This window comes from Microtus oregoni, unplaced genomic scaffold (genome assembly GCF_018167655.1).
Source record: "Microtus oregoni isolate MIOR12 unplaced genomic scaffold, Mior012 000054F_ref0000373, whole genome shotgun sequence".
Classification (NCBI taxonomy): Eukaryota; Metazoa; Chordata; class Mammalia; order Rodentia; family Cricetidae; genus Microtus; species Microtus oregoni.
Genome location: NW_024543830.1, coordinates 13,932,958 through 14,005,046, shown reverse-complemented (window position 1 = coordinate 14,005,046; position 72,089 = coordinate 13,932,958). Strand labels below are relative to the sequence as shown.

Genomic DNA, 72,089 nt, shown 5'->3' with positions numbered 1-72,089 from the left:
GAATGCCAGGGGATAATAATCCTTGAGGACTGAGCACTGTTAGAGAAAACAATGGTAAAATATTAATTCTCAAACTGTGGCTGGAGAGCTGGCTCAGTTTGTAAGAACACAGGCTATTCTTGCAGAGGATCCGTATTTGGTTCCTGATGCTCATGTCAGGTGGCTCACAACCACCAGCAATTCCAGCTGCAGGAGATCTGGTACCTTCTTCTGCCTCTATGGGTAGCCCCACACACATGGAATTCACACACACACACACACACACACACACACACACACACACACACACAAAATAAAAAATCTCTAAAAATCCTAACACTATGACATGCCTTCTCTTTTTCTTTTATCTTCTTCTTTGTTTCTTTCGGGTGCTGGGGATTGAACGCACAGCACTACGCATACCCGGGATCTACTACCAGGCTATGCCCCATCCCTGCAAAGCACTCTTACAAATTTGTTAATTAATAAGCATAATAAACAACATCCATACATCTATACCCTGGGGTTTGTTATATAATCTTCAGGCCATTTTTCAAAATCTAACCCTTTATAAATCATATTTTTAATCCTTTTTAGAAAACACCTTGTATGGTTTGTCATTTACCTTTGTTGCCAGGGCGACACCCTTATTCACATCCTAAAGATATGCTGGGGATACAAGAAGCTTTTGTTCTTTGGTAGAAACCCCTTTTTTTTTTGTCTTCTGGGGATAAAAATAGGTGTTGAGAACCCTCTTTCTCTTCTGCATTTTGACAGGGGCTGTCTGTATTACTCTGCCTGGCTTGCTAGGGGCTGCAAGAGCATTTGTATCAGATACCAGAGTTGACTGGTGAATAAATGGCTCAGTCCTGAAGTTTTGTAAAGACTAGAAAAATCACCAAGACCTCTTTGTAGTTCTCATATGCTGTCATCAGCAGAGCTTGCTTCCCAGTTCGTTTTCTTTATATATATATATATATATATATATATATATATATATATATATCTTATTAGATTTTTTTAAAATACCAATCCAAGTTCCCACTCCCTCCCCTTCTTCCATTTCCTCCACATACCCTCCTACCCCACCCCACTCCACTCCTCAGAGAGGGTGAGGCACATTGCTTTTTGGAAGGTTCAAGGCACTCCCTACTATGTCTAGGTTGATCAATGTATCCATCCAAAGAGAATAGGTCCCCAAAAAGCCAGTACATTCAGTAGGGATAAGTCCTGGTGCCACTGCCAGTGGCCCCTCAGTCTGACCCAGTCATGCAGCTGTCAACCACATTCAGAGGGACTAGTTTCATCCTATGCTTGTTCCTTTCCAGTCCGGCTAGAGTTAGTGAGCTCCCATTAGCTCAGGTAGACTGTTTCCGTGGGTGAACCCCTCACAGTCTTGACCAAGAGGTCATATTCTCATTCCTCCCACTCTTCAACTGGAGCAATAGAGGAGAGGGGCCCGATCTTGACTTGTCCTGTACTCAGACTGATGAGTATCTTAAATATCACCATAGAACCTTCATCCAGCAACTGATGGAAACAGAGGCAAAGACCCACACCATAGCACTGGACTGAGCTCCCAGTTTCTTGATAGCACTTCATAAGATGCAGAGTCCCACAGAGGGGGTCACAAAGCATCACCACAGTCCTGGAATATCGGAGGGTGATCCTGGGGAGGACTCCTAGTAAGGATATGGAGGCTGAACTGATAATCTTTTGTAGCCAGGCAATGCTTTCAGTGGTGAGATGTTTATTCAGTTGAGTTGTTAGTCAAGAAGTTCCTGTGGAGATCTCTACACAACTCAGGCAGATGGAAGGACAGAAGGTTGCCCTCTGAAAAGTGGCAGCCAGGCACCATCACCATCATCATCTCATTGAACATCAAGAGGTCTACCTGGTGTGGGCTTGGAAGACTTCACCCCTATATTCCAGGCTCTTTGGTGCAAGAATGTACTCTGCAGGCTATGGAAAGAGAACCTGGACACCAACCCAACCACAAAACCTCCCACCTACAATCAATCTGTTCTGCCTGTACAATGTGCAGAACATGTGCGCATAGCCAACTGATGTTTGGTTTAACTTGAAGTCCACCTATGAGAGGAAGACCATGCCCTATGCTGCTTGGATGCCCAGGACTGAGAGACTAAATAGCTCAGAGCCCTATGGTAGAACCAAACATGACTGGTAAAAGAGAAAACACAAATGAACAAATCAATGGGCTGATTCCTAATGATATTCTCCTATACTCATAGATTGGTGCCTTGTCCAGTCATCATCAGAGAGGCTTCCTCTGACAGCAGATAGGAGGGGATGCAGAGACCCACAGCCAGAAATTATGTGGAGAGAGTCTAAACTGGAGGTCTCCATCAGGTCCCTTTCCTTGGAGATTGGGGAACCCCGAAGAAGAGGGGATCATGCACTAGTGACACATACTGGTCCCACTGCCAGTGTCCCCACAAACTGCCCAAGTCATATACTATCACCCACATTCAGAGGGCTAAGTTCAGTCCTATGCAGGTTCCCCAGTTGTCAACTTGGAGTCAGTGAACTCCCACTAGCTTGAATCAGCTGTTTCTGTCGGTTTCCCCATTATGGTCTTGACCCTTTTGCTCATATATTGCTCTTCCCTCTCTTGGACTGGACTCCAGGAGCTCGGCCCAGTGCTTAGGGATGGATCTCTACACCTACTTCTAACAGTTACTGGACGAATGTTCTATGTTGACAAGGTAGTCATCAATGTGATTACAGGAGAAGGGCAGGTAAGGCACCTTCTCCACTATTGCTTAGATTCTTAGCTGGGGACATCCTTATAGATTCCTGCAAATTTTCCTAGTGCCAGGTTTCTAGTTAACCCCCCAAATGATTCCCTTTATTAAGGTAACTCTTTCCTTGCTCTCCTTCTCTGTCCTTTTCCCAATCTGACCTTCCCCATCCCTCATGTTCTCCTTCCCCTTTCTTTCCTCTCTACTCTTCTTCCACTCTCCATCGGCCCCCACGCTTCCAACTTATTCAGGTCTTGTCTATTTCACCTTCTCTCTCTTAGAATCCTCCTTGTTTTCTGGATTCTCTGGGGGTTATGAACTGTAGATTGGTTACCCTTTGCTTTATGTCTAATATCCACTTATGAGCAAGTAGATACTGTGCTTGTCTTTCTGGGTCTGGGGGACCTCAAAGTGGCATTTTTTTTTCCTGTACGACTTTGGAAATCAGTATGGCAGTTTCTTAGAAAATTGAGAATCAATCTACCTCAAGACTCAGCAATACCACTCTTGGGCATATACCCAAAGGATGCACACTCATACCACAAGGGCATCTGCTCAGCTATGTTCATAACAGCGTTATTTGTAATATCCAGAACCTGGAAACAATGATTTGATTCCTTTGAAAAACGATGTCTCTTGGCTCAGATATCCTACTGATTCTGCCTCCCTAGCACTAGGATTAAAAGCATGTATCATTTTATAAGGCACTTTTCATTTGGGTTCTGTGGCTCAAACTCAATATCCCTATTACCCCTGGTAATCTTTCTATAAAGGATTCAAGTCACCCTTCAAGTATCATAAAAGGTATCAGAAAAAATACACTTGATGAATTAAATAACAAACCCTTAATAATATGTAGCAAAATAATACATGAACCAAAATAGACAAGAAAAGGAAATTGATGATGAAAAGTATGTTTATCATGACCTTTGCTGTACTCATTTTCTTTAACACTGTTAGAATGTTAAAACCATGTTAGGTTGTTGTATAGCAATTTTCTCAATGTAAACCTCTATTTTTGAGGTTAAAAAAACACTTTAGGACAGGAATGTTTTAAAGGGAAGTGAAACATTTCATACTGCAGGGAAGCTCATTAAGTTTGGGACATGAACTCAAAATAACTTCAGGAAGACCTTGAAAATGACCACTCACAAGGCCCTCCTCCAGCTGAAAGACACTCTGAGAAAAGTCAGCTTTCCAGAAGATTCTCAGACAAGATAAGCTACCCCCAAAAAGCAAAGATCAGCCCAGATGCCTAGAATAGGCTCAGACTACCTGAGCTATCTGGAAAGGGTATTCTTGAACCTGTTGGAATGGACTGCAAGTGGTGTTGTGTACTGCAGGTTTTGTTTTCATGAGCAGTTGTCCATAATGAGGTGGGGTTGGGTAATACAGTTTGGAAGTCATTCCTGTTCCTCTAAATAACCTGCCATATACATTCTTGTTAATAACCCCAATAAAATTTATTGGTGCACCAAGTTGGACTTTAGTGGTATTCATACTTTGGTCTGCAATCAATCAGTTTCCTATCTGGTGTGAGAAGATATCTGAACTTGAATGAGGTCACCAAGAAAATTAGCAGGTAGAAACAGAGAAGCAAACAAAGAAACTGAAGCCTGGGGCACATAAAATATTAGATTAGGAAGAGAAGGAATCAGCAAGGAAATAGACTCAGTCATGATTCACTGAGGCATAAGGGAAATATGTATCAAATATGAAAAAAAGGGGTCAGAACTCAGTTACCTTTGTACCTAATAAAAATATATGGAGGGCGGAGGCAGCCGGAACACCGGACAGCGGAGGCGGGCGGAGGATGCCCTCCGCAGCCGGCAGGGACCGACTGGGACCAGCTGGGACTGGCTGGGTCCGAAGCGGCAGCAGAGGACACAGGCCGGAGGCCGCGGGAACCATCCTGGCAGCAGAAGCAGGCTGCAGGGACCGCACGCAACACTGAGAGCAGATCGCCCCACTACAATTAAATCAAAGAGCATGAAAACACCAGAACCCAATGATCTTACAACAGAAGGTCTTCAACACCCTAACACAGAAGAAGTGGAAAAAAAATTGACTTTATGAAAGCAATAGAGTCCCTTAAACAACATGTGAAAAATGCCCTTATAGAAATGGATGAGAAGTATAACCAATAATTTGAAGAAATGAGTAAATACGTACATAATACCCTGGGAAACCAAGAAAGAATGATCAAACAGGTAATGGGAACAGTTCAAGAATTGAAAACTGAAATGGAAGCAAGGAAGAAAACACAAACTGAGGACCAGCTGGATATGGAAAATCTAGGTCAATGAGCAGAGCCTACAGAAACAAGCATAATCAATAGAATACAAGAAATAGAAGAAAGAATCTCAGATTCTGAGGACACCATAGAGAAAATAAACGCTCTGATCAAAGAAAACTGCAAAGTCAACAGATTCTCATCACAAAACATTCAGGAATTATGGGACACAATAAAAAGACCAAACCTAAGAATAATAGGAATAGAAGAAGGAGAAGAGTCACAGCTCAAAGGCCCAGAAAATATTTTGAACAAAATTATGGAAGAAAACTTTCCCAACATAAAAAAAGATATTCCTTTGAATATTCAAGAAGCATACAGAACACCAAACAGACTGGAACAAAGAAAAACATGGCCTCGCCATATAATAATCAAAACACAAAATATACAGGTTAAAGAAAGAATACTAAGAGCTGCAAAGGAAAAAGGCCAAGTTACTTATAAAGGTAAACCTATCAGACTTACACCTGATTTCTCTATGGAAACAATGAAAGCCAGAAGGTCCTGGATAGAAGTACTGCAGAAGCTAAGAGACCATGGATGCAAGCCCAGACTACTAGACCCAGCCAAGCTTTAGTTCACTATAAATGGAGAAAACAAGACATTCCAGGATAAGAACAAATTTAAACAATACATAGCCACGAATCCAGCCCTACAGAAAATAATAGAAGGAAAATCGCAACCCAAGGAATCCAACATTGCCAACACTGCCTACAATAACTGAGGCATCTAGTGACCCTTCACTAGCACAACTCAAAGAAGGGAGACACACAAATTCTACTTCCAAAAACAATAAGAATATCCGGCGTAAACAACCACTGGTCATTAATATCACTTAATATTAATGGTCTCAATTCACCTATAAAAAGGCACAGGCTAAGAAATTGGATACGAAAACAGGATCCAACATTCTGCTGTTTGCAAGAAACACATCTCAACCACAAAGACAGGCATCTACTCAGAGTAAAGGGTTGGGAAAAGGTCTTTCAAGCAAATGGTCCTAAGAAAAAAGCAGGTGTGGCCATATTAATTTCTAACAAAACTGACTTCAAACTAAAATCAATCAGAAGAGATCGAGATGGACACTTTATACTCATAACAGGAACAATTTGTCAGGATGACGTCTCAATCCTGAATATTTACGCCCCTAATATAAAAGCACCCACTTATGTAAAAGAAATATTACTAAAACTCAAGGCAGACATCAAACCACACACACTAGTAGTAGGAGACTTCAATATACCTCTCTCAGCAATGGACAGGTCAATCAGACAGAAACCTAATAGAGAAGTAAGAGAACTACTGGAGGTAATGAAGCAAATGGACTTAACAGACATCTATAGAACATTCCACCCAAATGGGAAAGAATATACCTTCTTCTCTGCAACTCATGGAACCTTCTCGAAAATTGACCACATACTCGGAAACAAAGGAAACCTCCACAGATACAAAAAAAATCAGTGTCCACCTGTGTCTTCTCAGATCACCATGGATTAAAGTTAGAATTCAACAATAATCCTACGTCCAGAAAGCCGACAAACTTATGGAAACTGAACAGTCAACTACTGAACCACACCTGGATCAAGGAAGAAATCAAGAAAGAAATTAAAGTCTTCCTTGAATTTAATGAAAATAAAGGGACAACATACTCAAACCTATGGGGCACTATGAAAGCAGTGCTAAGAGGAAAGTTCATAGCACTAAGTGCCCACTTAATGAAAACAGAGAAAGCATACTTTGGAGATTTAACAGCACACCTGAAAGCTTTAGAAAAAAAAGAAGCAGACGTGCCCAGGAGGAGTAGAAGACTGGAAATAATCAAACTGAGGGTGGAAATCAACAAAATAGAAACACAGAAAACAGTCCAAAGAATCAATGAAACAAAAAGTTGGTTCTTAGAGAAAATCAACAAGATCGACAAACCCCTATCCAAACTAATTAAATGACAGAGAGAGAACACGCAAAAAAATAAGATCAGAAATGAAAAGGGGGACATAACCACAGACATAGAGGAAATTCAGAGACTCATTAGATCTTACTACAAAAGCCTGTATGCCACAAAACTAGAAAATGTAAAAGAAATGGACATTTTTTAAGATAAGTACCACATACCAAAGCTAAACCAAGACCAGGTGAACGATCTAAATAGACCTGTTAGTCGCTAAGAACTAGAAACCGTTATCAAAAATCTCCCTTCCAAAAAAAGCCCAGGACCAGATGGTTTCAATGTAGAATTCTATCAGAACTTCCAAGAAGAGCTAATACCTATACTCCTTAATGTATTTCACAATATAGAAACAGAAGAGTCATTGCCAAATTCCTTTTATGAAGCTACAGTTACCCTGATAGCAAATCCACACAAAGACCCAACCAAGAAAGAGAATTACAGGCCTATCTCACTCATGAATATCGTCGCAAAAATTCTCAATAAAATACTGGCAAACCGAATCCAAGAACACATTAGAAAAATTATCCATCATGATCAAGTAGGCTTCATCCCAGAGATGCAGGGCTGGTTCAACATACAAAAATCTATCAATGTAATCCATCATATAAATAAACTGAAAGAAAAAAACCATATGATCATTTCATTAGATGCTGAAAAAGCATTTGACAAAATTCAACACCCCTTTATGATAAAAGTCTTCGAGAGATTAGGGATACAAGGGTCATACCTAAATATAATAAAAGCTATATACAGCAAGCCGACAGCTAACATTAAATTAAATGGAGAAAAACTCAAAGCCATCCCACTAAAATCAGGAACACGACAAGGCTGTCCACTCTCTCCATACCTCTTCAATATAGTGCTTGAAGTTCTAGCAATAGCAATAAGACAACATAAGGGGATCAAAGGGATTTTTATCGGAAAAGAAGAAGTTAAGCTCTCGTTATTTGCAGATGATAAGATAGTATACATAAGCGACCCCAAAAACTCTACCAAAGAACTCCTACAGCTGATAAACACCTTTAGTAATGTGGCAGGATACAAGATCAACTCCAAAAAATCAGTGGCCTTCCTATACACTAAGGATAAGGAAACAGAGAGGGAAATTAGAGAAGCATCACCTTCACGATAGCCACAAATAGCATAAAATATCGTGGGGTAACTCTGACCAAGGAAGTGAAAGATCTATTTGACAAGAACTTTAAGTCTTTGAAGAAAGAAATTGAAGAGGACACCAGAAAATGGAAGGATCTCCCTTGCTCCTGGATTGGGAAGATCAACATAGTAAAAATGGCAATTCTACCAAAAGCAATCTATAGATTCAATGCAATCCCCATCAAAATACCATCAAAATTCTTCACAGATCTGGAGAAGACAATAATCAACTTTATATGGAAAAATAAAAAACCCAGGATAGCCAAAGGATCGTCTGGAGGCATTACCATCCCTGACTTCAAACTCTATCACAGAGCTACAGTATTGAAAACAGCTTGGTATTGGCATAAAAACAGAGAAGTCGACCAATGGAATCGAATAGAAGACCCTGACATTAACCCACAAACCTATGAACACCTGATTTTCGATAAAGGAGCTAAAAGTATACAATGGAAAAAAGAGAGCATCTTCAACAAATTGTGCTGGCAAAACTGGATGTCAACCTGTAGAAGAATGAAAATAGATCCATTTCTATCACCATGCACAAAACTCAAGTCCAAATGGATTAAAGACCTCAATATCAGTCCGAACACACTGAACCGGATAGAAGAGAAAGTGGGAAGTACTCTACAACACATGGGCACAGGAGACCACTTCCTACGTATAACCCCAGCAGCACAGACATTAAGGACCACATTGAATAAATGGGACCTCCTGAGACTGAGAAGCTTCTGTAAAGCAAAGGACACTGTCGCTAAGACACAAAGGCAACCCACTGACTGGGAGAAGATCTTCACCAACCCTGCAACTGACAAAGGTCTGATCTCCAAAATATATAAAAATCTCAAGAAACTAGACCGTAAAAGGCTAATCAACCTAATTATAAAATGGGGCATTGAGTTGAAGAGAGAATTCTCAACAGAAGAAGTTCAAATGGCCAAAAGACACTTAAGATCATGCTCAACTTCATTAGCGATCAGGGAAATGCAAATCAAAACAACTTTAAGATACCGTCTTACACCTGTCAGAATGGCTAAAATAAAAAACACCAATGATAGCCTTTGTTGGAGAGGTTGTGGAGAAAGGGGTACACTCATCCATTGCTGGTGGGAATGCAAACTTGTGCAACCACTTTGGAAAGCAGTGTGGCGGTTTCTCAGGAAATTCGGGATCCACTTACCCCTGGACCCAGCAATACCACTCTTGGGAATATACCCAAGAGATGCCCGATCATACAACAAAAGTATATGCTCTACGATGTTCATAGCAGCATTGTTTGTGATAGCCAGAACCTGGAAACAACCTAGATGCCCTTCAATGGAAGAATGGATGAAGAAAGTATGAAATATATACATATTAGAGCATATTTTTAGAGCATATATTAGAGCATACATATTTTTACTCAGCAGTAAAAAACAAGGGCTTCTTGAATTTTGCATGCAAATGGATGGAAATAGAAAACACTTCCTGAGTGAGGTAACCCAGACCCAAAAAGAGGAACATGGGATGTACTCACTCATATTTGGTTTCTAGCCATAAACCAAGGACATTGAGCCTATAATTAGTGATCCTAGAGAAGCTAAATAAGGAGAACCCAAAGAAAAACATATAGGCATCCTCCTGAATATTAACCTTCAGCAGGCGATGAAAGGAGACAGAGACAGAGACCCACATTGGAGCACTGGACTTAAATCTCAAGGTCCAAATCAGGAGAAGGAGAGAGAGCATGAGCAAGGAACTCAGGACCGCAAGGGGTGCACTCACACACTGAGACAATGGGGATGTTCTACTGGGAACTCACCAAAGCCAGCTGGCCTGGGTCTGAAAAGCCTGGGATAAAACCGGACTCTCTGAACATAGCGGACAATGAGGACTACTGAGAACTCAAGAACAATGGCAATGGGTTTCTGATCCTACTGCACGCACTGGCTTTGTGGGAGCCTAGGCAGTTTGGATGCTCAACTTACTAGACCCGGATGGAGGTGGGGGTTCCTTGGACTTCCCACAGGACAGGGAACCCTGATTGCTTTTCGGACTGAGGGGGGGGGGACTTAGTTGGGGGAGGGGAAGGGAAATGGGAGGTGGTGGCGGGGAAGAGACAGAAATCTTTAATAAATAAATAAATTAAAAAAATTAAAAATTAAAAAAATATATGGAAATACAAGAATTTTATGGGGTTTAGAAGCTAGATAACAGGCACAGTCCTAAATTTGATCCCACATCAACAGCTTTAATTAATAATCCAAGTCAAACACGTGAGTTTGGCATGTATATTAGAATCTACTGAAAAATCTACAAATTGTCAGGCATGCTGGTAGACTCTGTAATCATAGAATTTGGGTGCCAGAGGGAGAAGTATCTCAAGTCTGAGACCAGCTGCATAACACAGTGAGACCCTGTCTCAAAAATAAACAGAAAGCTTGACATTAACAGTGTGATATATAATCTAAACAAGGATCTTATTCTTGTAAAAATATACATATATGGGTAACAAAAGAGCAAAAATGTTTAAGGTTAGTGGTGAACCCTCAAATGGGACTGAAATTTTAGCATTTTTACTTGTTGCATTCTCTACAACTTATGTGCTCACTGCTTCTTTAAACATTAACCAAAAGAAAATAAGGTTATGAAATTAAATTTTGGTTTTAAAGACTGACAATTGACCCCAAAATGGAGAAACATGTTACTGGTAGCCTTGACAAGACCTACTGAGTAGGGAGAGCAAAACTCAACTAGAATAGTCTGGTAGGTCCTCAAAATGCTAAAGAGTTACTGTGGTGGCCCAGGGTTTATACAACTAAATATACTCAAAAAGATTTTATGTAGACATTATGCCATTTTATGTATAAGATTTACACATGGATTTTGATAGCCTTGGGGTATTCAAGAACAAATCTTCCAGATACTAAGATTCCATATAATGGAATATTGCCGGGCAGCAAAAAGCAAACTACTAATATATGTTAGATTGTGAATAAACTTTGCATATATCTGGCCAAGTAAAAAACAATCAAAAAATATATATCCTATGATTCCACGTTCATGAAATGGTCACAAACAGAACTTTCTAGTGAAGCAGAATGTTGCATAGTTGAAGATAAAGAAGGGGTGACAGTTAATGGTTACAAAATTTATATTGGGGGGTGTGGTGCTCTGAAATTATTGATACTTTCATTTGTCTAACTTAATAGGGTAAATTTTATGGTATGCAAGTTATATTTCAACAAAACTATCACTACAAAAAGCAGCCAAATCAAACTGATGTATTGTTTTACTCCTATTTAATACTTGCTTATGGTTTGTTCTTGTTGTCTTTACAGTGTATGATTCCTACTTCTAGAGATTTGTTGATTTTTAACTAGCTAATCTTTTTTAATTCTCCATCCATTCACTATACTACCAAACTTTCCCAAATCAAAGATTAACCAGAAAAAAATGGATGCTTCTATAGAAAAATTGTTGCTTGAGAAATCTTACATGTGTCTAAGGTCCAGATCTGCCTTTCAGATAATCTATGCAACACATGCATGTACACATTTAAAAAAAGGTGCTGTTAAAGTAACATATAGTTTAGAATTTTTACTTGTATGTATCTACATGAGTGTATGCTATATGTATGTAGGTGCTGGCAGTCAGAAGGCAGTATTGGGTACTGTGGAGCTCTAATTACAGGTGTTTATGAACCACATGACATGGGAGCTGGGAACTGAATTTGTTCCCATGGAAAATAGCAAGTGCTCTTAGCTGCTGAGTCATCTCTCCAGCTTCATTTGACATAATTTGCACGCCAAAAATAAAATGTATCATGAAATAGCCTAAATTTCAAACTTCTTTGAAATATGTAAGATTGTAGACAAGTTAAAAAAAAATATGCCCTTAAATGTTGAAGAATATCTGAATAAATTTTAAGATTTTCTTCATGGAATAAAAATATCAACAGCGGTGAATAGGTTGTATCATTTTTATATTATAGGTAAGAAGATCAAGACAGTATACATAAAAACTCAATGGTAAAGTTAAATTTACAGCTGACTTCCTATCCTGGATTGCAGATTTTAGTACACAATATTTATTGTCAGAGTAAGACCTGAGGAATTTAAAGATATAACAGAAAACTTGTACAAAATATTCAAATTTGGGGAATGCCATTTCACAGAAAAATACCAAAAATATTCTTCTAAAACACATAAGTCGAAATACTTCATGTAAATTGACAGGTCAGATGACCCAACATTTATAGTGCCCCTCAAGTTTTATATAAAGACACTTTCAGAGTGCCTTCTTATAAGTGACAGCAATCCCTTATAGCTTGCAGTTGCCTTTTCTGTTTTCATGAAAAACTGTCCAAATCAATTTAGAAACTCCAGAAATTCATCACTTTTAAATTACATGCCATTCTTAGAAGCATGGCAAAAAATTCCTACTCAGGACAACAATTTTCCTCTTAAATGTATCCACACTGTATATACTACTTATTATTCATTTAAATAAACGTTTAGTTATCTGAATAAATGTAATGATGCCACAGCAGTTGAATACATAATTTGGTATTATTTCCACTTCCAGGCATCCACTGGGGGTCTTGACTCTATCCACATCAGGTAAGAGGGGACTACTGTAGTAACAGTTCTTTAAATCTTTACTGCTTTTGGTGCATCTTCTTACGCATTTCTTCAAGAGCTGCTTCTTTCTCTCTCAGATTTTGCTTAAGTCTTCTAATTTTTTCATCTCTAATGGTTTCTTCTAATTCTGGTGGTGTTATTAGAAAAATATCTTCAGTATAGCTTCTATTAAAATAACTACTTTGTTCACACGATGCACTTGAACTTAATGTGCCTTTTTCCTGCTTCTCATAGGAGCAGTTCTCTACCTCAGTTCTCTTGTCTTCCCTGGCTGTGCTTGTGACAATGTTATGTTGCGGTATGTCTGCTGTTGGTAAAATACCAAGGAGTTGGGAACTGGCATCATCAGTTCCATTCACGATCGCGTCACTAGCCCTCTTTATTTTTCTCCTTTTTGTGTAATCCATCTTCTTAACGGTTTTTGCTTTTCTTTTCTTAGGAAAGCTTTGCTGCAATGTTAATAACACAAAAATAATAATAAAAATAATGTTATTGCTATGCCACATGCTTTCAAATCAAAGTTAGCACACCAATAATAGCAACTGAATTTGATTCGACAAATTTTACTGGGGATAACTATAGCAAAAACTGAATCCTACTATGTGATACCAAAATGAAAAGTCACATAGTTCTAAAAAACAAGCTAGTTTATTTACACTTTCTTACTTAAATTGAGTATTAGAAACCATGCTGGTCTATCACTGAAATGAAACAGTACCTAAGAAATACCTGAGATAAACAATTGATTTAAATTTTCATTTCATTTGCAAAGTAGACACAAGTTTCCTTAAGAAGGTTTATCTGAAAAGGTTGGCGTTCAGAATATTAAACTATAATGTTTGTAAGCATAATTATAGTACATTACTGACTACATATGTTGCTTAAAATATAGTAAATATTAATACTTCAATGAACATCAGCATGCTCACATTTTTCTTTATACCTATTTTCTTTAGGTAATTCTTTAACATAGGATAACTATTTGAAATGCTTTTGACTAATTTTTTTTTTTTAATTACAAAAGGAAAAAGCAAGGTAACTAAAAATACTCAGAACTCAAATTAACGAGGGATCTATTTGTAGCCTTGTGTTAAGATGCCTTTTGTCATTGTAAGAGATATGCAAATTTGGTAAAAATCATCAATCTAATGCACATTAAAAGCCAAATAAAAGATAAATAGAACCACATCTTTGTCATACTTATAAAAATGTCACACACTTAAAATAACTATTACCTGTTTTACTTCTTCCTTCATCACAATATCTGCATCTCTGTAAGAATTATTCTTCACCATATTATTAAAGGAATCAAAACCTTTTCTAGAGCCCAGATGGTCAGGAATTCGAGTAAGACAAACTCTCAAATCTTTAGTAAGACCAAAGAGTTTTATAAATTCAGCATCACTCTTCAGATATGACGCTTTTGTGTCGCTTCCTTGAGAATATTTCTTGTTATTTCTTTCTTGGGTATCCTTTTTTAACATAGATGCCATCTCAGACTGGGTCTGGAATCAAGAGAAAAAAAATATTGCTAATTGTTCAGGTTACTCTGTCAGACAAGCAACTAAGCAATTATCTACTCTTTCACAAAAGAACAATTCATGCTTTAAAGAGTTCACATTTACCATGCATTCAAAAACTGAATTTAAATGAATATGAACTTAAAATATTTACACAATTATTCATTTTATTATACAGAAAAATAATGAAGGGTTTATTCTCAAGTAAATGAGAGACTAGATATGAAAATAACTTTAAAATACTCTAGGTAGGGCAAGGTACCCTGTAATCCCAGAACTCAGGAAGCAGAGGCAGGACGATGGTGAATTCAGGATCAACCTGAGTTACGTATCGAGACACTAAATAAACAAGTAAATCAAAACAAAAATGATTTACAGAACAGTATGTAAAGAATAAAGTCTTCTGTAAGTTTAATGTCATCAACCAATCTCATTTTTATTAGAATTTACATTCCTGTCTTTAAAATTCAGTGATTTCTGTAAGGAAGGGTACAGAAACTAATAGTACTAGGAAAACAAGGAAAAAGTGTATTAAGAAAAGAAAGGTAGTTGATAGATATGCAATTAGAGGAATCATAAAGGTCTACAAAGAAATACACGTTTTAAAACAAACAAGAAAACCCCTCCCCCCAAAAGTTTCAAGGCCAAACACTCAAAGACATTGATAAAAATTCCATTGGAAGGAAAGGTTCTGATGACTTCACCAGTTTCTTAGTACTTAAAAAAATTGATTTTTCTTCCCACAACCATAACCAACAACAAAGCAAGAAAAAAATTTAAAGTCCCACTCTAAAGTTTCTAGTCTTTAAACCCTGTCTCTCTTCTCTGAAGCTTATCTTTTCATAAATTAAAACATATGCTATTCAGTGGATATGCATTATACATATGTATGCACATTCACACAACCTTACTAATCTTTGAAGACATATCACTCACTTTCCAACTTTTTTGAACTTTGTTCTGTCATTTTGTTTTACAGACTTACTAAGCTAAGTAATGGAAGAGAAAGATCTGTTTAGACTCTACCAATTGTATTGCTCAAATATTTATTCAGATGAACGCTTTAAGCAAGCAGGTGTGATGAGGTATGTGTGTAGTAGACAGGTACCAGACAAATTTGATAATTAAGAAATTTTTTCCTCAGAGATATATAAAAAGAGCATCCTGACATGGGAAAATTACCTGTGTTTCTTGGTCTCTGAAAACACACTGTTGTGAAGAAACAGTTGCTGCATCGACAGAGGAACATATTTTCTCTACGCTCTGGATGAGATTTTCTTTTCTGGGGGCATTCTGTCCTGTCCTAAATCCATCTGGAAAAACTGGGTTTGTAAACACAGTCTGGTTCTGTTTAAGGCAGTTACAGGATTGGTTCAAAGTATGTGAGTTTGTCATAGAAAATGACGGGCTCTCCACTTTTTCATTCTTCTCTGCTCTTAGACTGGCCATGGAAGCAAGCTGGGAATTTGAAAGTGATTTTGTCTCCAATTCCAAAGATTTACTTTCAATCAAAGAACTATTTACCTCTTTGGGTATTTCTGTGCCTGGACTTGAACTTACTACCTCTGAACAATCTTTTCTTAGTGGAATATCAGAAGAAACAGAATTCTGTTGGTCATTTTGTGATAGCAGACCCTCTTTAGTCATCAGATAGACTTTCTCATTAAGCATTACCAATGCATTCTCTTTAAAAGGCACAAGTATGTATTGTGTCCTTCGAGACCTGATGGTAGTCAACAGATATGTACTTTTAATAGTATCTCCCATCACTTTTCTACCTATAACAGTTTTTATAATCTTTGATGGCACATTTGGTGACTTAACAGGAACAAGGGATGAAATAGCAGTAGCAGGCTGTAGATTCTCTTGAAAATTCCATGTCACTTGAGTAGCTTGAGAGTGCTGACCACCTTTGAACTCTGTCTGTGAAGCAACGTTCACTGGACTGTTCGAGGTATTTAATGTCACTTGTTTGGGGTAAATATCCTGCAAGTTCTCGGTAACTATATTTTGCACTGAATTTACAGGCGATACATAAAAAACTCTTGGTATTTGGGAGGACTCAACTGTTCCTGAGGTACTTGTAGTTGCAGTTCCACAGATCTTTTGATGAACTGAAGGAGACAAGGTGGTTACAGGTGTAGTTTGCACTTCAGCATAGGCTGGAATCTGTAAATGATACCCGGAAGGTAAAATCGAAGAATTCATATTCACAGGAATCTGTAAATGATGCCCAGAAGGCAAAATTGAAGAATTCACATTCACTGGAAGACTTGGGGTATTGACTACAAAGTAAGATGAGTAATTCTGTGTTGAGGGAGGAATAGCAAATGTTTGCATGGTGAGTCCATCAATTTTCACACCATGACTCTCAACATTAGAAACTGGTGGCGTAAGACTTCCAGTCCCCACAGAAGTAACGCTACCTTTTCCTGATGTATCTACTGTTCTTGTAAGAAAATACTTTGTAGCATTGGCTGGCTGAAAAATGGGTAATTGAACTGGTGCACTCGTAGAGGAGCTGGAAGTCTGAGTTTCAAAAGTAACTTGAACTGGTGTTCCTGTATTCCCTTTCAAAGCATCAAATACCACTGGAGATTGAACTACCGGGGTAAGATTTCCAGAAGATTTAGAAATTGGAAGTAACTGTAGAAGACTTTTTCCATCCGTGCCAATCGTCTGAACTACTTGGTACATGTAGCCTGAAACACTTAAAAGAATATTTTGAGTAAATAAATACAACATACTACATGTTATATACATTTTATTTAAAACAAGTATTTGCAATGACTTTAGATACTAAAATTTAATAACAGTATGTAACTTTAAGTTTGCAATGTAAAAAGATCATGGAATAGATTTTGAAGATAAAGATATAATCAACTTTGATTCAGATCTCACAAGTAGATTATGAAATATTAATTTATTCTAAAACAAAAAGGTTTCTAAAACTGCACTTAAACACAATGCTATTAGAAAAGACTCCACACTATCATCATTCGCTTCTTCGTTAATTTCTTCCTACTGTCTTCCTTTACTTTTACTGAGCAGGACTTTTACTCCAACTCTTAATTGTGCTACTTCTATCACTCTCCCTTGACAAATTTTGACAACTTTTTCTCCTGTTTGAGATCTCTCATGTGATAATAATTCAGTTTGTCATGTTCTTATACTGTCAGCTTAATGGACATACTCATGAAGCAACCATTTCCTTCTTAGATTATTGTTTCCATGTATGTGCGATTTCATGTTCCACAGTTCTTGAATATAGCAATTATTTAATAAAACATTCTATACATAATATCATGGAAATTTTGATGGGGAAGTTTTTTTTATAAAGGTGGAGTATAACTGAAAGGGAATACTTTTTATTAATTAGTCCATGGTGATCTCCATTCTTATGAGGTATTTTTAATACAAATTGTCAGTTTTACAGAAAGCCAAGATACATTAATCTCTTTATAATCCAGATTTGCTGGTTACTTGGTATAGACTTATCAAATTATACCCAAACCACCTTTCAGGTCCTAGAAAGTGCAGTGTTCTCATGGAATGCAAGACAATTCCTTCTACCAAGGTGCTTCTCTCACACAACTCTACATGGAGCTTAAGTCTCAGAATAAATGATAACTTCTGAGAGATACATTCTCTAGCCAACTTAACTATCCTTGTCCTTCCTTCATAATAAACTTATCCCAGTTAATTTTCTTCATGCCACATATTCTTATCATATACCTAAGTTTTTGTCTACAGACTGTCTTTCATGCTACAGTCTAAAAATGTTAACTGTGGATAGAGTACACATTCATAGATTGAATAGGTTTGACTAAATGCGAAGGAAGAAAACCTTAAAGACAAACACTAATTCTCAAAAGTGTAAGGGTCTGTTTTACCACCTATGGATGTGATTTGAAAATCAAGTATTAATGAAAGAAAAAAACGCCCAAAATTCTATGTATCCTCACTACAATACAAACAACATGTTCCCCCAGAAAGTTTGGAAACAGACTTCGGTGTATGAAAACTTACACTAACTCTTAATAGATTTAGAGAAGGATAAACAAAGAAAAGTCTCAATTCTTGCCTTCAGGGTTTGAAGATCCATCTGCACTATCTCTGCAACTGTAAGTTCAACATGAATTTATTCAGCATTAAATGAAAATATACTCAGTGAGAGATGAGCATGGTTACTCATGCATTAAAATCTTAACACTTAGGAGATGGAGATGACTGAAGGTGAACCTGAGCGAGAGAACAATACCAGGTCTCAAAACCAATCAAGAAGCACCAAGTACATGGTTCAAACACCAGGCTTTGATTAGGGGAAAGGGATCAATAAATTATAGCCTGTAGGCTAAACCTAAGCCATTCTGGTTTTACGTTAAACCATGTAGCTTTCGAAATTTAAAAGGATGAAAAACACTTTAAAAGAGAATTCTGTACCACGTTCTATCATAAGATTAAACTGCAGTATGCAAAAATATAAGTTAGTTTTGATTATTACACAGTGGCTGCCGAGCTGCAACAAGAGCTGAATAGTTCCAAGAGAGACTGAATGATTCTCCAAGTCTAAATATTTGCTATCAGAACCCATAAGCAATGTGTTTACTGAATCCCCCACTATAACTAAGTACATAAACACAGACAGGTAATCATCATGAAATAAGTGATGCATTTGAAGAGATTAAGAAAAATGCTTGCACCTGAACCTTTTCCTAAAATATCCTCATTCCAAGACTTTCAACCATCTTTGAGAACTCATCATAGCTAAAGAACAGGAGTCTTTTTTACTCTGTACTCTTTATCACATAGTTTCCTAAGTACTAATGAATTATTATCAATAAAAACTTTGTATCTGTAGCTTCTTTAGGCTACAAGATATCTAGTCAAACTCTCCCTTGGCTTTTACTCAAAATCTTGTGGGCTCCTGAAACTCAAATGGCCAGAATGTCTTCCTTTCCATACTCTAAGATGGCATCTCAAAAAATGGAAGGGAGAGTTCATTATTATTATTTCTAAAGCAAAGGAAGCCAAAGAAAAGACTTGAACACAATGATACTAAAAGTTTCTGGGAGTCAAGTTGGAGGAACACTAAACACGTACACTGGAAACAATGCCAGGAGTCATTAGTAGACTTAGAGTAGTTTAGTGGAGAAAAATTGTTAAGTATGAAGAGTAGACACACACAACTCCTACAAACTTTAATTCTTGAGGAAAATCCTGCGAAACAAGCTAGAGGAGAAACCGAGCAAGAAGGGATTCTTCTTTTCTTTTTCTAAAAGTGAGATGAACCAGAGAATATGTAAATCAGTGCCTTAATTTTTCTTTGCTTTTCTATAGTGATTTTAAAGAATAAAACTTTAAAAAAAAAAGGTTGAAGTCACAGAGGATCATAAAATGATTGTGAACTGGATACAAGTACAATGACAGGAGATGGTATGTAGTCTAATAAACCACAATTAAGAAGCAATATTCTAGAAGGTCTTAAAGGTCTCTTTTGTGATTATTTCTACTAAAACATTATTCTCAAGATTATCAAGTATGTCTTCACACTTAAGTCTGTCTTTCTTTCACCCCATTCTCTACATGCTCTGTTGCAAATGACAGTTTCCTTTCCCACTGGTTTTCAAGACAGGGTTTCTCTGTGTAGCCCTGGCTGTCCTGAAACTCACTAGGTAGAGTGCTGGGATTAAAGGTGTGGTGCCACTACTGCCTGGTGCAAATGACACTCTTACTATATCTTCCTCATTTTATGGCTTTTATTGTGTATAATGTGTTCTCTTGACTTTCTTAATGTTTCCTTACTAACTTTCCTGTATTTTAAGTATTCATCCTCAAGTATTCCCCCAAATATAGTTCTTGCCCAACTCATTTTAATCCCATTTTTCTCCTTCAAGATATGTTTCCCTTAAAGATTGAACTCATTTTCATGGTTTCAACAACTCCCTCAATTACCCTCTTTGCAGCAATAATGACCACTAGTTACATCTTTTCACTCCTATTCCCACTATTAATCTTCACTTCATAATTGTTGTCTTTTACCAAACATTTTAATTTAAATACCATCATTTAAAATCCAACAGGTAAAATTAATCTCTATGAAAACTAGTACTACATTCTATTTTCCAACCATGTAACAGCATTGACTGTTAGCTCACATAGATTTATTACCTGATTAGCTTTGACCTATTATCCTCATAGCACAATGAATACATGCTTATAAAAGGTAAACAGCTAAGAAATATATTCTAAGTGAGTGACATATCAAAACTACAAAGTTTTCACTTTTCTATTAAGTCTTCCCCATTTTGTTTTCTTTACCACTGGAACATCCAGTATCTAAATTCGCTCCCACCACCTTGTGTATTGCATTCTTCATCTCATCCCTGTATTTTGCAATGGTGTTTAGCTTTTCTGATTGTAACTGCTGCTGACTAGCATGTATACTGGTCTCATAATGTTGCTTCATATCAGTTTTAAATGAATACCTACCATTGCCAATCCAGTTTGCCACACACACAAAAAAAAACCCCACCAAACTATAATCAATAGCTATACCACTGTTACCTATAACTTCTCTACATGAAATCTCTGCTCTTATCAGAGAAACTCCTTTATGCCAAGTGCATTATTGAACTAAATATTCTTTGGTCTATCAACAACAACATAAAATGAAGTTTTAATTCTACCTCTTCCATAAAATATCTGACAGTCATACCAACTAAATTTTTGTCAACTTTAGAATATCAAGCATTATTGATTTTATTCCAGTTAATATTGGAGTAGAATGCCCTTATTATTACCTACTTTTTAAAAAAGAAATCAAATATTGTTTTTCATAGTAATTTGAAGTTTCTTAAGATGAGAAACTCAATAACTCTGCAATTATTTTTTCAAATACCAGGAATCGTGAAACCTCAAAAGTATCACAAAAAAAAAAAAACAAAAACAAAACCCAATGTAATTCTTCCCAGTGGCCAATCCAAGAAAACTATTTCAATACTTTGTTTAGCCCCCTTTGATATAAATATATTTCAGCTATTAAAAAATCTGCCTAACAAACTAGAAGCTTTAACAGAAATAACCTATATTTTACAATTATTTGTATTAAGAGCTAGAATATTTAAAATGAATATTTATTCATATAACTGAATAAATTACTTTTAATACCTCACATTATATCACAGGATAAAAGGTTTCCCTATTATTGGTTTACAAAGAAATATATTTTATACAGCAAACTTTATATATCTGTCTATCTATATATACAACTGCCACTTCCCTGCCAAAGAGACAGAAAAAAAAATGCAGCTTCTTCCAAATCCACATATCATTAGAGACTGTAATATATTACCACAGACTGTAAATTCTTTAAGGATAGCTTTTCCTACTTATAGCTTCGCTGTATCTAATAGAACAAATTAACATGTTAGCCGAAGTGATACCTATAAGCTATAAAAACGATTTGACTTATTGACAAATTAAATGAATTCTTAAAACTAAACTGAAATGCAGACTTCTAAAGAGAAGAGAATGAAATTCATATACTCTTTCAAAGAATATACACATTTTCCAGCTTTAGTAGGAATCTTCAATTAATAGTTTAATCAAAATCACACTAAGACTCCACCTTCTTAAAAAAGATTCCATTTTCTTAGAGATCACATTCTGTGGCCTAATGACACCACTAAAACTAGAATCAAGATTCTTCATCCCATGCTCCAGTTTGAACACTTAGAATTACTAGAGCACTAGCTACATTAAACCACCTGGTATTTGAAGTGAGAAACTACACACACACACACACACACACACACACACAAACAAAACCCCTAAATTCTAAGACTTAAAAGAGAAATACATTAGAAAGATTACAGGCTTCTAATTCTGGCTCTTTCCTTTACTGGCTAACAGATTTTAGAAAACCTACTTACTACAGTAGCACACATCTGTAGTTCCAGCTAACTTAAGAGGGCTGAAGTAGGCATGGGAAGATGACATTGAGACTTGGTGTTCAAGATGGTCAATACAGTGATACCCCATCTCAAAATTAAGAGTCCTGCTAACTGCGCTAACAAAATGATATAATTTCTGAGTTTCGTTTTACTATTTTAATATGGACATTCATCAATCATGTATTAGAAATGGAATGATGAACACCATGGAGACTAATGAGCATTTTATAGTTTTGAAAATAATGATTTTTCAGCTGTTAGGAGACCATTTTCCTTCTTATTTATTTGTAAAAATATATAAAAACCTAATACTACCATACAAAAATAAATACTATGCAATATTTATGAAATAATATGGTCATATAACTCTAATCTTAAAAGTCAAGGAAGACATATATTGTCATTAATATTTTACAGCTAAAAAAATACAAGTGCTTAAAATATTTTTAATATCTCACACAGAATTACATGTTTTCTGTAAGCAGTCTCATCCATATTTTGTATGATTTGAGAATAATAAAAAATCTCATCATGCAATAATTCAATTGCATAAACAAGTAGATCTATGACAGAGTACAGTTAGCTTACATGGTGTTTATTTCTCTTCGCGGTCTAATCAAAAGTTGTAAAGATAAATCTTCACAACAAAAGACCTCAACCAGCATTTTCTTTCCAGGAGCATCAAACCACATTCTGAGAGAAGTAATTTTAAAAGGGCATGTGTATGTTTGTCTTATCTAATTCCAAATATTAGAAAAATGGCAGAGTATCTTGCAAAAAACAGCAATCTGATGATCAGGTCTGCCGATATTCCATCCAACTTTTTAAAGATCTAACCCATATTCTCTACCACCTAATCCAGGCCCTCACTATTTCTCAAAAGCTACCTGAAATATAACCCTTACTCCAAACCAGTACTGTCATTAGTTAGCCAAACTACACACCTAACTGCATCAATCCTAGTCTGAAAACTTTCTGACCAATCAATGTCTAAAAGATGAAGTCATTACCAGACTGAAACAACCCTTAGGAGCTATCATCTCACCTCTGTTATACAGTGAGTAATTACGGTCTCAGTGCAAGCCTGAATAAATTAAATGGATACTATGCCACAAATACCCAGACTTTGCTCTATACTTGTAAGACTGAATTTCCTAATTTTGTGACTGATTAAATCAGATAAATTAAATAATAAAGATCTTTTATGACAATACTGAATTTTCATTAAGAGAATAGTAACTCAAAGAAAGTCCATCTACAGAAGAGAAAATCCTAACAATTTTACAAAGAGAAAGTGCCCCCCTCTCTAAGTATGTATGTCTTCCAATAGCACAAAGGAAGTGATATTAATCAAATTATTTACATAATTACATTTCAACATCAGGCATGCTGTTACGAAAATGAAATAAAATCAAACATGTAACTAGTAAGGAAAGTGTCATACACCTCAGAAAATCACCTGGTGGTAAATGTCCCTAATATGTTATGATAATATCAGACAATTTAAAGAAATAAAAGCATGTAAGTATCACAAAGCACCGACACATAAACCAATGAATGAATGCAAAATGACTTATGTAAATAATTAAAACATAATTGAGTTTAAAATATTTTTCAGAGTTCAAAATTTGCCAAAATGATTAGAAACTGTTTTAAAAGGGAACCAAAGTGCACAATAAAAAACTTACGATTCACTTAATCTTACTTCTGGAACTGAAAACGAATACAACGTTGAAACACCTGCTCAACATTCTATGGTACATCAGATATAAATATGCAGGCACAAAAATGTAGGAAAAATTAGCTATTAAAAAGTAGTTCTACCTTTGCCTCTGTTTCGATACAATCTGTTTCCGAATTTCCACAAAACACAAACGTCCTTTGTACCAAAGCGCTATCTCTAGTGATGCGCGATATAAGGGTTCTTATATCAACAGCTCACTATTTACTCTTAATGACTTCTGTTTTTACACCAGCCCAAGAGCAACTTCCTACAGATTCAGCTACTGGGAAGGCGGAGGCGGGATGATCTCTTGTTTTTTCAACCCAGAGGTTTAGAAATTCAGTCTTTAAAAAAGTCATCACTTTTCACTGCAATTAGGGTTTGTATCTACTTGTAACTAAAAGAAACCTACCTCGGGCTGAAAACGGAACACAAAAGTTATATTCTTATCATAGTAGCAAATATTAAGATAATCCTTTATGTCTTTCTTAGACTAATTCTTGTTTCTTCCTTTTTTACTAAAATATTCTTAGGTGCTATTATTTTGATCAGAAAATGGTACATTAGTCTCATAACTACTAATGAACAAGCTGCAAGGAACGCCAGACAACCTATTTTTCTTCACCAGCAAGTCCCTTTCATTTTTAAGAGTTTTGCTCTTAAATTTCAAGCTGTTCATCTACCTTCTACAGATTTACTAATCTTTGCTTCTCACCGTGCTTCCCATGAACCACGGAATTCATAAATTAAAACATTTCCCCTAAATGAACAGTTTGCTGTTCTTGCCATTATTTCACCTGGATTAACACAAACTTAAAAAGTTACTGGTGGATCTGCTTTTTAACCAGAGAAGACTGTGGCAGGCCGTAATACTAACACTAAGGTAGCCCAGGCTGGATTGAGGACAGCCTCCATTACTTAGTGAGTTTCCTACCTAGCCAGAGTCGCGGTGACAGTGTAATCAGCCAACTGTCCCTAGTGGAGACAACCAATGAGATGCTCTCTCTCCCTTCACACCCGTTTCCAGCGCGCTGCCTGGAAAAGCTGACTTAACGTTCAAAGTTTTCACTTTTCTCCGTCTTAGTTGAACATTTCAAACACTACAGTCCCTTCTTCGTGAACATATTTTTTTCCCCTAAATACATTAACAATCTATTTCACTCGAAGGTCCAGCACCCCGGGGCTGCACTTGCTAATCCACGATGTGCGTTTCGTTGCCTGGATTTGAGATTCTTGCAGAAGCGTTCTGAAAACCGGGAGCGACGCCATGTTGCTTTTCTTCCGTGGGCATCTACTCTGTCCGCCTATGAAATTCAAGCCGCTGGCGTCCTGCGCGCCGGAGTCCGAGGGAGGCTAAGTGCGTCACGATCGGCGGGCGTTTTACGTTTCCGTGAGAGCACTGTGCGCCCGTGGCTCTCGAGCGCCAGGGTGAGGGCAGTGCGCTTGCTCGTTCGCTCGCCCGCCCGCTCGTCCGCTCGGACGGCCGGGCCCCGCAGCTACCGCCGCTGCCCGGGTGAGCATCGGCCCACGCGGCCGTTTAAGATACACGGGGCGGCGGGAAGGGCTGGGAACTGGTACTTACCAATGCGAACCCGAGCCTGAATTTTCCTCGGCGGCTTTCAGAAAGGCGCTCTGGAGAATATTAGACATTTTAGACGGGGTGAGTGGGAGGGGACGGGGCAGTGAGCAGTGTGGGGGACGCGGTCCGCAACCAGGCGCGAGCCACAGAGAGCGTGGGGACCCCGCAGCCACGGAGGGGCGTGCCGCGGGCGGAAAGGTACGTGAGACGGCGGCGCCCGAGAGGGAGCTTTCCTGTCTCCCGAGGGAAGTGGCCGTGGAAGCCGGAAGACGCGACCTCACCCTCCTAGATTCAGGCAGGTTCAGGCGAGTCTTGGAGCCACGTGACGAGCCCGGGCCAGTCGCGGAGGACGCGGGGGGGCGTGACATCACCGGCACCGCCCCCTAGTCCTGCCGACGTCCGGTAGACAGCCGGGGCCCCGCGCTGGGGACCACGCCCACCTCTGCCAGCGGCCACGACGAGCAAATCTCTAAGCCCCGCCTGACTCCGACGTCACACACGGTTACTAAGGCGAATGGATCGCGGCGGCCCCGCCCCTGTGACGGGGTCCAATCGTCAGCGAAGGTTGATGTCTCTTCTTCCGGATCAAATGAGGAATCAAAAGAGAAAGTTTTCTCCCCGCCTACGCGAAATAAAACATATCCGGGGTCAGTCGTAAACTGCACGCGCTTGTGCGTGCGTGTGCCTTTGCACGCCAAAGGCAGCAGGTCGTCGTCCTTGGCGCGTGCTTCAGTAGACGTGGGCGGGCCTTTGGTAGTTACCACAAATTGTTGAGAACCTTTGTGCTCCTGTGGCTAGAATTTATTTTCTCACTTTTTTTTTGGAGTATCTTTTGTTTTTCTTTCTGTTTTGCCTCTTGAAGTTTTGCCTCTAAATTAATTGATTAGCCATTTCCTCCACGCTCACACTCATGCCTCATTTAAAGCTGTATCTTATTGTCATGGATTCTTCAAGTCTCTGTATGTTTAATTCCAGGCGATACACTTGGAACAGCTTGTTTAAATTGACAGAGAACAGTTCTCAGACATCTTTAGAATCTTACAATTTGGCGACTATTGTACAGTTACTCGGAATTCCACTCAGTAATGGGTAGAAGAAATTCTTGTCCAATTAGGTGTGGAATGTTGTGAAAGTGGTTTCGAAGATACAGTTGTATTTGGTATACACAATCTTGTACACTCAACTATTCAAACGGAGGATGCTGACAAGGTAGACAATTTCAAGGTTCACATGGTTATTTTAAAATGGAATTACTTCCCAGGCTTAGTGACACAGGAGGATGTGGAGTTTAAGGTCATCCTTTGCTACTCAGCAAGTAGAAGGCCAGGATGTACTACAGGAAAACATGTCTCACAAAGAAAGAAAAAGAAAAAAGAGAGAGAGAGAGACAGAGAGGGAGGAAGGAAGGAAGGAAGGAAGAGAGGGTTTACTCAGTTCCCTAATTGCTAAATGTAGTAGATATTTAAGAACTTCATGCCTTGATATGTTAACAAAACGTGGTATTTTCTGATATCTGAATAACACATTTATTTTTCAATAAAATACCTCCAATACTAAAGACTAAAGGGAAGGTGGGCAGTCCTTAATGCTCTTTTGCTTTTGACCATCTTTTATTTATGAAATCAAACTTTGAAAAACTTGCCCTTTGCCACGCATAGTGGTGCATGCTTTTTTTTTTTCTCCAACACTCAGAAAAAAGGCAGGTAGGTCTCAGAATCTGAGGTCAGCATGGGCTTAGCCAGGTCTACACAATGAGACCCTATTATTTTTTTAAAGGGTGTGGGAGCTGTGTTTGCTTGTTTGCTTGCTATCTTACCAACTGCGGTTCATCGGTTACATTCTCTAGTCTGGCTTTTCAGAGTCATCACTACTGCACCTACAAGACTAACTGTCATAGGTTTGGGCTATCTGGACTTCGGAAGGCAGGAAATTTCTGTGAAAAAACAGGGAGAAATTTGTCAGAGAAAGGGGGAGAAAAGGAGGGAGGGAGGGATACCAAAAAAATGCCAAAAAAAAGGTGTTATCTCAGTCTAAATCTAAAATAGTCTTGAAAGTTTTTGCCATGGAGAAAGTAGGCATGAGGCTTTATGCCCCATGATAACCAGTTACTGCACCTATACAGTGACCAAAAGAAAAATGGGGTTTCATACCCATGTGTAAGAAGAAATTCTTTAGGCAAGGGGCTGATTGTGGAGGCATGTCTACTGGCGAGAGTACAAGCAGCTGGAATAAAAAAGACTGTGATCACATCTGAGGAAAATTCTGGGAGCTGGATCGCAGCATCCCATGCTCATTAAACAACTCATGCAACTGTTTGTTGCAATTAATGTTGTATGTTTCACACTTAATATCTTTAGTCAGCAATTCTATTATTTATTCTTTCACTCGATGCCTTGGCAATGTACTTGAATGTGTTTCTTCCTACCTTTTGATCTCCTCAGTGTGCTTGGAAGGTCCAATCCTGCATTCATTAAATAAGTGAGTTCTCATTCCCTCCTCCTCTTATTTTCTCAAACTGTTTCTCTACAGCTGATTATATTCGTGCCTGTCATTTTAATTACTACCTCTAACCTATTATTACACTACAAAACATGTACATAATAACCTGTTCCAGACATTGCTAAGTGCTTTATAAATAGACACTCATTTTCTTCTAAAAGCTAGTAAAAATATTATACAGAAATGAATAAACTAACCGTAGACCAGGCAAATAACTCTCTGAAAGCAACAAAGATTATGATTAGTGGGGCTAAGTTCTAAATTCAGTTGCTTGCCAGAAGATTCTATGTATCTTGCTCCTAACTCACATGTATCTCTATCTTCAGTTTTTACTTCTCATCAGATTTGTGTATACCTGTATTTTCATAAGCATTCTTGAGAGCTATAATTATAAAATCACCTTAAAAAATATGTTCAAAATCAAACAGTTTTACTACATTTTTCATTTTAGTTTTATAAGATAGCAGAAGTCATTGAAAGACAGTGAAATCAAAAAGAATAATAGATCATATTTTAAAAAAGGACACATCCTTCTGCTTCATTCAGGAAACACACCTCCAAGAAACTCACCTTAACATCAAAGATAGATATCATCTCAAGGTAGAAAAAATGGAGAAAGAGATTCCAAGGGAACTGACACAAGAAGCAAGCTGGTGTAGCCATTTTAATACCTGACAAAATAGACTTTATACCAAAGCTGATTAGAAGAGATGGGGAAGGATACTACATAGTCATCCAAGGAATAATCCACCAAGATAATATTGTAATTGTAAACAATTATGCAGCAAAACAAGGGCACACAAGTTCATAACAGAAATACCACTATAGCTAAAATCATATATTTGCCCTCACACAGTGATAGTGTGAAGCTAACTGCCGGAAGGCCAGCTCCCAACTTGGACAGAGACTCCCTACTAGATCAGAGGTCATACCAGCTGTCAGAAACCCAGGCCACAAAGGCTAGAAAACCAAAGAGTAAACAGAAACCACGGAACAATGCACCCATTCAACAAAGACAAATTCTAAATGAGGAATTAGAGCTAAACATCACAAACCCAGATCCTTATATTCCAATACAGGGATGCAATCAACAAGAGACAAGGCAATATGGCACCACCAGAGCTTAGTTACCCTATGACAGTGAGACCTGACTATTCCAATACAGCTGAAGCACAAGAAAAAAACATTAAAATCAACTTTATGAAGATGATAGAGGTTCTTAAAGAAGAAACACTCCCTTAAAGAAATCAAGGAAAAGACAACCAAAAACTTGGAGAAAATCAATAAATCTCTTAAAGAATACCAAGAAAACCAAGACGGGAAAAAACAAGCAAAGCAATTGGTTCAAGACCTGAAAACAGAAATAGAAGAAATTAAATATAAACTGAGGAAATTCAGGAAATGGCCAATCTGGGTAAATCTGCGTAAGTGGACAGAAACTACAATACAAGCATCACCATCAGAATACAAGAAATGGAAGAAAGAATCTTAGACATTGAAGATATGATATGATTGAAGAAATAGATTTATAGAAGGAATAGATTCATTGGTCAAAGAAAATGTTAAATCTAATACTCTTAACATAAACACCCAGTAAATACGGGACAGCATGAAAAGACCAAACCTAAGAACATTAACAACAGGAATAGAAGAAGGAGAAGAATCCCAGCTCAAAAAACTCAGAAAATATACTGAAAGAAATCATAGAAGAAAATTTCCCTAACCAAAAGAAGGACATCCCCATAAAAGTAGAGGAAGCTTAGACAACACCAAATAGATTGGATAAAAAAAGAAATTCCCCGAGTCAGATAATAATCAAAACACTAAACGTACAGAACAAAGAAAGAATATTAAAAGCTGCAAGTTCTGATAGGCAGACCTATCAGAATTACACTCAATTTCTCAATGGAGATTCTAAAAGTCAGAAGAGTGTGGACAGATGTCTTTCAGTCTTCAAGAGGTCACGGATGCCAACCGAGACTACTATACCCACCAAAATGATAAATAATCATAGATGAAGAAAACCAGATATTTCATGACAAAGTCAAATTTAAATAATATATAAACACAAATCCAGCTCTACAGAAGGTACAAGAAGGAAAACTCCAACCCAAGGAAGTAAACTACACCCATAAAACCACAAGCAATAGATAATCTCCCACTAGCAAAACCCAAACAAGAAAACACACACACACACACCACCACCACCACCACCACCACCATCACCAAAAATTAATGGGAATTAACAATCACCAGTTATTATTTGATGTGGGAGAGTCTTCTGTTTTGAGGTGATTTCATTGGTTAATAAAGAGACTGCCTTGGCCTTTGATAGGACAGAAAATTAGGTAGTCGGAGTAAACAGAATAGAATGCTGGGAAGAAGGGAAGTTAGGCAATCGCCATGCCTCTCCCATCTGGTCAGACACGATGAAGCTCCAGCCCAAGATGTACGTACACTAGAATCTTCCTGGTAATACACCACCTCGTGGTGCTACACAGATTACTAAATATGGGTTAAGCAAGATATGAGAGTTAGCCAAGACGAGGCTAGATATAATGGGCCAGGCAGTGTTTATATGAATACAGTTTATGTGTTGTTATTTCGGGACATAAGCTAGCCAGGTGGCTGGGAGATGGGTGGCAAGAAGCGGCCCACTGCTCCTTCTACAATTATTATTTATCAGTACCAAATGGACTCGATTCAGCAATAAAAAGACACAGGCTAACAGAATGGATATAAAAAAAGGATCCATCCTTCTGCTGCATACAAAAAACACCTCAACATCAAAGACAAACATTACCTCAGAGTAAAGAGCTGGGAAAAGATTTTCCAATCAAATAAATCGAACAAAGAAGCTGGAATAGGTATCCTAAAATGCTACAAAAATAGATTTCCAAGCAAAATTAATCAAAAGTGATAAGAAAGAAATTTCATACTCATTAAAGGAAAACTTTACTAGGATGAAATTTCAATTCTGAACATCTATTGCTACCCCAAAGATTATTTTATTCAAGTCTATTTAACTTTGTAAATACAAGTAGCTGCAAGATGACATAAGATCTATTTATCCTGTATTTTGTATTGCATTTTTCCCTGGATCATACTAGATAATTGCTTGGTGTCCAGGGAACTTACTCTCAGCAGTTGGTACTATGTGTATCCTGAGGCTTTCCCCTATTCTATGTATGCATGCCTTACTCTCCTTTCCAGAAAACTGAGAAACATGGTCAATGTTCCAAATGTTATTTTCCCAGGATTAGAAGTTAAAGTTAGAAATTCCATATAAATGATGTAAGAAATATTAGCCCCCTGTAGAATCTTAAGAGAAAAAAAAACCGAGAAATGATAATTTTCAGGGAGAATTATAACTGTTGCATGTATGACTGACAAAATAAAACTAAAAACTGCCCAACAAATCACCAATATAATGAGAGAGAGAAAAGAGCCTGCAAGCTGCATGAACTTTGCAAATTCATATACTGTCCCATAGACTACTGATCCTTACCAAGTGAGGGTCTGTTTTCACAGGTGCTTTGCCCTGAGGAAACCTGCTGAACAGGTAGTCAAATGTTGATCCCAGACTAGGGGTTGCATGACTCCCAACAATATGGGAAAACATATGACCTAAGATAGGTAAAACAATCTTGTACACTAAAAGAACTTCTGGAGGTACCACCATTCCTGATTTAAGTTCTACTAGAGAGCTATAGTAATGAAAAATCTTAAGGTATATGTATAAAAACAGACAAGTGGATCAACAGAATCGAATAGAAGACCTAGACATAAATCCACACATTTAGTGACACCTGATTTTTGACAAAGAAGCCAAAATTATTCATTGGGGAAAAAAAAGAGAAAGCACCTTCAATAAATGGTGATAGTCTAACTGGATGGAGGTTGGCATGTGGAAGAATGCAAATAGATCCATATCTGTTACTGTGTACAAAACTCAAGACCAATTGGATCAAAGATCTCAACATAAAACAAGATAAACTGAATCTGACAGATGAGAAAGTGGAGAATAGCCTTGACTGCATTGGCACAGAAGGCAACATCCTGAACAGAACACCAATAGCTAAGGCACCAAGATCAACAATTTATAAATGTGAACTCAAGAAACTGAAAAACTTCTGTAAGGAAAAGAACACCATCAAAAGGACAAAACAGCAGGCTACAGAATGGGAAAACATCTTCAACAACTCCAAATTGGACAGAGAGCTAATCTGTAAAATATATAAAGAACTTAAGAAACAGGGCATCAATAAACCAAATAATCCAATTTAAAAAATGGGGTACAGATCTAAACAAAGAATTCTCAACAGAAGAGTCTTAAATGGAAGAGAAACACTTAAAGAAATGTTTATATCCTTAACCATCAGGAAAATACAAATCAAAATAACTTTGAGATTCCATCTTACATCTGTCAGAATGGATAAGATCAAAATCACAAGTGACAGCTCATACTGATGAGGATGTGCAGCAAGGGGAATATTCCTTCCCTTCTGGTTGTTGTGGTTTGAAAGAAAATGGTCCCCAAAGGGTGCTATACTAATGGGAGGCACCCTTGCTGGAGTATGTATGGTCTTGTTGGAGTAAGCATGTCACTGTGGAGACAGGCTTTGACATCTCCTATATGCCCTGCCTAGAAAGACAGTTCACTTCTTGTTACATTTAGATTAAGATATATCTAGCACCATGCCTGCCTGCATGGTGCCATGTCCCACCATGATGATCAAGGATTAAACCTATGAAAATGTAAGCCACCCCAATAAATGTTTTTTTTCTTTTTAAAGAGTTGACATGGTCATGGTGTCTTCACAGCAATGAAACCATAACTGGTGGGAGTCCAAATTTGTACAACCCCTTTGGAAATCAATATGAGAGTTTCTCAGAAAATTGGGAATCAAGCTAACTCAAGACCCAATTATACCATTCCTGGACATATACCCAAAGGATGCTCCACCATACCATGAGGACACTTGCTCAACTACGTTCATAGCAGATTTACGAGTAATAGCAAGAAAGTGGAACAACTTTGATGTCCATCCACCAAAGAATGGACAAAGAAAACATGGTACGCCGGGTGCTGGTGGCGCATACCTTTAATCCCAGCACTCAGGAGGCAGAGGCAGGCGGATCTCTATGAGTTCGTGGCCAACCTGGTCTACAAGAGCTAGTTCCAGGACAGGCTCCAAAGCTACAGAGAAACCCTGTCTTGGAAAAAACAAAACAAAACAAAACAAACAAAAAAAACAGAAAGAAAAATAAGAAAATATGGTACATTTATACAATGGAGTATAACTCAGCTATTAAAAACAAGGCCATTGAAGTAGGTGGGCTGTTTGTTCATTCCTGGATGCCCAGAATTGAAATAATCATGCAGAAACTATATTAATTAAATCACTGGTTGGCCAGTCACTTAAGTGTACTGCTTGCTAGCTTTCACATCCAGAATTAACCCATTTCCATAATTTTATATTTACCTTAAGGCTTGTGGCCTACTGGCAAGGTTCTAGCTGGCAGTTCACATCTTTCCCCTCTGGCAGCTACATGGTGTCTCCCTGACTCTGCCTTTTTTTCTGTCTCTCTATATATATCTCTTCCAGCCTGGCTATATTCTGTTAAGCCATTGGCAGAAAGCAGCTTCTTTATTCATTAACCAATAAGAGCAACACATATACAGGACTTCCCATGCCAGGACATCATGAAAATTTTTGGCAAATGGATGGAACTATAAAATATCATTCTGAGTTGAGGTAAACCAGACCTAGAAAGACAAACATAGCATGGACTCACTTATAAGTGGATATTAATGTTAAACTAAATGATAACCATGCGACTATCCACAGACCCAGAGAAGTGATGTAATAAGAGATAAAAATTAATAAAATTAGGGACAAAAATTGTGACATCACAATAGACACCAAGAAAGTACAGAGAATCATAAGGAAATATTTAAAAAGTCTGCACAACACTAGATTTAAGTAAGATAAGCAATATAAACAGATGTATAATTCATAGTGAAATAGATTCGATAATTAAAAGTCTTCCAACCAAGAAAAGCTCAGGGACGGGTAGATTTAGAACAGAATTCTACCAGAGTTTTAAAGTACAATTAACACAAACACTTCCCAAAGTATTCTGCAAAGCAGAAAGAGAAGAAACATTGTATAATTCTTATAAGACCACAAAAACATACATACATTCGAATACATAAACCATATAAAGATTACACAAAAAAGAATTATAGACCACCTTACATTGTGAACATACATGCAAAATAATGCAATGCTTGCAAACCAAATACAAGAACACATCAAAAAGATCATCATCCCAGAACGCAGCAATGATTCAACAAAAATAAACCAATAATTGTAAACTGCCATATAAACAGACAAAAAGACAAAAACCACGTGATCATCTCATTAGATTCAGAAAAAGTCTTTGACAAAAAAACCCAACCAACCAACCAACCAACCAAACACCCATTCAGAATAAAAATCCTTGCAAGACTAGGGATATAAGAACAAAATGAGGTCTTCCATTCTCTTTATACCTATTCAATATATAGTACTTCGTGTTAGCTAGAGAAATAAGACATCTGAAGGATATCAAGTGGGATAAAAATAAGAAAGGAGGAAGTCAAGGTATCTGTATTTGAAGTGTTGATTATGTATGTATTTGAAGTATGATTATGTACAATAATAACCCTAAAAACTCCACCCAGAAATTTCTACAGCTGATAACCACTTTAAGCAAAGTAGCAGGACACAAAATTAATACTTAAAAATCAATGGCCCTCCTACATACAAATAACAAATAGGCTAAGAACGAAATCAAAAAATGTATATTTCACAATAGCTCAAAAAATTGTGGAGTAACTCTAGCCAAGTACACAACAGACCTGTAAATAAAAACCCTTAAGGCATTTGGGAAGATGGAACACTCCTCCACAGTCATGGCTCAGTAGGATTAATATAGTGAAAATGGCCAAGGAGATGCCCCCCGCTTGTTCCTTGGGCCGCAGAGGAGAGGGTGCCTGAACTGGCCTTATCCTATAGCTACACTGATGAATATCTTACATATCACCATAGAACCTTCATCTGGTGATGGATGGAGATAGAAATAGAGACCCATATTGGAGCACTGGACTGAGCTCCCAAGGTCCAAATGAGGAGCAGAAGGAGGGAGAACATGAGCAAGGAAGTCAGGACCGCGAGGGGTGTGTCACCCACTGAGATGGTGGGACAGATCTAATGGGAGATCACCAAGGCCAGTTGGACTGGAACTGATGGAGCATGTGATCAAACCAGACTCTCTGAATGTGGCTGACGGTGGAGGCTGACTGAGAAGCCAAGGCCAGTGGCGCTGGGTTTTGATTCTACTGAATGGACGGGCTTTGTGGGAGCCTAGTCTATTTGGATGCTCACCTTCCTGGACCTGGGGGGGGAGCGGAGAGGACCTTAAACTTCCTATAGGGCAGGGAACCTTGACTGCTCCTTGGACTGGAGAGGGAGGGGGAGGGGGAGAGGGGAGAGGGAAAGAAAGTGGAGGAGGGGAGGAGGTGGAAATTTTCAACAAAAAATAATAATTTCCCCAACAAAGTATAGATTCATAAAAAATAAATTCAACACAAAATTCCAAAATAATTCTTCATAAAAATTGAAAGGACAATTTTAGATTCATATGAAACCATAAATAAACCAGGATAGCTAAAACAATTCTGAATATCAAAAGAACTGCTGAAGGTATCACCATACCTGGTCTCAAATTGTACTTTAGAACATGGTGTTTGCAGAAAAACAGAGACGTTGATCAACAGAATTAGTGAAGACCCAGACACAAGTTCACAAGTATTTAAGTACCTTTTTTTAAAAAATAAAAAAGCCAGAAACATATAATGGAAAAAAGACAGTATCTTCAAGAAATAATATTGGTCATACTTAATGGCTCCATGCAGAACAGTGCAAATAGATCCATACTTATCACCCTGCACACAAAATGATCAAGGACCTTAACACACGGCCAGGTAAACCAAAACTGATAAAAGAGAAAGTGGGGAATAGTCTTTTTTGACACTAATTGCAACAGAAAAGGACTTTGTGAACACAACATTGATAGCACAGGCACTAATTAGCAAATAAGACCACATGAAACTGAAAAGTTTCTGTATGACAAAGGACACCATCATTTTGATTAAGTGAGAGGCTACAGAATGTAAAAGATTTTTTTTAACTAACTACACATTTGATAGAGGGCTATTATAAAAATATATAAAGAACTTACAAAATAAGACATCAAAAAAAAAACAACCAAATAACCCAATTAAAAATGGGACGCAAATGTAAAGAATTCACAAAAGAAGAAACTCAAATGGCTGAGAAGCACTTAAATGTTTTATATTGTAAGTAATCAGGGATGCAAATGAAAACTCCTTTGAAATTTCATCTTATACCAGTCAGAATGATCAAGATTTTTTTTTAATAAAAAAAGGACCTTTCATCTCATGCTGGCAAAGATGTGGAGCAAGGAGAAGACACATCCATTGCTGGTGGGAATACAATTTTTACAAGATCACACATACCCAAAGGACACTTCATCACACTGTAGAAACACATGCTCAACCGTGTTTAGCGATGTTCTATATTTTACTAGATAGAAATTGAAAACCATCTAGATGTCTGTCAATGGATGAACTGATGATGAAAATGTACATTTACACAATGAAATATTATTGAGCTGTTTAAACAACAAAATGATGAAATTCTCAGGTAAATGGATGGTGCTAGAAAAAAAAAAATCATTCCTGTGTTAGGCAACCCAGATCCAAAAAAGCAAATATGATATGTATTTACTTATATGTGGATGTTAGCTCTTAAGCCTTTGGGAAACAAACTATAATCTTTAGAATGGTCAAGGTTAGCTTTAGAACAAAGGACTAGTAAGATGGATGGATTTCCCTAAGAATAGAAAATGGAATAAATACAAGTTTATGAATGGACATAAACTATGATCCAGGGGGGCTGTATCATAAGGATCAAATATGGAGAGGGAGTGAAGAAATTGAAGAAAGTTGAAGTATGGGGAGGGACAATTAAACCTAAGAGCCATTTAAAGGTACAGATTAACATTAATCCATAATAGTAAGTGATCTTAATACCCCAGTTTCTCCAAAAGACAGGTCATCCAGAAAAAAGAACAGAAACATCATTATTATTTGATGTCATATATGAAATAAACAACAGATATTTGCAGAATAAGCCATTCAAACACCAAATAGAACACATATTGCACTCATCAGCAAATGGAAGCTTTTCTAAAAGACCACATTCTAGGACACAAAAGAAATCTTTAAGAATTAAAAGAAGATGGAAATAACTCCTGTATTCCATCTGACCAAAATGTAATGAAACTTAAAACTGACAGAACAAAAACTCTATTAAATACACAAATTCATGATGGCTAAAGAAACTCATTACTGAATGATGAATTGATAAAAGAATAAATTAATAAAGAAATAAAAATTTCCTTGAAGTAAATGGAAATCAAAAGACAATACAACAATACTTCTGAAACATGGAGAAAATAGTCCAGTGACAGAAGTTTCTAGCTCTAAACTAAAAATCTAGATTTAGCCTACACTAAAAAATCAGAAAGAGGACAAATAAATAACACAAGTAAAAAATTTAAAGAATAAGAACAAACCAAATTCTAGTCCAATAGATGTCAAGATATAATAAAAATCTCAGCAAAAAGCAAGGAAATAGAATAAAGAAAACAATATAAAGAAGTGACAAATTTAATACCTGGTACTTTGAGAAAGTAAATATGATTTACAGATCCTTATTCTTACTAATCAAAATAAAGGGAGGACCCACATTAACAGAATCAAAAGAAAAGGGAAAACATTAGAACACCAAAAAAACTCAGACTATTATAATAAAGTACTTTAAGAATCTGTATTCAATTAAATTGGAAAACTTTAAAAAATGAATAATTTTTAGAATAATGCAAATTACAAAAATTAAAGCAAGAAGATATAAACAATATAAACAGACCCATAACAAATGAGAAGATTGAAATAGTAATAAAAAGCCTTCCAGCTCAAAAAATGTCCAATCCAGAGCCAGATGGATTTACAACAGAACTCTACTAGACTTTCTAAGAAGAGCTACATCCAATTCTTCTAAAACTACTTTTTAAAAGGTAGAAAAAGAATGAACACTCCTAAATTCTTTCTGTAATGCCTCTATGACTCTAATAGTAAAACCAGGTAAAGATTCAACAATACAAACAAAACCATAGGCCAATATCTCAGATGAATATCCAATAAAAATATTCAGTAAAATACTTGAAAACAGAATACATGCATATATTACAATGACCAAGTTGACTTTACCTCTGAAATACAAAAATGGTTCAATTTAAGAAAGTCAATAAAAGTAATAAGCTATATAAATTGACCTAAACAGAAAAATTGCATGATCATCTCAATATATGTAGAAAAATCTTTGACAAAATCCAAATGGCTTCATGATAACTATCCTAAAGAAAGTAATAATAGAGGAACATATCTCAACATAATAAAAGCAATATTTGAGAAACCAGTAGCCAAGGCCATCCTAAATGGAGGAAAACATGAAGCAATTCCACTGAAGCCAGGAATGACAGAGAGTTGTTCATTATCGCTATTTCTTTTCCACGGAAATACTAGAGGCAAGAGAAGGAAACAGAATGGATACAAATAAGGAAAGAAGTTAAATCAACCTTTTTTTGAAGATGACATGATATTATACATTAAAGATCCCCAAAAGTCTATTAGAAAATTTTAGAAGTGATAATCAAGTTCAGCAATGTGGGGAGATACAGAATCAACTTGAATCAAGCAGTAGCTTCTTTATAAACAAACACAGAGATGATAATCATAGATATGCTTCAATTTACAATAGTCTGAAAGAATACAAAATATTTAGAATAAACCTAACCACAGAAGTGAAGGACTTCGAAAATGAAAACTAAACCTCTGAAGTAAGAAAGACACTAGAAAATGGAAAGACCTCTCTTGTTCATGAGCTGATAGAATACTGTAAAAATAACCATTTTACTAAACCTTTTCCATATTCAATGCAATCATGATCAAAATCCCCATCTTCATTCTTTACAGAAATAGAAAACAAAAATTATCTGAAAATTCATATAGACACAGAAAAGACTCAACATAGCTAAACAGTTTGGTACAAAAAGAACAATGTGGCTGTGAGATATATTACAGAGCTACAGTAATAAAAACAATATGGTATTGACATAAAACAAACACGTAGACTGTTTTAATTTACAAAAATGACATGTGAAAGAAAGATGCCATGAGACAAAGCTCATATGGAAAGTTTTTTTTTTTTTAATTGGGGGAAGAGGAATATGGGAAAGGGGGAGGTGAGGGAGGAGACCAGCCTCTGGTGGTAGAAGCGGCAGAAGAGAAGAGAGAAGAGGAGAGGAGAGGAGAGGAGAGGAGAGGAGAGGAGAGGAGAGGAGAGAAGAGAAGAGAAGAGAAGAGGAGAGAAGAGAGAAAGAGACATACAGAGAGAAAGAAAGAGAAAGAGAAGGGAGGTTGACTAAGGGCCACCCTTTATAAGGGAACATAAAAAGGGAAAGGGGAGAGGGAAAATCAGCTTCTGGGGACCAGAAAAGCATACGAGAAGAAAAGGAGAGAGAGAGAGAGAGAGAGAGAGAGAGAGAGAGAGAGAGAGAGGAGGTGGGCAGGACTCTTTTAGCAGGGAACAGCGAATGTGCACAGGGGGCGCTCTTAGTGGCTGCAGCTGAGGATGTATCCTGTCAGAACTGCAAGGGCAGGCCAGTGCAGATGCCTGAATACTAACACATACCAACTACAAAATTAAAGACCCAAACATGTAACTTCAGCCATTAAATATTTGACAAAGATGACAAAAACATAAGCTTGAGTTAAGAAAGTATCTTCAATATATGGAGCTGGGAAATTGGATGTCCAAATACAGACAAATGAAATTAGGCACTTACTGTCACTTTCCACAAAAACTAACTCAAATGGATCAAAGAGCCACACATGAAACCTGACACACTGAAACTGCTAGAAGAAAAAGAAAGGCAGTGTTCCACAAGATACAGGTATAGGAAAGGACTTTCTGAATACGATTTCATTTGCCAAAGAATTAAGGTCAATAACTGACAAGTAAAACTAAAAGTTTTTTGTACCACAAAAAAACCCCAACCGGGTGAAGAATAAGCCGATAAAATGGGAGAATGTCTTTGTTAGCTATACATCTAACAGAGGATTAATACCCAGAATATGTAAATAACTCAAAAGCAGAGATTAAAATAAATGACTCTCTCAAAAATGTACTTGGTACCTTGAAAAGAGAGTTTACAAAAGTAAAAATTGCTTAAGAAAAATATCACCCCTCAAAAAAATGTTCAGCATCTTTAGCAATTAGGGAAACACAAGTTAAAAGAGCTTTAAAGTTTCATTTTAACTCAGTCATAATGTCCGAGGGAGTCGGATAAGAACGTCCCTCTTAGGCTTATACATCTGAATACTTAGTAATCACAGAATGGCACTATCTGAGGATAAGAAAGATTATTAGACAGTCTTATTGGTGAAAGTGTGCCCTTTTAGAAGGAGAAAGTGTATCACTGGGGGTGGGCTTTGCGGTTTCAAAAGTTCATGCCAGACTCAGGTTCTCCTTTCTTCCCCTTCCCCAAGTCCCCCCCCACACACACACCTTTCTCTCTCATACCTTTCTCTGCCTACAGATCTGAATAAACCTATCAGCTATTGCCAAGCACCGTGCATGTTGCCATGTTCCATACCATGATAATAGATTAAACCGCTGAAAATGCAAGCAAGACCACAACTGAATGCTTTCTAAGAGCTGCCGTGGTCAGTGTCTCTTCACAGGAATTGTACTAAGACAGAAGTTAATACTAGGAGTAGGGTGCTTTTGTGACAGGCCTGACCATGTTGTTGTTCAGAGGTAATAGGAAGACTTTGGAAATTTGGTGTAGAAAATCAATTAGACATCCCCAGCCCATCAATTGGATCCTGAAAGCTACAAGTCCCACTCTGCCTCCAAACCCTCCTATTCCCCCACCGCTGTGACCTCAGAGGAACTCTGAAGCACAGGCTGTGATTGCACAGAGTGGACCAAGAGGTGAGTAATCACCCACGCAACTGGAAACCCTACTCTCTGAGGCAGGGAAAGAGTGGAAGCACAAGCAAGTGCATGCAAACTCACAATGAATAATCAAAATTGTCAGAAAAGAAAAACCCAACCTGTCAGCAGACCAAAACACAGAAACTAATGATGCATGCTCCTAGCCAATCACAACATGCCAGCAGCAACTGCAAGTTTCAAAAGGACCAACCAAAAATGAGAAATATTCCTGCAGCAGCTTTATTTTCCTAACTCCATAAAAGCCCCAATTTTTTTTTTTTACAATAAAGAGTCTTTACATTGGAATGTTTAGGAGTCTATGTCATTGCCTCTGCATCTTCTCATTCCTGCGCCCCTGGGAAATGGGGATCTCACAACAGGCAGCAGCAAGCCAGCAACTACAACTGACACCCAACATGGATGGACCTTTTCTTTTGCTCGCTTTTTGAATCCTCATTACCCTCTTTTGGGCATTTTTCTTTATTTCTTACTGCCCTTACTGCTGTCCACATCCTGACTCTCCACTGACATCTTGAGTTTGCCCCCTTTAGCTGTTTTGGTTGACCCCTATTTTCATTTTCTAAGATCTTGGTGAGTTAGGGCTTTCTTTCCTATCCCTATGTTTTCTTTTCTTTCTCCTGTTTGTTTTCCTGATTAGGAACTCTCCATTGTAACTTGGTTTGTCTCCACATGAGGGCTGACCACCCGGGAGGTAGAACCTTTTCACCCAGAGACACAATGTGAGCACACGGCCAGGGCCTAACAAACTGCAGAAATCCCTCAATATAAGCAGCACACTCGGTTAGCTAACACTGCTTTCCCTTTCCCTTCAGTCCTTGTCCTCACAGGACAGGGAGCCTTGTGGCCTGAGAGCAACTGATGATTTTTGCCTGGGGCCACTCTCCAGGATTATTTGAAGGCTCTCTTGCTTTATGGGGAGTTCTGATTACTCTTCAGAGTATAGACTGTGGGACAGCCCTTCTTAGTATCTCTTCTCAACTAATCCAGTTATGTGACCATTTATTAAAGACCATTAGGGTGGTGGCTGGTCTCTCAATTCACAGAAAGGCTTTGGTTGGTTGATTGTGGTTGAATACCCTTTCCCTTCTGGGATAGGAATGCTCCCCTCAGAGGAGCTTGAGCCTGGAGCTGAGCATGGGGACTAAGGTGCAGTTGTTGCTGCTTACTCTGTGTCATTGGCTGCTTTCTCCTTGCTGCCCCTCCTCACAGGCTCCTCCTGGGGCCCATCATGAATGGTACTCCTTCCCTGGAGGATAGGACCTTCCCTTCTGTTGATGGAGATTTCTGTCCTACCAGGTCCCATATCCGTTTAGTTTCAAATAAACACACAGAGGCCTACATTAATTATAAACTGACGGGCCTATTAGCTCAGGCTTCTTACTAGTTCTTATAACATATAAGCCCATAATTCTTGTCTATGTTAGCTATGTGGCTTGGTACCTTTATCAGCAAGGCAGTCACAACTTCTTTGCTCTGTGTCTGGCTTCCTCTCTGTCTGGGTGATGACTGCAGACTGCATATTTCCTCTTCTCAGAATTCTCCTGTTCTCATTGCCCCACCTCTACTTCCTGCCTGGTTGCCCTGCCTATACTTCCTGTCTGGCTACTGACCAATCAGCATTTTATTAAACAAGTACAAGAAACAAATCTTTACAGAGTAAAACCATTGTCCCACAGCAAGGAAGCTAACTACACCCACAAAAATACGAGCAACAGATTACCTAACACCAGTGAGCCCCAAAGAAGGGGCACACAAACACTACCACCAAAAATAACAAAAATTAATTATCACAGGTCATTAATATCTCTTAATTTCAATGGACTCAACTCACCTATAAAAAGACACAGAATAAGAGAATGGATATCAAAGCAGGATTCATCCTTCTACTGTATACAATAAACACACCTCAACCTCAAAGACAGACATTATCTCAGAGTAAAGGGTTGGGAAAAGGGTTAAGAAACAAGTGGGTGTGGCTTCCTAATATCTAACAAAATTGCTTTCAAACTAAAATTAATCAGAAGAGATGGAGAAGGACACTTCAAACTCATCACAGGAAAAATCCATCAAGATGAAGCCTCAATCCTGAACATCTAAGCCCCAAATACAAGAGCACCTACATATGTAAAAGAAACATTACTAAAGTTTAAACCATAATCAAACCCCACAGACTAATAGTAGGAGACTTTAACACCCCAAATCTCCACAATGGTCAGGCCAATCCTACAGAAACTTAAAAGAGAAATGAGACAATTAACAGATAACATAACTCAAATGGACTTAACAGATATCTATAGAACATTCCCCCCCAACACAAAAGAATATACCTTTTACACAGCAACTCATGGAACCTTCTTTAAAATTGACCACATACTTGAAAACAAAGCAAAACTCAACAGATACAAAAACAATTGGCGTAAGCCCCTATATCTTATCAGATCACCATGGTTTAAAGTTAGAATTCAATGACAACACTAACTCATGCAGAAACAAACTACAAACTCATGGAAATTAAACAATGCTCAACTCAATCACCCCTAGGTCAAGGAAGAAATACAGAAAGAAATTAAAGACTTCCTATAATTCAACAAAAATGAAGGCACAACATACCCAAACTTATGGGACACAATGAAAGCAGTGCTAAGAGGAAAGTTCACAGCACTAAATGCCTACATAAAGAAAGTAGAGAGTCTCACTCTAGCAACTTAACAGCACACCTGAAAGCTCTAGAACAAAAAGAATCAGACTCATCCAGGAGTAGCAGATGACAATAAATAATCTAATTGAGAACTGAAATGAATGAAATAGAAACAAAGAAAACAAATCAGAGAATCAATGAAACAAAGACTTAGTGTTTTGAGAAAATCAACAAGATAGACAAACTCTTACCTAAACTAATCAAAAAGCATAGGGAGAACATCCAAGTTAACAAAATCAGAAATGAAAAGGGTGTCATAACAGCAAACAAGGAGGAAATCCAGAGAATCATTATGTCATGCTACAATGTCCTGTACTCCACAAAATTAGAAAACGTAAAAGAAATAGACATTTTTCTGGATAGGTACCATATACCAAATTAAATCAAGACCAGGTGGACAATATAAATAGACCTATAACCCCTAAAGAAATAGAAGATGTCATCAAAAGCCTCCCAACCAAAAAAGGTACAGGGCTGGATGGTTTCAGTGCAGAATTCTATCAGAACTTCAAAACAGAACTGATACCTATACTTTTCAAGTTGTTTCACATAATAGAAACAGAAGGAATATTGTCAAACTCTTTTTATGAGGCTACAGTTTCCCTGATATCAAAATCAAACAAAGACTTAACTAAGAAGGAGAATTACAGACTAATCTCCCTCATGAACATTGATGCAAAAATACTCAATAAAATACTAGCAAGCCAAATCTAAGAACACATTAAAAAAATCATCCACAATTATCAGGTTGGCTTCATCCATCCCAGAGACGCAAGGAAGGTTCAACATATGAAAACCTATCAGTGTAATCTGTAATGGGAAGCCTCCTTCAGCCAATGGCCTTTAAGAAGCTGGACTAGGTTGGGGCATGACTTAGGGTATCAAAAAGCCTCAGTTCTGCCCAGTTCGCTCTCTTCTCCTCGTGAGCCACACCTGGATGTCAGATCTCATTCCTATTTCCTCACTGTGATCCATGAGTTCCCTTCTAATAAAGAAAAGCCTTAGAATACTCTACTTGGAGTTATATCTTTCGTTAAATATATCTATATTAATAATGTTTAAGTCTTCCACAATGAACAGTAGATTTTCCTGCAGTAATCTTTGAAGTTTCCAGGAAGAAAATGAGGCCCCATTAACAATGATTTCACCTGGTTGATATGACATTATGATGCTGAAAGCATTACTATAAGACTGGTTTTGGGTACCAGCTGCTTGAGACGGTTCCAATTTGGTTAGCTAAAATGGTGCATCTTCTTAAAACGTTCTGGCCAGAACTCCAAATAAAATCTTCAAAAAAAAAAAAACCAACCCTATCGACTACTCAGAGACCATTTGCAATTCTACAAGACAGTAATCTTGAAACTTAACAATCATTTTAATTTAACTGGGCACTTTAGAAAGAACATCACCCCCATGGCAGCTGGAAGCAATTTTTAAAAATGATGTCTTTGCTTCCAACAAAGTTTGTCATCAGGGTTAGGGACATCACTTAGGGGTTGCTCATTACTTGTATAAGGTTGGGGGTTGAGGTGGAAATTATGTAAGCCCAGAGATCTCCTTCAAAAAAAAAAAAGAAAAGAATAGAGAAAGTTGAATGGGACAATAGGTAGTTAGTGTGAGCTTACTCACACTGATAATAATAATAGTGAATAAGAGAATAAATTCTTGTGAGCTATTATTTATAGGCAATTTACATTGGTATAGATTCTCGTATATTGATACAAGTTCAAATTATATTTTTTATAATGAATATGCCCCTATTTCTCTTTACATTATTTGTATACCTATGGAAAGTTATTGTCAGATTGTATGCATGCATGTTTCTACCTCTGTTAAGACATTTTTTGTATATTGATACAATTTTAGGATATATTTATCATATTGCATTATACATTCTACCTCTGATCAAGATACTTGTATGTTGTTTGTATTTTGAGGTTATTGTCCTCAATTGCTGCACAGTTGTTTAAAGATTGTTTAATATTCTAATATAAAGTCTTAGTCTTTAAATTATATAGGTATTAAGCATTATAGGTTAATAATCATTCATGTTTGTTATATTTATAATTAGACTATTCATGTTCTTTAGATACATAGAGATTATATAGATAGGTAATCTTCAATCACTTCAAAGAACTGTAGAACATGGAATTTAAATAACTTAGGGTTCCGTTGATGTGAGACAAAATTGCACCTGGCAGCACCGGTCTATTCCCAAGAGAATGTTGGGTACTGAAGACATTCTACTTGGAGCTTGTTTTCTTCTTGGCACAACCGGCCTTTGGGCAAGAAACTGCCCATGCTATGAGCACTGACAAAGTGCACGGTATCCAGACTTGACAAGCAGGATACCCCCCCCCCCTCCACCGCCAAAAAAGACTGCTAAATCTTGCCAAGACAGGGTAATATGGTTTTGAAAATTTTTTCTTGCCTTTGAAAATGGTCTGTCAGTTACTCTGGGCCTTAGTCAAAGGTTGCAAATCCTAGGTAGGCAGTTGTCTCTGTCAACTACTGCACATTTTGGAAGCTGCTTGATTGCTCTTCCCACCTACTCAAGTAATATTATCTCCCTTCTCAGGCCTTCAGTAGGGCTAAAGATTAGATAGTCATAGTTACCTTCCTCTTATGATCTAACCAAGCCATTTCTAAAGAAGACTTAGACTCCTTAGAATAGAATGGTTATTAAAACATTTAACATACGTTCCTTGCTTAATATTTTTATGCTGATTGTAATTCTTATTTTTATATTTGATAACTGTTCTTGGTGTATATAGTTTTGTTTTGGGTTTGGAAGTCTCTTATTTACACAAGAGAGGGATGTGATGGGGAACCTCCTTCAGCCAATGGCCTTTAAGGGGCTGGACCAGGTTGGAGCATGACTTAGGGTCCTACCTAGTTAGTTCACTCTCTTCTCCTCGAGAACCACACCTGGATGTCAGACCTCATTCCTATTTCCTTGCTGTGATCTGTGAGTTCCCCTTTAATAATTAAGAAAATCCTTAGAATACCCTATTTGGTGTTATCTTGAGATTATTTGACTCATGTTCCCCCATTTGACACGATCTTCATTAATCCAACATATAAATAAACTAAAAGGGAAGAACCATATGATCATTTCATTAGATGCTGAAAAAGCATTTGACAAAATCCAACACCCCTTCATGATAAAGGTCTTGGAGAGATCAGGGATACAAGGAACACACCTAAACATAATAATAAGCAATATGCCGCAAGCTGACAGCCAACATCAAATTAAATTGTGAGAAACTCAAAGGTATTCCACTAAAATCATGAACAAGACAAAGGGCTGTCCACTCTCTCCATATCTATTTAATGTAGTTCTTATTCTAGCTAGAGCGATAAGACAACGAAAGAGGATCAGAGGGATACAAATTGGAAAGGGAGAAGTCAAACTTTTGCTATTTGCAGATAATATTACAGTATACATAAGTGACCCAAAAACTCTACCAGGGAACTTTTATAGCTGATAAATACCGTCAGTAATATGGCAGGATACAAGATAATCTCAAAAGGAGGAGGAGGAGGAGGAGGAGGAGGAGGAGGAGGAGGAGGAAGAGGAAGAGGAAGAGGAAGAAGAAGAAGAAGAAGAAGAAGAAGAAGAAGAAGAAGAAGAGTATTTCTCCTATATAAAATGATAAAGAAGCTGAAAAAGAAATAAGAATATTTTGGGGTAATACTAACCAAACAAGTGAAAGACCTGTTTGCCAAAAACTTTAAGCCTTTGAAGAAAGAAATTGAAAAAGATACCAGAAAATGTAAAGATCTCCCATGTCCTTAGGTAGGTAGGATCAACATAACAAAAATGGCAATCCTACCAATAGTAGTTTCTAGATTCACTTACAATCCCCATCAAAATCCCAACACAATTATTCACACACATTGAAAAAACAATAATCAGCTCCATACAAAAACACAAAAAAATCCATGATAGCCAAAACAATCCTGTACAATAAAGGAACTTCCAGAGGCATCATATCCCTTGACAGCAAGTTCTCTTAGAGAACTACAGTAGTGAAAACAGTCTGGTATTGTAATAACAGACAGGTTAACCAATGGAACCGAACTAAAGAGAAGGATATTAATCCACACACATATGAACACTGTAGGCCCATATTTCGGTATTTTTTACAAAGAATCTAAAATTATACAATGGTAAAAAGAAAGCATCTTCAACAAATGGTGCTGGCATAACTGGTTGTCAATATGTGTAAGAATTAATTGATCCATATCTATCCCCATGGATAAAACTCAAGTCCAAATGGATTAAAGACCTCAATATAATTCTGTCCACACTCAACCTGATAGAAGAGAAAGTGGGAAGTAGCCTTCAATGTAAGGACACAGAAGAACCATTCCTAAATATAACACCAGTAGCACAGACCTGAGAGCAACAATAAATAAATGGGACCTCCTGAAACTGAGAAGCTCCTGTAAAGCAAAGAAAACAGTCAGTGAGACAAAAAGGCAGCCTACTAACTGGGAAAAGATCTTCATCAACCCCATATCAGAGGACTGAACTCAAAAATATATAAAGAACTCAAGAAATTAGATATCAAAATACCAAATAATCCAATTTAAAATGGGGTATAAATCTAAACAGAAAATTCTCAACAGAAGAATCTCAAATGGCTCAAAGGCACTTAAGGAAATTTTCATCATCCTTAGCCATCAGGGAAATTCAAATCAAAACAACACTGAGATACCAATCTTACACCTGTCAGAATAGCTAAGATCAAAAAGACCAATAATAGCTTATGCTAGAGAGGATGTGGATTAAGGGGAACATTCTTCCATCACGGGTGGGAATGCAAACTTGTACAACCACTCAGGAAATCAGTATGGTGGTTTCTCAGAATATTGGGAATCAACCTACATCTGAACAGAGCTAGGTAGGGAAAGCTAAACTGAATACTGGAAGAAAGAAGGTGGAGCCAGGGAGATGCCATGTAGCTCCGCTGGACACAGATGCTGGAACTTTACCCAGTAAGACGCAGTCTCGTGGTGATACACAGATTAATGGAGATGGGTTAATTTTAGATAGAGTTAGCCAGAATTACACTTAGGCTATTGGCTAAATAGTATTGCAAATAATATGGTTTCTTGTGATTGTTTTGGGTCTGAGCACCCAGAAACAAACAAGCAGCCTCTTTACAACAACCTGGGTTGACAATATTCCCTCCAAAAGCCAGGTATCATCTAACAATACGGGGTATTGTTAACCACCTATGAAATAAAGATAAAAACATATAATACACAAATGTCTGTGTATAAATACAAACATATAGTTTGAATAAAATTTTCTCATCTGGTAGTGTAGGAAGTCCTTATGCATATATGTTGCTTTTATTGATTAATAATATGGTGTTGGGACACCAAGCATGAGAAATCTTATTTGAGTTGTTGATAAGGGTTGTCCAAGAGGCTCCCAAAATATTATAGTTTATTGCTATTGTCCTTGGATAGCCCAAAGGGCTTGAAGGTAAGTGTTTATTGCGGGAGATACCATGCACTACAGACACACAGCCCAGAGGCCCCTAAACTAGAACTGACCTGAAACTTCTTCATTGGGGATTAGCTTTCATGGCATCAGAAGAACAATGCAAGTTATTAAAGGAGGGAAGCAACCAATGGACTCACCCAGCTATAACCACAGCAATGTCCATAAACTTAAGGGTTCAGTAGTGGGACACATACTACTCTGGTGGCAACTAACTGCTCTCTAATTGGATTTAAAGAGCACTCAGGAAGAGCTAAATCATGCCTGGTGCTGGAAACCAAGACAACTTTCAGGCTAGTAAAGTCATGGATCTTGGAAAAGAACCTACAACCACCACTTTACTAAAACTAGTATCATCTCTAACCATAATCTAAAAACATTTGTTGTTATACCCACAGATAATTGCAGTCTGCATCCCTCATTAAGGAAACTCCTCTTTGCAACAGATGGAAAGAACTAGTGAGAACCACAACCAATCAATATGCAGAGTTGTAGAGCCTAGTAGCCTCGGTGGATAGATCTACAAAATACTCTTATAAGACTCAGCGAACACTGCAGAAGATGGGATAGAGAGGGATCAAGAAATTTGCTGTGAGACTGTGTCTTCCAGGAATGTTGGAAATTACACCCATAAAGTATCACCAATGACACTGCCTAACATAAGTGGAAAAGGAACAGCAATAGGCATGCTAAAGTTGAAGGTAAAAATCCTTGGAAACCTCGCCCTACACAAAACCTCTACGCAACTAATGAATGCTGAGAATGGGAAAAGCAGTCTTCCTGAGGGAAGAGCACACCCGTGTTTTATTCCATATCAAATGGTCAACACTGAAACACACACACACACACACACACGTAACATTATACTGACTGTGCAGTGTACATTTATCTATTTAAGAACATATATGTACATAAAAATATAAGTATGTAACAACAATTAAAGAAAAAAGAGGCTATGAATTTGAAAGAGAAAGGGATGCATAAAAGGGAGGTTTCAAAAGGAGAGAGAAGGGAGAAATATGTAACAATACTATAATCTCAAAAAATAAGATAAATAACTTAAAAAAGAAATACTAAATTTGGTTACTGGAAAACATTGATACATCTAGATACACCAAATAAGTTAATGATGAATAGCAATGTCTTGTAAAATAGAAAACAAAAGAAACTCTAAATCTGAAAAAAAAAGTGAAAACAGGCAGAAACATAAGAAATAGAGATAGGAGGCCGGGCGGTGGTGGCGCACGCCTTTAATCCCAGCACTCAGGAGGCAGAGGCAGGCGGATCTCTGGGAGTTCGAGGCCAGCCTGGTCTACAAGAGCTAGTTCCGGGACGGGCACCAAAGCTACAGAAAAACCTTGTCTCGAAAAACCAAAAAAAAAAAAAAAAAGAAATAGAGATAGGATAATGATACAAATAAGTAAGTAAACTAGAGGTAATTCTTTGAACGTGCACATTTTTAAATCTTCAATGCAAACTAACAAAAAAGATAGAGATAACAAAAAGATATGGCAGATAACATGCAGAAATTAAAATGATACCTAGAAAATAATTCAAGAACGTATCCATTATAAACTTAAAAGTCTAGAAGAAATTGACAAATTCTTTAATATATATGACTTATCAAAAAACCCAATAGACTATACAAAACTTAAACAAATTAATCATGAGCAATGAGGTTTAATGAAAGATAGTATTTCAACAAAGAAACACCCAATCTAGATTTTATTATACCTTTTAAAGGACATCAATACTTGTCAAACCATTCTCTAAACCAGAAATAAAAACAGTATCTCTAAATTCATTAAAAAGAGCCAGTAGCAGCTGGATAACAAAATCAGATAAAAACATAACAAAAACAAGAAGCCCAAGTTCAATACACTTGATTAATGCAAGTCTAAGATCCTCAATAAATTACTACTTCCATGCCACTTTAGACATATCATATACTATGATCAAGTTGTTTGCATTCAAGGAATGCAAAGATAGTCTGACCAATTAAAATGCAATAATATGTATGATGAAGGATAAATCACATAACCATGCCAATAGATACAGAAAATATCTTTGACAAAATTAAATTTTCATTCATATTAAGAACTTCAAATAAACTAAGAAAGGAAAGATCATACCTAACATAACCAATGGTATATATGACAAATTATATTGAATGAGGAAAATATTTAAAGCACTTTCTTTAAAATCACCACCCTTAATGTTAAAAGTTGTACTATAAAGCTATAAAAATAAGAACAGCATGGTATTGGCTTAAAAAAGACATATTTGTCAATGAAACTACATTGAAGTCCCAGACATAAATTCACAGACATAGGGACACCTAATAATTTACAATGAAGCCAGAAATACATACTGGAAAAAAAGCAACAGTGTTGTTGGTCAAAGTGACTGACTTCACATAGAAGAACACAGCAGATCTATACTTACCATTCTGTACAAAAACCCAATTCTAAATGTAACAAGGATCTCAAAGTAAGGTCAGAACTCCTGAATATGGTAACAGAAAATATGGGAAATATTCTTGAACACATTGGCACAGTAAAAGACTTTCTGAGCAGGATGCTAAGAGCACATGTACTAGAACAAATCCCTCCCCTCAGGGCTCAGAGAGCTATGCAGAAGAGGGGGCGGAAAGACTGTAAAAGCCAAAGTGGTGGATGACAGGAAGATATAGTGTCTTTTGGGACACAACAATACTGGCACAAATATGAATTCACAGAGTCGGTGGCTGCAACTGCAGAGCCTGTACAGGTCCAAGCCAAATGGGCTTCCAACACCAATAGAGAAAGAGGACAGGAGCTCCCATCTCTAACCAAGAGGCTCCATCCAACTGACAATAGCTTTCAAAGGAAGCATGCAAAGGAGTTTCACTGGGTATATAAACCACACTTAAGAATAAACTCTATATCCAGAAATAGATGCCAAGACAAAATGAATTCAATGACATTTTGTAGATTCTTTGTCTCTTATTGGTTTGGACATTTAAATAAACCTTATTGGTCCTTTGCTTGTATATATGGTTTAGGATTATGTGGGGGTTGTGGTTGTGTGTGCATGTTTCTCATGATTTTTCTTTGTTTTTTCAGTTTTGCTTGTTTTGTTTTTCTTGCTTTTGCTTGTTTGTTTTTAAAGAGAAAGAGAAAGGAGGCAAGGGCTGGAGTTATATGGGAGGGAAGGTTGGAAGAATTTGGGAGGAGATTAATGAGGTGAAACTGATCAGAATATGTAATATGAAAAAATACTTGCAATTAAAAACCAAATATATCTACTTATGTCACACTCATTCAACATGATGCTTAAAATTCTATCAATAATAAAAAGTTCCCAAAAGAAGACACACAATTGACCAATATATACATGAAAAAATACTCAATAGCTTTAGTTATCTGGTAAATGCAAATAAAACTACAGAGAAATATCATTTTATCAAGTGAAGCCTTTATACCTATATTTAAATGACTTTGGACACAAGTGCCTACTCAAGTCAGTATGAAAAGCTAAGTAAACCAAATAGATATACATGTGCAGAAAAATAAAGCTAGACCCTTGCTGTGTTACCCAGACTTCCATCACTGTGACAAACTACTTGGAAAACACAACTTAAAAAAAGGAATATTTGTTTTGATTCACAATATCAGGGTTTCAGTACGAAGTCACTTGAATAATTACTCTAGCTGCTTCTAGTTCTAAATCAAGGCACAGCGTCAGGACAGAAGAGTGTCATAGAGGACAGATGATCACATTAATAGGGTTCCTGGGCCCACACTGCTTCTTAGAAAGACTTCCTGATACACAGGAGAGAAAAGATCATGGGACTAAATGACATAAAATACAGGGGTTTCCCGTCACCCAAGCCATAATGCATATAGTAGGAGTCCTCATAAGATGGGTCCCCATCAACAATAGCACCATAAATTTATACTGGCGGATGTAAGAAAACTCTTCTCTAGTGCTAATCTGCCTAGAATGTATGCTTTCAAGGCTGCAGGTAGAGCAGGCAAGCTTGAATTCGGATGACTTATAAGTCAGGATTGATTCCCGATGGAAACGGAGTCACACGTGGGCTACCACAGATAATTGCATCTGGGCTCATGGTTTTAGTGATTTTATGCCAGGGTCACTTATTCCTGTTGGTCTGGGCCTTGGGTGGCACAGTGTATCATAGAATGCATGAGTGGACCTAGTCACGGCAGCTGGGAAACAGGATGAATGAAACAGGAAGGGGACACGGCTCCCACTTCGCTTCAGTGGAATGCCTTCATTGACCTAAGTTACTTACATTAGGCACCAACTCCAAAGGTTCCACCACAACCTAACAGGACTACTGCGATGCTAGATGAACCTTTAGCAACATTCTAGGCCAAACTCTGCCTCTAACCATTCCTTTCTTTCCTGAGCCTCATCGGTCTCTTAGCATGCACAATGGCTGTCTGATTTCCCCCATACATGGCAATGACAAACTCTAAGTCTGTTCTCTGAAAATGTAGAAAAGGAACCATGAGTGAGAAAATGAGGCACCTGCCCATTAAATTCTTTATAAACCATTTTAGCCATATGAAAAGCAACATAACTCTAGGGATAGGGAAAATATAAAGGCACTTCCCATCCTTTTTCTGCATTTCTGTGATCAGTAGCAGCAGTAGTCAGAACAGAAATCCTTGTTATTTGAAGGACAGGCTCCTTTTCTTCTGCTCATGCCAACAAACCGTGTGCTATTTGCTCCCAGATCTTGTTAACAGTTTTCTGCCACGGGTCTAAAAAAGTAAAGGTTAGGTAGCTGCCAATGTACTAATGTATTAAAAGATTAAACGGGCAGGGTGGTGGTAGTGCATGCTTTTAATTTCAGCACTTGAGAGGTAGAGGCAAGTCGATCTCTGAGTTTGAAGCCAGCCTGATCTATACAGAGTGAGTTCCATTATAGCCAGACCCACGCAGAGAAACCCTGTCTGAAAAACTCAAAACCAAACCAAATAAAAACAAAACCCTATAAATGTCCCCAAAACAACAACAAAAAAATTAAATTGATCAAAATCTACCATAATTCACTGTAGCATGATAACCTAGAGAGAGATATTGGGGTTCAACCTGAAGACCAAAAAAGCAAAGTGGCCAGCCACTGGCTCTTACCATTACCTCAGTCAAAAAAAAAATGGTGATTCTGCCTCCAGGAATCCCCAGAATGAGACTGAATTCAAAATCTGTGTCTTCCATCTTCCTCTCTAGTGCTGGGATTAAAGTGCATCAGTACCGCCTGGTTTCTATGGCAAACTAGCAGGGCTACTGGGATTAAAACTGACCAACACAACTGTTTTACTCTCTGATCTTCAGGCAAGATTTATTTATTAAAATACAAAGGAAATATCACTACAATTCGCCATTAAAGTAGATACTACGCCACAGTCTTCAATTAGACAAGAATCCTAAAATGAATACACAAGTAAGAGTCTATTGGTGCTGTTGTTATCTAGCTAGAGAAGTAGATATCTAATATTTAATAATTTTTATTTTGCTTCCTAATCCTGCATCTTCCCAGAAACCATCTCTCCAACTGAATTTTGTATAGGAATCTTGTATATTGTAACCTCATGAAACTAATTTATCAGTCCTATAGTTTTTATTGGCATTCTTAAGGTTTTCTCTGTGTGAGATCATGTCTCCTGTTATACTTCTCTTCAGGTCTTATTTAGATGCAGTTTATTTTCATCTCCTGAATACTTTTCTAGTCTCCACCACAGGCTTGACTACTTATGTTTGATTTGTTGGGCAGATAAAAGAGACCACTTTGTCTTGCTTCGGATTTTAGATGGAAATCCTGCAGTGTCTCACTACTCACTATAAGGTTAGCCAATTTGTTAATTTTGTAGTTTTTTTAATCAGGTAAGAGAGTTTTCTTTTAGTTGATTTTGATATTTTCTTTCATGAAAGTTTTGAATTTTTCCAAATGCCTTTTTAAATGCAGGTTGAGGTAGATCATAATGTAAACTTGTTTCTTTTCTTAATGTTGGGTTAGACTCATTTATTTTCAGATACTAAATCACCCATATATTGCTGCACGTTATCCAGTTCATTTAGTTGATCATTTTTACATGTTTTTTTTTTTAAATTTTCGAGACAGGGTTTCTCTGTAGCTTTGGAACCTGTCATGGAAGTCGCTCTGTAGATCATAGTGGCCTTGAACTCACAGAGATCTACCTGTCTCTGCCTTCCCAGAGCTGGGGTTAAAGGCACATGCCACCACTGCCCAGCTTGACATGCTGCATATAGATTTTTGTACTATAAATATAATAGATTTGGCATGGATGGCTCTTGTGAAATCTGGTCTGACCTGAGTATCATAGTAAAATTTTAGTGTCACACCTAGCAACAAAGAAGTAAGTAAAGTTTCCCATATTCTATTTTTAGAAAGATCTTCTGAAGAACTTAATTTCTTTTAGAAAGTTTGCTAGAGTTCATAAAAAAGCTTTCTGTTTTACATTTCTATGAAAAATACCATCTTTACCCCTAGCAGCATGGTTTCAAGTCTGTGCTGTGTGATATTATAGCCACATATTTAATTGATTGCCAGTTCTATAGGATCATTTTCAATTCCTTAACTTCCAACAGTTTTTTCTTTTTGAATACAATTACTTATACACAGCAAATAGTTGGATCATTTTTGCTAGCATGACTTTTTTCTTTAAATTGCTCACTACCCATTTGCATTTAATGTTAGCAGCTATGTAGTTGGTTTTAAACCTGCCATTCCCCTCTTGTTTTCTATGTGTACCAAACTTTTTTGATACTCTTATCTCTCTACCACTGTTTTACATAGGGTGAATTTTCTAAGCTAGTTTTCATATAAACACATGTTTGAATGTACATTTCACTTCATCTTATTTTCAGCTTTTTACAGCGTCTCTTTGGCATATTTCAAACGCCAGCATCAGCATTCTTGCATTTTAGGGCCATTATTGAATAAAAGTTAACTTGAACACAAACATTACAATACCCAAATCACTCTGACAACCAAGAAACATAGGCTGGCCTCAAACTTACAGCCCTCCTATCTTGGCATCCTGAATGCTAAGATTATATGTACGGTGCCATATCCACCCAAAGAAGGCTATCCTCTTCTACTACATTTGCCCTTCTAACATCTGAAATTTCATTTCATGTCTCTTCGTGCAACTAATGATTTCTTCCATTGTCTTTAAGCCCTCTCTCTTTTTCTTTGTTCTCTTTATTATTTTGTTTTTCTTTCTGTTTAATGATCTGTATTCAGTTCCTTATATTCTTTCCTCTTCTGGTTAACCATCCCCTGCCTTTAAATTCCAGATATTGTGATTTTTAGTTCTATGAAAATATTTGAAAATTTTCTTTATTTCTATTCTATATCTGATGAAAACCCATCTATTCTTGAATGTGGGGAAGAGTAATCAGTGCACCAATCTTCCAACGCACCTTACCTAAGGCAGAGATTATTCTGTGGGATCTGAGAAGCAGAAGAAAAATTCATGATTTAACTTTTCTCACTCAGGATTTAATTGCACTAGCAGATAACTAGAGGCAAGTGTATGCTTCATTTGTTGAGTTACTTTAGTATTTATTTTGTATGATCTTTTTCATGTCAAGGAATATCTCTCTCTCTCCCTCTGTGTGTGTGTGCAAATTTTTGACTAAATTGTGTCTTATAACCTTGGAACTCTAGGAATGGCTATATCTCAGTAAAGTTTTGAATGTTTTCCTCTTCTGTTTATGGTAAAATCTGAGGAGACAGAAAATTGAAGGAACTATTTGGTGAAAAGGAATCATAACTTCGGTGTTATCTATATCGTAAGAGTTGAGAAAGTATGTTCAGGGAAGAATACGATGGTTCTAGCCAAAGATTACATATGTCTAGAGATTATCCATGAAATCAACTATCTCAGCTGGAGCCAAGTATGTACATGGAATTAGACCAGCAGAAATGCTTTGAAGTCTAAAGGAATCATACCATAGGAGACTTCCAGACTTCTGGGATTATACAAGAGTTTACAACAGAACTGGTCTGGTGCATATATTCATATTAGGGAAAAAATAAACATAAAGACATTTAAAGAACGTCAGGTCTTCTACTCTTATCACAACCTCATAGCATGTGGCCTCAGGACTTAAGATTGTTAACTACTGAGTCAAAGAAACTAGAACAATCTCCTCTATGTCAGCAGACCAGACTAGTTCCCACAAAGAACCAGGGGGATGAGTCACTATAAAGATCCATGGAGATGGCATAGAGTAAGGAATCATGTAGGTTTGGGGTTCTGCCTAGTTCTATGCTAATTAGACACAGGCTAAAGTCACTGGCGAGGAGGGAGCCTTGCTAGAAGAATGCTTCAATAAGACCAGTCTATATGAAAATCTTTAGAGCATTTTCCTTTTTATTGATTTTATTGAGTTATGCATTTGTTTTCTGCTCCCCTCCCTGCCTCTCTCCTCCCCTTCAACCCTCTCCCATGGTCCCCATGCTCCCGATTTACTTAGGAGATCTTGTCTTTACTACTTCCCATGTAGATTAGATTCATGTATGTCTCTCTTAGGGTCCTCATTGTTGTCTAGGTTGTCTGGAATTGTGATTTGTAGGCTGGTTTTCTTTGTAGAGCATTTTCTTAAGTACTAATTGATGTGGGGGAAAACCCAGACCATTGTGGGTAGAACCACTCCTGGGCAGGTGAGTCTGGGTTCTATAAGAAAACAGGATGAGAAAGCCACAGGTGCTATTCCAGTAAGGAACATCCTTTCATGGCCTCTGTCTCAGCTCCTGGTACAGAGGTTCCTGCCCTGTTTGAATTCTTATTCTGACTTCCTTTGATGATGAACTGTAATGTGGAAGCATAAGCCAAATAAATCTTTTCTTCCACAAGTTCCTTTGGTCACGGGGTTTCATCATAGCAATAATAACCCAAACTAAGGCTTGTTGCTAACACCCAGTCTCATTGGTATGACACTGCCATCTCACTAAGCTGACAGGATATCAATCCGAAGAGGATAGTTTCTTAATTTTAAATTCTAATGGAATTTGACTTGCTAGGTTTGGCTTTGTTGGGGATACATCATGCTTTCATCTTTCCAATTTCTTCTCTCTCTTTTTTATTTTGAGACAAGGTTTCTCTGTAGCCTGTCCCGGCACTAGCTCTTGTAGACCAGGCTGGCCTCGAACTCCCAGAGATCCGCCTGCCTCTGCCTCCCGAGTGCTGGGATTAAAGGCATGCGCCACCACCACCCGGCAATTTCTCCATTTTGGAGTGGGAGCATCTACCCGATGGATGCCCCATCATTGCACTGTGGACGTACATAGCTTCCCCGTTTCGCACAATTACAGCTAGAGACTGCTCCAACGATATATGGCACTTTATTTTAAGTTATTAAGACTTGTTTTATCGGGAAAAAAATATCTATTTTGGAAAAAGTTTTATGTGGTAGTAAAACATGTGTGATGCTTAGTTTTTGTCAATTTGAGATAAACTTGAGTCACTAGGGCAGAGGGAACCTCAACTGAGGAACTGCACCCATCATACCGGCCTGTGGGCATGTCTGTGGAAGCATTAATTGTTGATGGATATAGGTGGGCCCAGGCCACTGTGCGTAGTGCCATCCCTGGGCAATGGGGACTGACTTATATAAAAAAGTTAGCTAAATAATTAATTGAGTGTGAGCTATGAACAAGTTTCCCCAACAGCGGATCATTATCTGGCAGCATAAACAACTTTGAGATATCATCTTACACCTGTGAGAATGGCTAAAGTCAAAAACACCAACGATAACCTTTGCTGGAGAGGTTGTGGAGGAAGGGGTACCCTCATCCATTGCTGGTGGGAATGCAATCTTGTGCAACCACTATGGAAGTCAGTGTTTCGGTTTCTTAGGAAATTCGGGATCAACCTACCCCTGGACCCAGCAATACCACTCTTGGGAATATACCCAAGAGATGCCCTATCATATGACAAAAGTATTTGTTCAACTATGTTCATAGCAGTATTATTTGTAATAGCCAGAACCTGGAAACAACCTAGATGCCCTTCAATGGAAGAATGGATGAAGAAAGTATGGAATATATACACGCTAGAGTACTATGCTGCGGTAAAAAACAATGACTTCTCGAATTTTGCATGCAAATGGATGGAAATAGAAAACACTATCCTGAGTGAGGTATCCCAGACCCAAAAAGATGAACATGGGATGTACTCACTCATAATTGGTTTCTAACCATAAATAAGGGTCACGGAGTCTACAATAGGTGAATCTAAAGAAGCTAAGTAAGAAGGGGAACCCAAGGAAAAACATATAGTTATCCTCTTGGCTAAGGGAAGTAGACAAAATTGCCGGGGAGAAAATTGGGATCTTGGGGTGGGGTGGGTTGGGGGGTAAGGGGAGATGGGGAGAGAAAAGTTAGAAGGGAAGGAGGTCGGGCCTTGGGAAAGCAGGAGGATTGGGATAAAGGAAGGTTGGACAGGGGAGCACGGAACCACAATTCTTAGTTAAGGGAACCACTTTAGGGTTGGCAAGAGACCTGACCCTAGAGGGGCTCCCAGGTGCCCAAGCTGAGGTCCCCAGATAGTTCCTTGGGCAGTTGAGAATAGGGAACCTGAAATGACCGTATCCTTGAGCAATACTGACGAATATCTTGCATATCATCATAGAACCTTCATCTGGTGATGGATGGAGATAGAGACAGAGACCCACACTGGAGCACTGGACTGAGCTCCCAAAGTCCCCATGAGGAGAAGAAGGAGGGAGAACATGAGCAAAGAAGTCGGGACCACGAGGGATGCACCCACCCACTGAGACAGTGGAGCTGATCTATTGAGAGCTCACCAAGACCGGCTGGACTGTGACTGAAAAAGCATGAAATAAAACTGGACTCTCTGAACATGGCGAACAATGAGGGCTGATGAGACGCAAAGGACAATGGCACGGGGGTTTGATCCTACGTAATGTGATGGCTTTGTGGGAGCCCAGCCAGTTTGGATGTTCACCTTCCTAGATATGGACGGAGGTGGGAGGTCCTAGGTCTTACCACAGGGCAGAAAACCCTGACTGCTCTTTGGACTGGAGAGGGAGGGGGAAAGGAGTGGGGGGAGGGGGAGAAAGGTGGGAGGAGGGGGCGTAGGGGGGGAGGAGGGGGAGGGAAATGGGAGGCTGGGAGGAGGTGGAAACTTGTTTTTTTTTCTCCTTTTCTCAATAAAAAAATATATATATATATACAAAAAAAAAGATAAACCTTTTCCTACCACAAACTAATTTTGGTCCGTGTTTTATCATAGCAGCAAAATGCAAACTAGAACATACAGCTGCTGGATACAATATTATATCGATGTGTGTGGTTTCCATGATTATGTTATTGTTAAATTCTGAAGTATCTCATCAGTTTTGACTTGATATGCTATTGATGAGAATGAGAAATTTAAATCCCGTACTATCGTTGTATATAGACAAAATTATCTCTTTAGGTCGGATAGTGTTTGTTTTTAAAATTGGATATATCAATATTCAGTGAACATATGTTTATAACTGTTATATCTTATTGGGAGATTGTTTCTTATATTAGTATATAGTAACTTTGTCTCATCGTTCAGCTTATTTTAAGTATACTTTCTGACACATAAGTCATGTTAGTTTTCTCATTGCTGAGACAAATGGCTTTGTAAGAAGCAACTTAAAAGTGGAAGAATTTATTTGAGGCTACTGTCTATTATGGCAGGGAAGACATGGCAGCAGGGACAAGTCTTGTTTACAGCATCAGAGCATGTGACTACTTCTTTATATTTGAGTAGACAAGGAAGCAGAGACAAAAGAATGCCAGCACCTATCTGACTCTCTTCTTACCCTTGGATTTAGTCTGAGCTACCAGCCCGTGGGACGGTGCCATGCACAGCCAAGGTGCGCCTTTCCTCCTCAGTTTATCTATTCTATTAACATTTTCACAGACAAGCCCATAAATGTTTCTCCTTAGTAATTCTAAATCCACAAAAGTTGACCAAGATTAACCATTATAGAAGTATTTTTGTCAAATACTTTTTTTTGACAAAAAAGATTGTCAAAATGTTTGCTTAGAATTTATTTCCCAAGGTTCTACTTTTAGTCTCGGTTTCTTTGACAGCAACATGTAGTTTCCTGTGGACAGCAAACGGTTGGATTTTATAGTTTAATCTAGCTAGCCAGTTTGTGTCTTTTAACTGGAGAGCAAAGACAATTTACATTTAGCAGTGTTACTGAGAACTGTGTGCTAAGTCATGGTTTTTTTTTTAATTTTATCTTTTTGTGCTTTTTGCTGGTTGATTCAAGCACTCTCTGTTCTTTTCTTTTTCCCCAATTCACCTAGGAGCTTAGCTGGTTTGCAAAGCTGAAAATATTTGATTCTTTCCTAATTCTTATTAGTTCTACTAATTTCATGAAATTAATTTTTCCTGGACTCTATTGTTCATGCCTATCTCTCTGCCCCCATTGATTTGTATAATTTATTTATGTATCTTCAGCAGTTGTTGGCTTAGTGGTTATGTCTTTAATCAGTACTTATATCTTGGAAAGTCTTTATACCTCCTTTGGTTTTCAAAGCTTATTTTGCTAGATATAGCCATCTTGGCTGGCAGTCATTTACCTTCATTCATCATTTCATCATTTATGCCCCGGCAATGCTCAAACATGCATGGGCAGCCCATTTATGGCGATTCTCCAGTTGTTCCTATCCTGGGTAGTCCTAGATGCTTGTGTTATTGTTATCCCCAAGATTGCACAGTCTTCCTTTATGCTATCCTTTGTTTTTTGAGCTTTCCTCTTTTCCTTATCCCGTGCACTCCTCCAAGCAGGGCTATCTTTGGGTATTTGCAGTCATTCATTCTCGTAACATGACCGAAGTATCTCAAACACCATCGCTGTATCCTGTAGTTTACTTCCATCCGTAGATAGAGATGTTTCTTAATGTCATCGTTGAGCACCCTATCTCTTTGTGTGACACCTAGAATCCTGCTGAGACATACCATCTCAAACACATTCAGCCACTGTTCTGAGGAGCGTTTCATTGCCCAGGTTTCAAAGTTGTAAAGAAGGCAGCTCAAGACAAGTATCTCATATACTTGTAATTTTGTTGTTGTCGTTATGTCTCTTGCTGACCAAATCTTTTCTAGTGACTGGAACTCAACCCTTGATATCCCTATCTCCCTCTTGATATCTGAAATAGTCTCCTCCTTTGAACTGAGATTTGACTGTTTGCTTGAGGTTCTGATTCTTTATTACAATGTTAATATCCTTGTGCACCCTTCTCATGCATTATATCTCATAGACTACAATGAGAAACACTTTGGCAGCCGCTTGAACACCAGAGATGATGAGGAGCAAGACAGAGGAAGCTATCAAGGGAGTGAAATGCAGACAGGAAGGGCCCAGAAGTGGATGGCATCACGGTGAAGGAACTGGAGGCGATGACAACAGGCTCTGGAGCCAAGGCGCTTTTCAGACTCTTCAGAGAGATATGAGAAGTGATACCCACGGGATGGAAGCACTCAGTCACAATTCCCATACACAAGAAGGACAAGCTGGGCTATTCAAATTACAGGGGATTAGTTTGTTGTGTCATAGCAGCAAGATCTTCTCCTCCATTATCCCGCAAAGGATCAAGGGCAAAACAGAGGAAATCCTAGCAGAGGTCCAGTATGGATTCAGAGCTAACAGGAACACAATTGATCAGATCTTCATTTGGAGGCAACTGGTAGAAGTATACTAAGAAATTGGAAAAGACTTATATGTCTCCTACATCGACTTCAGGAAGACGTTCAATAGAACCTGGAGGAAAGAACTTTAGGAAACAACGTGGTTCTACGGGTACCCAGAGAAAAGTCATAAGAATATTAGAAAATGCTCATAAAGATACATTTGCATCAGTCAAAGTCTGTGGCAAATTAAGTAATCAGTTTAAGACAATTGTAGGAGCGTTGCAGGGATGCGTCCTCTCACCACTACTCTTTAATATATTCCTGGAATTAATAATAATAACAGCCCTGGAGGATGAGGACATAGGCATGCAGATAGGTGGTGTTCGAATCAATAACTTGCATTTCACCGATGATACAGCACTACTTGCTGAATGTCCAAATGAGCTGCAGGCAGTAATAAATAGAATGGTGGAAGTAAGTGAAGTTATTTACCTTAACATATTGAAATACCCCCATTCCTTATTTCCTGACTTCTGGAGTTTCTGCTGCAAAATCTGATGCTTACCTTAGTTTGTAACTAGACATCTTTGTCTTGCAGTTTTCAATATTCTTTCTTAGCTCTGTACTTGTGATACTTGAACTATAGCCTGATATGATCAGGTTATTGTCTAGTCATGTTCATTTGGTGTTATAGTTCCCTTAGGTATTAAGGTGTTCTCATATCTTCCTAGACTCATTGAACATAGTTCTCTGTTATCAGTTTTATTTTACTTCTTTGTCTATTCCAAGGATTTTTGGATATGGTCTTTTTATGTGTTCCAGAGTTGTTGAAAATTCTATGGTCATGATTTTTCTTTATTGTTATTCAAATGAAATAATTCACTGTCCATTTCTTTAATTGATGCTTTTATCTTGATTTAGTATACTGATGTTGAGCAATTTCTTCATCTTTTCATTTATTCCCAAGATGTCTGTTTAAGTAGTCTTTTCCTCCTTCTCCTCCTCTTCCTCCTCCTCCTCATCTCTATCTCTGAGAAATTTCTCATGAAAATCCTGTATTGACATATTTTGCTTTATTCAATGTTTGAATCCTGTTTGAGAACACCGATCATCTCCAACTTAAACATTTGAATTCTTTGTCCAATAATTAAAAAATATCAATACCTTCTCATTCAGTTTCGGAAGTTATAAAATTTTGAGGGAGTCAAAATGCCTTGCTTCTCATTGTTTTGGTGTTTTCATATTATTTATGTATGTGTTGAGATAGATACTCCCCCTTCACTTTATACGAAGATTTCTCAGTGGCAAACTTTTTTCTTAAAGTCCCAGTCCCCACTACCACTTAGCGAAGCAAAAGCATACCATGGCAACATTGAAAATACTTTAACCACATATAATAAACAAGATACACAAAACGGAATCGACAGGTTTTAATCCAATAATGATATGAAATAAGGAAGGTGGGGGACTTACAAGATACTAAACTTTTTATTGGGAGAATATGAAATGTTAATAAGTAATAAGAAGTGGGGGTGAAAACGGAAAAAGAGAAGCAAGCTCGGTGGGATGAAGGTGTGAGAAATGATGGTGTGGACGAAGATAACAGCATAATACTTGCAAAGAAAGAACAATTGAAAAGACTAGTGATATTTCTTTCTTACAGAAAAAAAAAATGAAGACAAAGAGATGCCTTTCCCCCCAGGCTTGTGTGGGCCAAATGGGTGTTAAGTCATTTACTCTCTTCTCTGAAATCCAAACACGTTAAACAGGTTAGTTCAGAAACAGCTTTATGCAGGCTACTCTCTGTCCTGCCTTCACCGTGGAAGTACACACACTACTATTATGACTGCTGGTAGGCTGAATTCATGCTAATGTTCTTCATAGATAGTCCCATCAACACAAAAAGTTTGAAAGCTGCCCTCATGCTGCTCCACACAGATGAATCCAAGTCCCACCAGTTAACTGCCCTCTAATGCCAGTGTATGCAAGGGTGAAGCAATGTCCAAGGAATAACTGTTTCCACCAAATGTCTCTAGGCCTCTTGGAGTGTAGAAAGCAAGCAAACAAGAAGACAATCTGGGAGGACATATGGGTCATGAATAATCCTATGTGCCCTGGACATTTTAGTCTTAGTCATCTACATGTATTAGTCAACTACATGTGAGTTAGTCTCACATGGGTGAAACTTTGGCTGAGCTGCAAATTCCAAATGTTTGTGCCACCTACTTCCCTATATAGTGAAGCCACTACCTCCCACCATGTGGGTCGGTGTCCCTGGGTCTGAGTCCAGGCCACAACAGTTTCCTCAGCCTACACTGATACTCAGTATTGTCACTCAAGCAGTAGACAGGAGAGATCTTCAGAAACAAAAATGGAGAAGATTGTGCTACCCCCCAGCTGAAATGCTTAATAATAATACTTCTCTTAATGTAATTACGAGTAGTGGAAAATAAACTTTGAAGTATGAAGGGCAAGGGTGTACTTTCTCTGGTGTTTGCCTGCTGCACAGATGGCAAATTTTCTACATTAAATTACATATTCAGAGTTTCAGATTGTGTGCCTCTGAGTTCACATTATTTATCATTTTGCTTTGCTCTGAATATTATTTTTCATTATCTCTATTATAAAAATAGGCACAAATAATTCTGGTTTGTAAATATCTACTATTTAACTCCCTCCTGCACCTCTCAAAGTCAGCCAGCTTTTCTTTTCATTGCGTACCTGATGCTCAGTTTCACACACAGGCAGATTCATAAAAGTTCTGGGTGTTTCTAATCTATAAATTTCTGAAAGGTATTATAATTCTTGAAGACCTATTCATTTTCCATTCTGTTCACCACCACTGGAGGATTTGTCACCTCTCACCACATTGGAGGAGTGATCAACTTTCTCCACATAGCCTTTGGAGAACAAACTACATCTAAAACATTTCAGAAGGTTTAACATTTTATATGTGGAGTTAAAAACATATTTGGATTATATAAACATACATTCCCAACTAGAAAGATAATGAGGCAAATGTTCATGTTAGCAATATTGGCATAACCCTTTTGATAACTTGATGGTTAATTTTAGATGCCAGCTTTATTGGGTAAAGGGATTTTAGGCTAGATGGTAAAACATTTCTGGGAGTGTCTGTAAGGCTATTTCAGAAAGAGATGAACATTTAAATTTAGACTGACTAAAGAATACCATTCTCACTTAGGAGAAGAACATCACTCAGTCCATTTAGGGTTCAAACAGGATTAAAAGGTACAAGAAAGGCAACTTATCTTCCCCAATTATAATTCTCTTGTTTTCAAACAAGGAGGTCCTGGTCGTCATTCTTTTGGACTCAGTGAATCATACTACTGAAATTTCTTACTCTAGTTGGTAAACAACATATAGTAGGAAGTCTGAAATACCCACAATTGCTTGAATAATTTTTAGCGACAGAGATAAAGACAGAGTGTTATAGATGTAAAAAAATGAAAGAACTATTCATTTTCTCACTAGATTTCTGTCTGATTATGTAATCTATTCTTCCTAAACATGCTTCTACTATTATATTGCTATCTATCACAAAATCCTCACCAGAGTTAAGGCAATGATGGCACATTGTCCTCTAGTCTTCAAGACTATGAACTAAATAAACAAACTTTTTTGGGGGGAAAAGTTAGTATACCTCACGTATTTTGTGACAGTGGTGCAAAACAGATTTAACACACCTATTACTTTAGTCTTCAAAGTATTTGCAGAAGCCTTTTTCTGTAAGTGGAAAGACATTCCTGAAAAATGTCTTTTTCTTCATTTCTGTCCATAATGCTCACTAGAAGAAATTTGCTTTCACCTAACAAGGACAGCAACATAGTTTCACTGCTTTTTAACACTATGTTACAATTTGGTTTGGTGAGATTTTTAAAGAGTTCTTTTAAAATACATACATTAATCATCTATCTGTCCTTCTGTCTATTTGTCTATCTATCCATCTATCTATCTATCTATCTATCTATCTATCTATCTATCTATCTATATGTGGGGAGGGGAGAGTGACATGCACAAGCTTCAGCAATGCATATGTGAAGGTCAGAGGGCAACTTTTGTGAATCAATTCTCTTCTTTTACCATCTGGGTCCCAGAGGTTTAACTAAAGTTCTAAGCCTTGGTGACAGTCACCTTTATCTGCTGAGCATCTCACAAGGCAAAGTTAGAGAGATGTTAAGACCCTTTCCCTTCTACAAAATATCACAATGGTCCACTATATTGATATTATCTTGACTAGACCTAGACTACACTCTAGATGTATTGGTGAGTGATATTATAATGTCATATATTGGGAAATATATCCAAGTAAACTCTTAAATCATTCTAACTCCATGAAATCCCTCAATTTCTCAGGCTCTGGTGAATAAACCATTTAATATGATCCTGTATACAACCAAGAAAGGGCTACTCCAATTCAGTAATTTGCCTATTTAGATTTTTGAAGACAACATACTTCTCAGTTGGTGTCTTACTCTGGCCTGCCATTTACTAAGGGACCAAAATAGCTGTAAGCTTTGAGCAGTGCTTAGAGTGGATCCTTGATTGAGTATCCTCAGGTTGCTATGGCAACAGAAACTCAAAGCTTGGAAGTCTATGAACAAGTCTTACTTGCTTTCTAGTTAGGCCCACTTCCTGGTAAACAGACGTCATTGCTGTTTTGTTCTTTTCACTATAACCGCAATTAGCAAAGAGAAGGACTCACTCGGTAGGGCTCTGAGATCTTTTATAAGAGCACAGATCCCAATCATGAGTGTTCTGCACTCATTGCCTCATCACCTCCCCCAACTCTCCAAACACTGTAACAATGCATTTAAACATATTAACTAGAGGGATGGGTCCCAAACATCTTTACCATAGCAATCTGTAGCAGATACAAGTTCATGTTCAAACTTCTACCAGTAGAGGTAACCCCCCACCAAAAACAAAACAAAACAAACACACACACAAAATAAAATCATTTTGAAGTTTCACAGGCAAAAAAAAAAATGAGTAAGCAGGGCATAGAAGATTTTACGGCAATGAAACAATTATTTTGAATGATTTTGTAAAAGTAAATCCACATGTTACTTACACTTTATAAATGTAAATATATTTATAGATTGGTCAAAAACCATAGCGTATATAACACCAAGAGTAAGCATCTTGACTCTATCATCATTAGTTTGTCAATTGCAACAAGTAGACAACAGTAATCTAAGATGCTAAAAATAAAGGCGGACGATACTAGAGGTGAGGGGGTACAGGAATAATTTCCACTTTCCTGTGTCTCTTAAACTACTTAAAGATAAACTATTCATTTTTAAAAAGTGTTAGAACACCTCTAAAGAAATACATAAAGTAAAATGAACAGCAGTAAGTATCTATATTGAAAAAAAGAGGTTTCAATCAATGACCTTCCTTAGTTTGCTTATATTAATGGGAGTTCTCCAGAGCAACCAAATCAATGAAAGATTTTTATTGACTATACATTTTTATTTATCCACAATGCTGTAAAACAATGCTCTTTATCTAATTCCAAAATACTTTCACCAATGGGCAATTACCTTTTACCCTTCTTCCAACTCTCAGCAAACACCGATCAAAACATTCTACTTCAGTGGAATAAGCTATACCAGATAATGAACACACACTGAAACTGATGTCGTCGGATTTTTGTCTGCCTAATCTTCTTAGCATTGTGCTTCTGAATTCAGGTAGCTGTAGCATGTACCAATACATTATTCTTCCTTTATATTACAATTTCTTAATGCACTTCACCTGTTGATGGACATTTGGATGGTTTTCACTTCGGAAATGCTGCTGCTGTGAACAAACTTATCCAAAATTTGGTTTGGGAACCTGTTTTCAGCCAGGCATGGTGGTGTATGCCTGAGACCTCAGCACAGGAACTTGGAGGAAGGAGGATTAGAAGTTTGAGGTCATGTTTGGGTATATATAAAGTTCAAGACCAGCCTGGGCTACACAAAACCCTGTTTACACGCATGCACACACACACACACACACACACACACACACACACACGAATAGAAGTAACATTATATAGGCTGAAAAGCTTATATTTGTGTCATGTATATGTGTACATGTATGTTGAAAAGGCAATGAATTTGAAAGAGAGTAGGGAGGGTACATGAGTGGGTTTGGAGGGAAGAAAGAGAAGGTAAAATGTTATTAGAGTTTCAAAAATAAAAATAAAAACAAGCAAGCAAGAGCCCTATTTGCCTGTCTCTAGAACTGCTGGATCAGAAGATATAGTCGTCATTTATGTTTTGTGAAACTGCTAACCTGTTTCCAGTAATAGATATATCATTTACGATCTCAGCCAAAATGTTTAGCCATCCAAATTCTTCCCCATGCTTGCCAATAGTTGCTGTTATGCAATATTTTAAAATTACAATCTTAGTGAGTAAACTGCTCTCTATGTGAGGTATTGATTGCATTTTCCTATGACTAAGGTTAAGTGTTTTGTTTTCATCTGCTTATTATTTCTGTAATTTCTGAGGAGAAATGTCCACCAAAATCCTTTGTCCACTGATAAGCTGCCATTTAGAGTTTATGTAGTTATTCATCTTCCATTTGACTGTAAATATATTTCCATCGACACAGTAATTGTATGTGTATGAGGCACATTGTGACATTTCAATACATTCTGCAGTGTGCAACGATCAGAGCAACTGGCATATTTTCATGTCAGGCACTCATCGTTTCTTTATAGGAGGGCATTCAAAATCGTTTCTGTTAACTAATTTTTATGTATTATGTATTTATTTATTTATTTATTTATTTTGTCTTGGCAAGAGATTAGGATACACGCTTTTCCACAGGAGGGTCTCTTGACCAATGAAGATCCGAGAGCCTCCGATGCTCACTCTAGCTGCACAGACAGCTGGTCCTTCAGTGCAAGCGGTACTCACCTGCCTCGCCTTGTCTGCCCTGCTTCTTGCGCGGGTCCCGCCAGCCATGACAGCAAAGCAATACAAAGTGCTCTGGGGAGGGAGCTCCGGACCTATAGACCTAGGGCCGCTAGCGTAGCGAGTTCTCAGTGGGCGGTCCTTTGGCTAGCACCTGAGCCTGCCACCGTTGCCTCGGCTGTGACGTCACAGCCGGAAACTATGGTTCCCGCGAGACAGAGGCTGGAGTCGGTTGCCCGGGAAACACGCAGAAGTAGACAACTGGTTCAGGATGGAGGCGGAGACATCCTAGAGGTCTCTGCAGCCAAACCTTTTCGCCCCAAAGCTGGAGCAGAATCTGAACTGATGCAGGTTCTAAATCAGCCATGTGGGGGCAGCTTTGAGACGTGATCGCAGAACAATCATTTAACCTGGTAAAACAGGTTTTTGTTGTTGTTGTTTTTTCACTTAATAAGTTGGAAAAGGTGAGCAAATACAAGGCGGCTTTCTTTTTAGCCTCATGTACTGATTATATTGTACATCTAAATTACTAACAATTTATCGACTTGTAGCTTATGATCATTAAGTTTTATTTCTCCATACATGTACCTTAAAACATTTTCATAAACAAAAGAACAAAAACGTGATTGAAGATCTAAATTTTGTTTTAAGACAGGGTCTCATTTAGCCCAGATTGGCCAGGAATTGGCTGGGGCTGACAGTTACTTCGAAAGCCTGCTTCCTCTTTTAGAGTGCTGGCATCAAAGGCTCCTGTGCACTGTTCTGGTTTAGCCACTGCTGGAGAGCGCAGGGCTGCTTCCACATCCGGTGAGCATAATACCAAGTGAAGAACTTTTATAACGTGTCCAGTTTCTTCAGATATGAAGGATGGTTCCTATTATGTGCTTAACCAGAAACAATATATTTAACTCACAGGCATTGTTTAAAATCATTTGCGCACTATTGAATTTATACTTTTCGAGCTATGTAGCAGCTTTTAAGTGATTTATAATTTCATATATTTCGAACTTTGTTTTTGTGTTTAGTCTTTTATTATTTCATTTTTATTATAGACATTGTCACAGTGAGGTTTTATTCTGTGTCCTAGTTATAAAGTGTAAACTTTTTAGTAGAATTTTTTTTTAACCATTTGAATTTTCAGGTTTCATTACAGATGGTCATGCCTATTAAGGTTGGTGTCTTAGTCACTGTTCCTGGTGACTAAGCATTCAAATAATGAGCCTGTGGGACCATTCCTTTGTTTGTTTATTTGTTTTGTTTTTCAAGACAGGGTTTCTCTATGTAACAGCCCTAGCTGTCCAGGGGCTTGCTTTTGTAAAACAGGCTGGCCTCGAAAATACAGAGATCAACCTGCCTTTGCCTTCAAAGTGCTGGGATTAAAGGTTATGTGCCACCACCACCCAATTTGTGAGACCATTCTTATTTAAACCGTTATTCTTAGCTTGACTCCCAACTCCCTCTTTCTTCTCTTATATCTCCCTGAAACACATGCCCTTCTAAACACATCTACTTTCAGTATTACCCTTTTACTTTTATAACGTGTGTTCTGTTATTCTCCCTAACCTTAAAGCCCCTTTCCCCATCTGTCCTGGACCCCTGCCTAGGTTCCTGACATTTACTGTAGTGATTTGAAAGAAAATGGCCCCCATAGGCTCACAGGGAATGGCACTATTAGGAGGTGTGGACTTGCTGGTGTAGGTGTGACCTTGTTGTAGGAAGTGTGTCAACAGGGGTGCACTTTGAGGTCTCAGAAGCTCAAGCCAGGCCTAGTGTCTTAATCTCTTCTTGCCTGCTGCCTGCAGATCAAGATGCAGAACTCTTAGCCACCTCCCCAGCACCATGTCTGCCTGAGTTCTGCCTGCCATGGTGATAATGGACTAAACTTCTGAACTGTAAGCCAGTCCCAATTAAATGTTTTCCTTTATAAGAGTTGTCATGGTCATATTGTCTCTTCACAATAGAAACTCTAAGACATATACCTTCCCTCACTTGCCTGCAGACATGCAATAC

At 37.8% G+C, this 72,089-nt stretch overlaps 1 protein-coding gene across 5 annotated transcripts; it reads right to left on the bottom strand.

Annotated features, from left to right (window-relative positions):
* Positions 1 to 12,084: 12,084 nt before the first annotated feature.
* On the bottom strand, positions 12,085 to 70,226 carry LOC121437979 (ligand-dependent nuclear receptor-interacting factor 1-like). Of its 5 annotated transcripts, none has more exons than XM_041638132.1 (4): positions 70,083 to 70,144; positions 15,462 to 16,989; positions 13,995 to 14,264; positions 12,085 to 13,208 (listed from the first exon to the last, which is right to left on the bottom strand). In XM_041638132.1, the coding sequence occupies exons 2-4, from the start codon at positions 16,974 to 16,976 to the stop codon at positions 12,777 to 12,779; spliced, it is 2,217 nt and encodes a 738-aa protein (XP_041494066.1). In that variant the 5' UTR covers positions 16,977 to 16,989; positions 70,083 to 70,144; the 3' UTR covers positions 12,085 to 12,776. The 5 variants fall into 5 exon arrangements, with proteins under 5 accessions (XP_041494066.1, XP_041494064.1, XP_041494065.1 ...); XM_041638130.1 differs by lacking the exon at positions 70,083 to 70,144 and adding an exon at positions 25,540 to 25,919; XM_041638131.1 differs by lacking the exon at positions 70,083 to 70,144 and adding an exon at positions 24,892 to 25,236.
* Between the last annotated feature and the right edge of the window lie 1,863 nt (positions 70,227 to 72,089).

Bases quoted from the DNA above. Each gene is read 5' to 3' on its own strand.
- LOC121437979 (XM_041638130.1), bottom strand. From the start codon at position 25,904: ATGTCACGCCCCCCCGCGTCCTCCGCGACTGGCCCGGGCTCGTCACGT. The intron at 16,990-25,539 runs GTAAGTACCAGT...TATTCTTTTAAG, and splicing joins TCAGGCTCGGGTTCGCATTG to TGTTTCAGGCTACATGTACC. The intron at 14,265-15,461 runs GTAATTTTCCCA...TCTTGATTCCAG, and splicing joins TCAGAGACCAAGAAACACAG to ACCCAGTCTGAGATGGCATC.